Here is a 72,089-nt window from a genome sequence, read left to right as displayed (position 1 = left end):
TCACAACATAGTATTTTCACTTTTTGATGTTTGCTTATTTTTTGCTTTATTTTTAATTTTTTTCTTATTTGATCTGATTTTTCTTGTGTAGAATAATTGTCGAAATATATATAGAAGAATTGCATATCTTTAATTAACATATATTGTATTACTTGCTGTTTAGGTAAGGGAATGATGGGAAGAGAGGAAGAAAAAAGTTTGGAATAAAAGGTTTTGCAAGCATGTATGTTGAAAACGATCTATGAATGTATTTTGAAAATAAAAAGCTAAAAATATATTATCTCAATGCTCTCCTCCCCTCAAATGTGAACTCAGATATTTACTAGTTGCATGACCCTGTGCAAGTCACATAATCTATGTTGCTTCAGTTTCCTCATTTGTAAAAAGACCTGGAGAAGTAAATGACAAACCACCTACTTCCTTTGCCAAGAAAAGTCCAAATGGGATAAGAAAGGCATGACTGAAAAACAACTGGACAACAAACTAGGTGAATCTTTTTAAAAATTCTGAATTTATTTTATTATTTCAACATCTAAACTTTGATTTATCGGCTTTTTTTAGACATTTACAAATTTTAAGTTATTTTCATTGATAGATTTGCATTTCATATGCACTGCTTACTTTTAATTTCCTCAGCAAGCATGATTCCAACTCCTCCTTTGTTTGAAAAATTCATCTTTTTTTTTTTAATTAGTCAAGCCCAGCTTTTTATAATATGCTATTTTGAGGGTGCCAAGTGATTTCCTTTGCTGCTTTTGAGAATAACATATTCTAACTTTATATTTTATTTCTCACAAGGGCTTCTTCCAAATAAAGAATTTTTAATATTCCAGTTCAACAATTACAATTTTGAGCCACTTGAAGTCAGTACTTTACTGTGTCAGTGTCCTTTGGATTCTACTGAACAGTCCTTTGTAATTTGTTTCTAATATGTCTCAGCAATTATCCTATGGAATTTCCTGATAAATAGTATTCCAGGTTTGATTGTTGTTGTTGTTGTTTTCATTTTTCTTTAAAACCTTTAATTCTCAAATTGTATTACCCTATTCAAGATACTTCTGGCTTTTAGAAATTTCAAATATGTCATCATCCTTTTCTGCATAATTTTATAAGTGAGTTTTATGTTTGTTTTTTCTTTTATTTTTTTAAAAAATAGAATAAGAAAAAAAAACAGAAAAGGAATACAAAATAAAATAAAACAAAAATAGAGTGAACAGTTTACTGTGCCAGTTCAATAAAGTGTATATATATAATACATATAACATATATATTGTGTATAAATATGTATATATTTAAGAAGAAATTATATTCATGAGTGTCCATTTTTTTAACTTCCTTGTAAATTGTTCTTTTATTCTCTGCTGCACACCTTTCTTACTTTATTGTTTTTTCCCCTTTCATCCCTCTACCCCCAAGCAATCTATAATTAATAAAGGATAAATTTATGTATACATATACATACATACATACACATATATCCTCTCCCACCATCTACACACACACACACACACACACACACACACACACACACACACGTATCTTTCCTATCCTTGCTGAGTCTTTGCTTTAATTCTGCTCCTTAACTTACCTTACTATTACTTAACCTCCCCCCATCCATGGATCCCTGCCTTGACTTCTTCTTTCACCCTTTACTTCCCCATCTGCCTATCTCTCTCCCCCCCCACCATGTTTCTTTATAAATTTTGGAGGATGCTATGTCCTTCATGCTATATGTAGTGTTACCTATTTAACCCATTCTTAATGTGAGCAGGTTTTCAAAAGTACAAGCTCCTCTCCCTCTTCCAATGTCTGTTTCTATTCCAAAGGATTGTTTCTATTGTATCCCTCTGGATAAGGAGGATATGAAAAGATTTGCCTTTTCAGTGCCCAGCATTAACTTAGTTGAGCCTTATAAAAGATATGAATAGACAGTTTTGTCACAGGGAATGAAAAGCAGCCCTACTATGTGTCAAATGTATGTTGTTGTTGCTCTTACTCCAGTAAGAAAAGCATTTCCAAAAGTAATGTTATTTCATTACATGGATGATATATTGCGATGTGCACCTGAGGGAACAAATGTTAGAAGCATGTCTACAAAAGACCATAGAAATATGAAAGAATACAAATTGCACATAGCTCCAGAAAAAATTCAGAAACATTCTACTTTTTAATATTTAGGATATGAAGTATACCCTAAGGTGCTTAGAGTACAGAAACTTTCCTTAAGAACAGAGAGGCTAAATACCTTAAATGATTTTTTAGAAAATGATAGAAGATATCCAATGGATGCGTCTAATGTTAGGCTTGACTACCTATCAGTTACAACCATTATATGACATTTTAACAGGAGACAGTACTTTAAACTCACCACATCAGCTTACAAAAGAAGCTCAAGAGGCTTTGAGAGAAGCTGAATTAACTTTATTCAATGTAGTTGAAAGAGTCATCAAAAACCCTTGGAAATATCAGTTTTTGCTACACAAGAGGCACCCCCAGCAATCCTTCATCAAGGAGACAGTGTAATAGAGTGGGCGAACTTCCCAGCACACCCAGAACAAAACCTTACTCCTTACGCAGTGCTTGTGACTAGAATTTTATTAAAGGCCATTAAGGATAAGACCTGACAAGATATATACCTTTTATACTAATGCACAAATTAATGTATGCTGTGAAACCAACCCAGAGTGGCAAATTTTATTGTCCACAGCTCCAAATTTTACCCATGGGTCTCCATTAAAGATAACCATACTATTACATAATTGGCCATGGATTCTTGAAGAAAAAGTTTCTAAAGTTCCTGTTAAAGATCCAACTATCTTAACAAATGCATCAAAACATAATATTTGTGCTGTATACTCTCATGACTTATCTATAAAGAGAGTAGTCAGAACTCCTTTTCAGTTCACTTAGCAGAATGAATTGTATGCAATCATTCTAGCTCTTACTTATTATCCAGGAGATATAAATAGAATATCTAATTCCTCCTTTTCAGTAGGTGTGGTACAAAGAATTGCGACAGCCCAAATAAAATTTGTAGCCTTTAATAGATAACAGCTCTTTAAGGAACTTCAAGAGCAAGTGAGAAAGCATCCAGGTAAGATTTATATCTTGCATGTCCACTCTCATAGTGGACTTCCAGATCCTATTTTTGATGGTAATTCAAAGGCAGATAGCCTTATAACTATTGTTGGCCAATACTCCTTTATTTCAGGAAGTCCAAGAATCTCATTCTATATATCATCAGGCTGCTTGAGCTTTATGTTTACAGTTTGAAATAACAAGAGAGGAAACTAGGTGCATAGTAAAAGCCTGTACAGCTCACCTTTCTTTCCACACTCCTACACTGCCTCCAGGGAAGAACCTTCATGGCTTGAGACCCAATGAAATTTGGCAAATGTATGTAACCCATTATAAATCTTTTGGTCATCTGTCTTTTATCCATGTTGTGGTAGACACCTTTACAGGATTCACATTTGCAATACCAGGAGCAAAAGAGACAGCCTGAGTGATCACTGAATTCTTTATACAAGCATTTGCAATTATGGGTGTGCCACAAGAAATAAAAACAGATAATGAACCTGCATATACTTCTAAACATTTTGCACACTTTAGTGCATAGTGTAAGATTTTACACACTAAAAAGTAGTGTGTAAAATACTGGTGTATCCCTTAATCCTCAAGAACAGGCAACAGTAGAGAGGAGAAACAGAGACAGTGAGACGCTCCTCCAAAAACAAAAGAAAGGGGAAGCCACAGATAATCCTAGAGAACTTCTAAATCTAGCTCTTTATACTATTAATTTCTTGATTTTTGACAAAGATGCACTGGCTCCAGCAGACAGGTTTTATAACTCACCTGAAGGGCAGTGTTCAGTGCGAGCAGCTCCACTATCTTTAGATAATTGCCAGGTGATGTGGAGAGGCCCAGAAAGTTGTAAATGGAAGGGACCAGATTGGTTAACTTCTTGGGGGAGAGGCTTTGCTTGTATCTCTACAGATGGAGAAGAAATCAGATGAATGACAATGACCTATATTCGCCTTGTCCATTGGAGAGAGATGGAGCAGACTCTTGTAATGAAGGAGAAGACCTAAGAAACATCGGGTAGTTCCATTGCTGACTGTGCCCACCACCGAAAGAGCATGGCAGTTATGGCATTTGACTCATGGACATCAAAAATTGTTGGACTTCAAAACCCTCAGGAATCATTGGATTCCCTGAGATATGATAAGATTGTAGTAGGACTTGAAAATCTGCAGAAATCATTGGGTTCCCTAATATATAACAAGACTGTTGCAGGACATCAAAAACTTGTGGGGATCATTGGATTCCCTGACACGTGAAGCAATGGACAATAGATTGGTTTTGGACTATCTCTCGGCTACTGAAGAAAGCATATGTGTGACTGTTGTTTACATACCCTCCTTCCAGGACTTCTGGAAATCTTTTACAACACCATGTTGATTTATATCATTTGTTATATTACTACTTGTATGTACAATTCATGTTTGTTACACCACATTGAGCCTGCACTGGCTGTGGGGAGAGCCTGTGCATTATTGCTATGTGTTTGTGTAATACCTCCCATACTGATGGGTTTGTGCATACCTGTTTCTAATAAGATCTTTAAGTCCAGAAACTCACTAGCAATCCCTACTTCCCTTTAGTGCTTTTCATTTCCCTTCCTGAGATGTCAGGGAGGTCGTGATCATCTCCTTCTTAGTGCTTTCACCTCCCTTCCTGAGAAGTCAGGGAGGAGGGGGTGTGATCACTTCCTTTTTGGTGTTTTCACCTCCTTTCCTGAGAAGTCAGGGATGGTGTGACCACCTGTGTTCTAAAACAAAAGAAAGTGGCTGAAACTCTTGAGTTGATGCACTGAGATCAGACAACTGAGCACTTAAGGCTAATTACTAATTGGGCAATGCTTTATGAGCATATGCTTGGAAAATGGCACTTCCCACTATTCTGTGCTGGTTCAACCTTTTGGTGTATACAGAGAATTTTGGGAAAGATTAGGGGGTGGAATAAGCCAAGCCAGAATCACTTTGGCAGTAGACAAAGAGAAGGAAGGTCGTGGAGATCCTGTGTCCATCCTGTTTACTTCTACCCATAAAGACCAAGTATAAAGATCAAGGACTTTTTCTTATTCTGACTCTGGATGATTCTAAGGCATCCAGGGTGCTGGTCTTCACAGTTATTCAACTATTAAAAAGCCCTTTTATTCTCAACACTAAAGTTCCACCATCCAAGAGTTTTTTCTAGAAATCTAGAAAAAGCTTATAGAAAGTATTATTTATTACTATTTATGGAGAAGCTATAAAGGAGATTTTTAAAAATATGCATCCACTTAATATCTCTCATATTTCAAAAGTAACATGATTTTGGCTCAGCAAATAAATCTGCCACTACTTTCAGTCCCATGTGTTGTAGGTTTCTTGGACTATTCAAGGACAAAAAAATGTTCTCTTACACTGTTGTTTGTTATATTATTCCCCATTAATCATTTTCTTCTGTCTTTTACAGTTTGTTTTCCCAATCATCTTTCATCATCATCCCAAGTATTTAAAAAAAATCCCTATCCCTTCATTGATGTTTCTGCATTCCTTTATGTATCTGAAAAAAAAATTCTTGAACTCAGGTTCATTCTGAGCTTTACACCCATGATATAATTTTAGAGGACTATTTATTTAAGTTTAATGTTTATTCTCCAATACTTCTGTGCTTGCTTCCATTTTCTCTATGTGGTTTTAAAATCTGAGCCAGATAAGTCTCCTGTGCATGCACAGTGTTATCTTTAAATAACTTTCCCTTTCTTCATCAGAATGCTTCCTATTTCTGATTTCCGAATAATAATCTTGAAAATATCCCATTACGACACAGATATGGTACTGATACCTAAACCAGGTAGGCTGAAAACAGAGAAAGAAAATTATAGACCAATCTCCCTAATGAATATTGATGCTAAAATCTTAAATAAAATATTAGCAAAAAAATTACAGAAAATCATCCCCAGGATAATACACTATGACCAAGTAGGATTTATACCAGGAATGCAGGGCTGGTTCAATATTAGGAAAACTATTAACATAATTGACTATATCAACAACCAACCAAACAAAAACCATATGATCATCTCAATAGATGCAGAAAAAGCATTTGATAAAATCCAACAGCCATTCCTAATAAAAACACTTGAGAGCATAGGAATAAAAGGACTTTTCCTTAAAATAGTTAGGAGCATATATTTTAAACCTTCAGTAAGCATCATATGAAATGGGGAAAAACTGGAACCTTTCCCGGTAAGATCTGGAGTGAAGCAAGGTTGCCCACTATCACCATTATTATTCAATATTGTATTAGAAACACTGGCCTCTGCAATAAGAGTCAAGAAAGAGATTAAAGGAATTAGAGTAGGCAATGAGGAAACCAAACTATCACTCTTTGCAGATGATATGATGGTATACCTAGAAAACCCCAAAGATTCTACTAAAAAGCTATTAGAAATAATTCATAATTTTAGCAAAGTAGCAGGATACAAAATAAATCCCCATAAATCCTCAGCATTCTTATACACCACCAACAAAATCCAAGAGCAAGAGATACAAAGAGAAATTCCATTCAAAATAACTGTTGATAGCATAAAATATTTGGGAATCTACCTACCAAAGGAAAGTCAGGAATTATATGAGCAAAATTACAAAAAAGTTTTCACACAAATAAAGTCAGACCTAAATAATTGGAAAAATATTAAGTGCTCTTGGATAGGCCGAGCAAATATAATAAAGATGACAATACTCCCTAAACTAATCTATTTATTTAGTGCTATACCAATCAGACTTCCAAGAAAATATTTTAATGATTTAGAAAAAATAACAACAAAATTCATATGGAACAATAAAAAGTCGAGAATCTCAAGGGAATTAATGAAAAAAAAAATCAAATGAAGGTGGTCTAGCTGTACCTGATCTAAAATTATATTATAAAGCAGCAGTCACCAAAACCATCTGGTATTGGCTTAGAAATAGATTAGTTGATCAGTGGAAAAGGTTAGGTTCACAAGACAGAATAGTCAACTATAGCAATCTAGTGTTTGACAAACCCAAAGATTCTAAATTTTGGGATAAGATTTCATTATTTGATAAAAACTGCTGGGATAACTGGAAATTAGTATGGCAGAAATTAGGCAAGGACCCACACTTAACACCACATACCAAGATAAGATCAAAATGGGTCCATGACCTAGGCATAAAGAACGAGATTATAAATAAATTAGAGGAACATAGGATAGTTTATCTCTCAGACTTGTGGAGGAGAAAGAAATTTGTGACCAAAGATGAACTAGAGACCATTACCAATCACAAAATAGAAAATTTTGATTATATCAAATTAAAAAGCCTTTGTACAAACAGAACGAATGCAAACAAGATTAGTAGGGAAGTAACAAACTGGGAAAACATCTTTACAATTAAAGGTTCTGATAAAGGCCTCATTTCCAAAATATATAGAGAACTGACTCAAATTTATAAAAAATCAAGCCATTCTCCAATTGATAAATGGTCAAAGGATATGAACAGACAATTTTCAGATGAAGAAATTGAAACTATTACCACTCACATGAAAGAGTGTTCCAAATCACTATTGATCAGAGAAATGCAAATTAAGACAACTCTGAGATATCACTACACACCTGTCAGATTGGCTAAGATGACAGGAAAAAATAATGATGAATGTTGGAGGGGATGCGGGAAAACGGGGACACTGATGCATTGTTGGTGGAGTTGTGAACGAATCCAGCCATTCTGGAGAGCGATCTGGAATTATGCCCAAAAAGTTATCAAATTGTGCATACCCTTTGATCCAGCAGTGTTTCTATTGGGCTTATACCCCAAAGAGATACTAAAAAAGGGAAGGGGACCTGTATGTGCCAAAATGTTTGTAGCAGCCCTGTTTGTAGTGGCTAGAAACTGGAAAATGAATGGATGCCCATCAATTGGAGAATGGCTGGGGAAATTGTGGTATATGAATGTTATGGAATATTATTGCTCTGTAAGGAATGACCAGCAAGATGAATACAGAGAGGCTTGGAGAGACCTACATGGACTGATGCTAAGTGAGATGAGCAGAACCAGGAGATCATTATACACTTTGACAACGATATTGTATGAGGATGTATTCTGATGGAAGTGGATTTCTCTGACAAAGAGACTTAACTGAGTTTCATTGGAGAAATGATGGGCAGAAACAGCTACACCCAAAGAAGGAATACTGGGAAATGAATGTGAACTATTTGCAGTTTTGATTTTCTTCCCGAGTTATTTTTACCTTCTGAATCCAATTCTCCCTGTGCAACAAGAGAACTGTTCGGTTCTGCAAATATGTATTGTATCTAGGATATACTGCAACATGTTTAGCATATATAGGACTGCTTGCCATCCTGGGGGGGGGGAGGAGGGAGGGAGGGGGAAAAACGAAACATAAGTGATTGCAAGGGATAATGTCGTGTAGAAATTATCCTGGCATGGATTCTGTCAATACGAAGTTATTATTAAATAAAATTAAATTAAAAAAAAAATAAAATAAAAGAAAAAAAAGAAAAAAAAGAAAATACCCCGTTACTTCTGGAAAGATATTATTGCCTAATTTGAAAGATACAGTGGAAGAAATACTGGATTTGTAATGAGAGAATTTGTGGTCATCTCTCCTAACTATCTATGTAATTTTGACTATGTAACTAAATGCCAAATAATTCATTGGTAAAATGAAAAAGTAGATAAGATACAAGTCCCTTTAATCTGTGAAGTTATGATCTTGTCTTTGCTTTCTTTGAATATTTTGAAGTCTGTTATGCTAAAATCTAACTTACATGTTAAACTAAGCCCAGCTTTCTCTTCCTTGTTCATATATTTTAAGAGATTGTAGTTACTTCACTCCGTCACTCTCAAGGTGCCCATATTTTTTTTTTCAATCATGCTTCTTCAGTGAGAATCAGAAGGGGAGAACAAAATGGGGAACAAATATTTCTTAAGCAACTACTATATATCAGGTACTATGCTAAATGCTTTATGAATAGTATTTTTTTTTTTTGATTTTCAAAACAATCCTTGATGGTAGGTCCAATTATTATCTCAATTTTACAGTTTATCTGACACAAACAGAGGTTAAGTACCTTGTTGAAAGGTCACACAGTTAATAAATTTAAGAATTTAAGTTACTATATGGATTGCTTGTAGTCTTGAAGGTGGGAATGGGTAAGAGGGAGAAAAATTTGGAACACAAAGCTTTCCAAAGGTAAATGTTGAAAACTATGTTTGCATGTGTTTGGAAAAATAAAATACTATTTTAAAAAAATTTAAGTTTAAGAGACTAGATTTGAACTTCAGATTTGCCTTCAGGCTTAGTGCTCTATTTACTGTACCAGCTAATAGAAAATATATGTATTTTTCTTTGGTTGCTCCACTTTTAAGAAAAATGGCAAGAGAATATTTTATACTTTATTTTTGACTGAAAGAGATTTCTGACAGCAAGAATACTGATGCTCTTTGGAGTAAAAATGAATGAGAAGAACAATAGTGATGCTACGTACCTCACAAAGTTATTGTGAACATTAACCAGGAAAATATATATATATATATAAAGCATTTTAAAAATGCATTATATCAACATATAAGCTAATCTTCCCTTTTTCAACCTTTAATTCACCTCATCAGCTGTAGATTTTACAAAGCACAGAAATCAAACTTGTTAAACTACTATAAATGTAGCAGAAATCTTGGATGGTGCATTATTTTAAATTTTATTTTCCTGTTTTATGTGATTTGCATATTTAATTATATCTGCATAAATTACTGTCATGGAAAAAAACTAGTAAAATTCTAACAGAAGCCAAGTTATTCCCAGAAAATAGGTTTGTAATTTTCTTGATCATTAATTAACTGAAAAAAAAATGGCAATGTATGAAGTCCACATGAATAATATATACTATGTCTTTGCCACATGAGTAGTATCTTTCCATCAGTAAGATAATCTTAACTCAGTGTTCTTAAAACAATGCAAATTCAGAAGAAAGATAGCTATATTATGTCATGTTTTAAAAAATTAACAAATAGAATTATTTGAAGAAGAAAATGGCATGCAGAAACTTTCCAGAGAGCTTTTATTAGGACTATCTATTCTCATGCTTTCAGGAATTCTATTTTCACAAATCTAAAAAATAAGTAAAAATAATGTTGGAAGAACATCTATTCCCTAAGATAGAAAACATGAATGAATGGACAGAAAAAGAAAGAAACCTTGTCTATCTTCAACTGAATCTCTTTGCGTCCTTTTTAAAAGCATAACAATTTCCCAGCAGCTTCATATTAGTTTGACCTATGGAAAGTTGTTTATGAAGAAAGAAGAAAATTGATACACTTAAGACTACCAAGTGTGGGGGCCAGAATTCAATGATCGATTCACTAATAATTACAAGAAATCTATGAGTATATGAATGAATTTGTAAATTAAGAAAATTTATTTTAAGGCCCTAAATTTAGAGGTAAAAGGGACCTCAGAATCCAACTATTCCAACCTCCTCCTTTTTGTTAAACAAATCAGAATAATGAGGCATATGGAGAGTAAATGACTATTACACAGTAACTGTCATAGGTGTGATTTGAAAGCCTATATTCTGACCAAAGGCAATGATTTTTCCATAATACTACACATATCTATGTAGCAGAAATTACAAATATTTCTTTCCAAAGTATAGTTTCTCATTCAATAAGGAGCCAATACTATCTTCTTCCCTTTTCTAGGCAACCTCTAAGAAAATATAATTCCCCATGAGAAAAGAGAAACAATAAAATAATAGAAAGTGAATAGTAGGAAAGTAGGCAATAGGAAAAGAATTAAAGTACTTTCTTAAGGGACTCCTGAAGTCAGTAAGCACTGACATGAATGGGAAATACAAAGAAGAGACAAAGTAAATTGTAATGAGTCACTTAGGGATTATATGGTGTTCAGGACAAAGACTGGCTTACATGTGCAAGAAGGATAAATTGTCATAGACTTATGACATATCACTTATGACAGCCGAGGTTATACAAAAAGAAGAAGAAGAAGAAGAAGAAGAAGAAGAAGAAGAAGAAGAAGAAGAAGAAGAATAGAAGTGAGCTTATTTGAATTGCAAAATATGCTGATTGTTATTTTTTAATAAGTCAATGTTAGTGAGTTATTCCCCTAGAAAAATTGACATATTCCATCTATGAAAGTAAAGCAGAACTGCCAAAGAACTAAATCTAGCATCTAAGGGAAGTGAATGAGTAAAATGGAAGCTGGCTACCTGGAAACAAGAGCCAACTGGACTGGTCATGGAAATAGAGGCAAGCTGCAGTGACCAGAGATACTTATGTAGGGGGAAACATCCTCAACTGTCCCTATTGGTAGCCTTTTCAAGGGCAATACTGAGGGGGGAAATTGCTTCCTGGAAGTTATTACTCATAGTGATTTCAGAAGAGTTCTTTTTAATTTCAATAAACTTTTAAATAATACTATTCATGTATTGAGACATTAAGAAAACTCATGGTTCTTGGTAGAAATGAATGAATGAATGAAAACTAATTTATTAACAATGCGTGAAACATTAAGTTAAGCACTAGCTGTTGTTCAGTCATTTTTCAGTTGTGTCTAATTCTCTATGAACCCATTTTAGGTTTCCTTGGAAAAAATAATGGAGTGGTTTATTTCCTTCTCCGGCTCACTTGACAGATCAGAAAATTGAGGTAAACAGGATTGAGAAACTTGCCCAGTGTCATGCAGACAGTAAATGTCTGTGGACATATTTGAACTCAGTAAAATATCTGCTTGATTCCAGGCTTGTCATTCTATCTACTGTTCCACCTAGCTATATAAAGCATTGAATATATACACACAAAAGCAGAAAAGTTTTTGATCTCAAGAAGTTAGCAGTTTTAAAGACATAGACAAAATAAAGGAATGGTAGCCAGGAAAAGTCACAGGGATGACTAGTGGAACTAAAGGGCAGTCTACTGGCATGCCCTTTCTACATGCAATTTTTTACATTTTTTAAACTAAGAAACAGAAAATGGGGTTTACATGGGACTGCTAAGGAAAAAATGGCTGGAGAAAGAAGCATTGTCTTAGAGGAAAAAACTGAAGCTGAGAGGCTTAGGTCCTCCTAGGTACCAAGGTATAATAGATAGAGTCCTAAATATAAATCAGAAAGAGTTGAGTTAAAATACTTCCTTGAACTAAAGTTTATGATTCTCTATCACCCTCATTTTTTATTTAATCTGTAAAATGAAGGTGTCAGTTCTGATAGCCTTTCAAATGCTTTCCATCCCTATATTTATGATGCTATGAGCCACCAGTGGTAATGAGCTAGCAAAATTAGAATTACCAACTGTATAACCAGGTTGTTTTTGACAGGTAAGAGTCTTTTCACACAAGGAATAATTATGAAATTTTACCATTTTCCAGTTGTATGTAGTTATACTTTTGATTCTTTTTGATTTTTAAGAGCATCCATGAATATTGTTACAGATCTTTGTACTTATGTATTTTTTACATATAACTTTAATATCATCTTACTTTTTAATGAAAACAAGCATTACTATTATCCTCACTCAACACCAACTTAATGCAAAACAAAAATCCTTTAAAAATGTATGTAGCCAACTAAAGCATATTACTGTTTTGTATTTGTCCAAAGAGATATTGTTCATTCAGTTGTTTGAATTCATTATCTTGTTGTTAGAAGATGGGTAATATGCTTCATCATCAGTCTTCTGGAAATGCAGTTAGTTGTTACATTGATCAGAGTTCTTAAATCTTTTAGAGTTGTTTGTCTTAATGTTGTTTTTATTATATAAATTCTTCTCATTCATCTTATCTTACTTTGTATCAATTGTCATGTCTTCTATCATCTATATCTATATCTGTTGGGAACTGTAAAATCAGTTCAAATTATAAATATATCCTTTTTTAAAGAGATTGATCACAGTGTTAAAGCCAGCCAATATTTATTTCCAGAATTCCTTATTTCCTACTGAGAGAGGATGAGGTAGCTAAATGGTCAGTAATGGAACATTCTGAAACAAGTTGTCTCATTAGCCTATCACCTGGTCTTTCTTTATTCATCACAACCAATGTTTAACTTAGCAATAATAGTTTCAAGAGTAGATGAGAGAAACAAACAAAGAAGGGTTACATCAGGCTGAAAGGGAAGTCAAATTGTGGACATAATTCCATTCCCACTATCTCAAGTGATTTTTCAAAGAAGAGCTTTATGACCTGAAGGCTGCCTTGATAGAGGAAGATGTGACTCCTGATTTTTGCTAGACATCTGAAGTAGGAAGGTTATATACAGTTAAATGAGATCTTCCAGAATGAAATGAGCTCTTCTTACTCAGCAAAAAAGAGAATAATCCTATTGGAAAAGTCTATTCATAAGTCTCGAATATAGGTAACAAAAGGGCATGTATTTGGGAAAAGGGGAGTGGCGAAAGCATTGTACATTCTCAACATGGATATGCCTCTGAATTGACATAGTCCACTGTTAAGAAATTCCCACCTTGTTTTTTGTCTGTCTTTCTAGAAATGCCTTCTCTCTTCATTTTCTCCTCCCAGGAATTTTTCTTCTTGCATTGTCTTGTTCGAGCATTCTTTCAGCCAATCAAGAGTTATAGCTCTTTCCATATTTTGTGCTACAGGACTGCCCTTCAGGAAACATGGGTTAGGAGTTGAATTACCTGGATAAAGACTGAGGGATCATGAAATGAATTGTGTAGTGGATAATAGAATCATATATTTAGAATTGGGATGGATTGTGATAAGCTTTATTAAAGAGACTAAGTGAATTGGCCAAGATTTCCAAATCAATAAATAGTAAACTGGGATTTTAATATATCTCCTCTGCTTCCAAAGTTAATGTTCTCACTACTATGCTATTCTGCCTTATGCACAAAGACATTACAACATCATGTTTCTTTTCCTACTGTTTCAAAGATGAAATTCATACAAATTAAATGTAGAAAAGTAGTTTTTAATTGTTATTTCCATTGGCAAAATGGAAAAGTAAAAGTGAGGAGAAAGTGTGAGGCACAAATAGGAATTAGAAGGAGTCACTGACTTAGAGACTTAAAATTTAGCTAAGAAGATAGCAGATATATATTTTTAAGAAAACATCTCACAATACAAGATGGCACATGCCAACTACCATTTGAGTAGCATAAACAATGATACAAGAAAATTTATTTCTGAGAAAATATATATATATTTATATAATTTATCTATATTATTGAGATAATTTTATAGTGATAGGATTTTTTTAGTTTTTAAAATAATTGTATTTACCATAATGCATAATGATAATAACAAAAAAATGACCAGCACATATATTACTGAAGCTGTTTAAAACAATTTATAGACATAGTTTCTCACTTGATCCTCTCAGCAGTTAATGAGATAAGTAATAGGGATAAAAGTGCAGGATCAGTACTCAGAAGGCCTAAAATGAAATCTTAACTTTTTTTTTAACCTATGTCATCTTAGGCAAGTCACTTACCTTTTCCCCATCTGTAAAAGGATGGCATAGAAATAAGTTAATCCTCAATGTTCTCTCCAGCTCTGGATCTTGATATATATTAATAGTCATTACAGTCAATAAAGTCTCTTAGCTATATTTGGAACAAGAATGTGAATTTAGGGGGAACAACATTACTCTATATTCCTGAAATCCATATCTTAGTCAGAAAGAAAGCATAAAACACAAATATTCCATCAATTAGTGATTTTACTGACATGCATATCATTTGTATTTATGCAGAATAAAAGCCTCATGTCCCTGCCCTAAAGAAAGTTGGCCTCCTAATTTGCTGTCATTGAAAGCTCAAGGTATGGTAATAAGCCTCTTTCTTTGAAAAGGAATTGTGGGGCACATCAGGCCCATCCTCAAAGTCATTCTAGCTTAACAGGCTTAGCCAGAGTTTATTTTCTCTTGACCTAGATGTGGACAACCTAGGGCTATCTTCATGTACTGATGAGGTTTTGGAAAAGAACTTTAGTAAATAATAAAACAGAACTAAGAACCCAGTAAGATTTATAACTGCAGAGATTACTGGAAGTATTTCAGCTAGTTCATTTTTATGATTATATTTACTGTTGGTCATTAGCAAATAAAATATTCATTGTATGGTCAGAGACCAATTTCGTACTCCTACATCCCCTCCTACTTTCCTCCCAAAGGGAACTTTTTGACTCTATCTACCCACACCATGTGAAATAGATAATGAAGACAATATTCCCAATTCCTCATGATAATTCATACCACAAAGTCTTCATTTGCTTCATTTATCTGGCCTTTTCAGGTAAAAATATTATTCACTCGAATTTTTATATGCTATTTCAAGTACAGGCATTGTATAAGATCTCAGTTTCTCTGAATAATGGCCTCACTTTCCCACTTTGCATGATCTGAGATGCTTCCTTTCTTTCAAATCAGTCCTCTCTAGACTGGAAAAAAAAATCTTTCCTTTAGAAGAACAAGAATGTAAGCTGTTCCAAGTCCCCCTTCCTACTATACAGAGAATAGAGATTTATGCAGATTTATGCACTGATTTATATCAGTATTCTCAAACAGGGCATTGTAATACAACTGCCCCTCTCCATTTTTGTCTCCACTATACATTGGATTATTGAACAAGATTTACATTTTACTGAATAACTGAGCTGTAGTAAATTAAAAGATTTAGCTGTGGAAAGAGCTGATTTTAGAAATATAGAAGTAGAGTTTTTGCTGACCAACTTTGCTTATACACATTTCAAGGGTGCCTCAAAAGCAAATCCCCCAAAAATGCTCTGGCTTCTTAGACTTCAGGTCACATATAAATGTGTATGCATGACAAACTGGGAAAACATTTTCACAGTTAAAGGTTCTGATAAAGGCCTCATTTCCAAAATATATAGAGAACTGACTCAAATTTATAAGAAATCAAGCCATTCTCCAATTGATAAATGGTCAAAGGATATGAACAGACAATTTTCAGAGGATGAAATTGAAACTATTACCACTCATATGAAAGAGTGTTCCAAATCATTATTGATCAGAGAAATGCAAATTAAGACAACTCTGAGATACCACTACACACCTGTCAGATTGGCTAAGATGACAGGAAAAAATAATGATGAATGTTGGAGGGGATGCGGGAAAACTGGGACACTAATGCATTGTTGGTGGAGTTGTGAACGAATCCAACCATTCGGGAGAGCAATCTGGAATTATGCCCAAAAAATTATCAAACTGTGCATACCCTTTGATCCAGCAGTGTTTCTATTGGGCTTATATCCCAAAGAAATACTAAAGAAGGGAAAGGGACCTGTATGTGCCAAAATGTTTGTAGCAGCCCTGTTTGTAGTGGCTAGAAACTGGAAAATGAATGAATGCCCATCAATTGGAGAATGGCTGGGTAAATTGTGGTATATGAATGTTATGGAATATTATTGTTCTGTAAGAAATGACCAGCAGGATGAATACAGAGAGGACTGGCGAGACTTACATGAACTGATGCTAAGTGAAATGAGCAGAACCAGGAGATCATTATACACTTTGACAACAATATTGTATGAGGACATATTTTGATGGAAGTGGATTTCTTTGACAAAGAGACCTGAGTTTCAATTGATAAATGACGGACAAAAGCAGCTACACCCAAAGAAAGAACACTGGGAAACGAATGTGAACTATCTGCATTTTTGTTTTTCTTCCCGGGTCATTTATACCTTTTGAATCCAATTCTCCCTATGCAACAAGAGAACTGTTCGGTTCTGCAAACATATATTGTATCTAGGATATACTGCAACATATCCAACATATAAAGGACTGCTTGCCATCTAGGGGAGGGGGTGGAGGGAGGGAGGGGAAAAAAAATCGGAACAGAAACGAGTGTCAATATAAAGTAATTATTAAATAAAAAATTAAAAAAAAAAAAAAAGAAAGAAAAAATTCCCAGGACCAGGTGGATTTATATGTGAATTCTACCAAACATTTAAAGAATAATTAACTCCAATACTTTTTAAACTATTTGAAAAAAATAAGAAATGAAGAACTTCTACCAAATTCCTTGTATGACACAGACATGATACTGATACCTAAATCAGGTAGGATGAAAACAGAGAAAGAAAATTATAGACCAATCTCCCTAATGAACATCAATGCAAAAATCTCAAATAAAATCTTAGCAAAAAGATTACAGAAAATCATCTCCTGGAAAATACACCATGACCAAGTAGGATTTATACCAGGAATGCAAGACTGGTTCAATATTAGGAAAACTATTAGCATAATTGATTATATCAATAATCAAATTAACAAAAAACATATGGTTATCTCACTAGATGCGGAAAAAGCATTTGATAAAATAGAACATGCATTCCTATTAAAAACACTAGAGAATATAGGAATATATGGATTTTTCCTCAAAATAGTCAGTAGCATCTATTTAAAACTATCAGCAAGCATCATATATAATGGGGTTAACTAGAACCATTCCCAATAAGATCAGGAGTAAAACAAGGTTGTCTACTATTACCACTACTATTCAATATTTTATTAGAAATGCTAGCCTTGGCAATAAGAGAAAAAAAAAGGACATTAAAGGAATTAGAGTAGATAATGAGGAATCCAAATTATTACTCTTTGCAGATGATATGATGGTATACTTACAGAACTCCAGAGAATCAACTAAAAAGCTATTAGGACCAATCCACAACTTTAGTAAAGTTGCAGGATACAAAATAAATCCACATAAATCATCAGCATTCTTATACATTACTAACAAAATCCAACAGCAAGAGATACAAAGAGAAATTCAATTTAAATTATTGATAATATAAAATATTTGGGGATTTATCTGCTAAGGGAAAGCAGGAACTATGTAAGCAAAACTACAAAACACTTTCACACAAAGGAAGTCAGATTTAAGCAATTGGAAACATATCAAGTGCTCATGGATAGGTCAAGTGAATATAATAAAGATGACAATACTCCCTAAACTAATCTATTTATTTAGTGCTATACCAATCAGACTCCCAAGAAACTATTTTACTGAACTAGAAAAAATAACAACAAAATTTATCTGGAAGAACAAAAAGTCAAGAATTTCAAAGGAATTAATGAAGACAAAATCAAATGAAGGTGGTTTAGCTGTACCAGATCTAAAACTATATTATAAAACAGCAATCATCAAAACCATTTGGTATTGGCTAAGAAATAGAGAAGTTGATCAGTGAAATGGGTTAGATTCATAAAATAAAATAGCCAATGACTATAACAATCTAGTATTTGACAAACCAAAAGACCTCACCTTTTGGGATAAGAATTCACTATTTTACAAAAACTGCTGGAAAAATTGGAAACTATTATAGTAGAAAATAGGCATAGAACCACATCTAACACTGTTTACCAACATAAGGTCAAAATGGGTTCATGATCTAGACATAAATAATGATACTATTAACAAATTAGAAGAACATAGGATATTTTATCTCTCAGATTTGTGGAGGAGGAAGGAGTTTGTGAACAAAGAAGAGCTAGAGATCACTATTGATCATAAAATAGATCATTTTGATTAAATTGAGTTAAAAAGTTTTTGTACAAACAAAACTAATGCAGACGAGATTAGAAAGGAAGCAATTAACTGGGAAAACATTTTTATATCCAAAGGATCCAATGAAGGCCTCATTTCTAAAATATATAGAGAATTGACTCAAATTTATAATAGTTGAAGCCATTCTCCAATTGATAAATGGTCAATGGATATGAACAGACAATTTTCAGATAAATAAATTGAAACTATTTGTAGCCACCTGAAAAGGTGTTCCAAATCACTACTGATCAGAGAAATGCAAATTAAGACAACTCTGAGACACCACTATACACCTGTCAAATTGGCTAAGATGATAGGAAATAACAATGATGAATGCTGGAGGAGATGTGGGAAAACTGGGACTGATACATAGTTGATAGAATTGTGAACGTATCCAACGATTCTGGAGATCAATTTGGAACTATGTTCAAAAAGTGATCAGACTGTGCATACCCTTTGATCCAGCAGTGTTTCTACTGGAATTATATTCCAAAGAGATCTTAAAGAAGGGAAAGGGACCCACATGTGCAAAAATGTTTATGGTAGCCCTCTTTGTAGTGGCAAGAAACAGGAAACTGAATGGGTGCCCATCAATTGGAGAATGGCTGAATAAATTATGGTATATGCACGTTATGGAATATTATTGTTTTGTGAGAAACGACCAGCAAGATGATTTCAGAGAGGCATGAACTGATGCTAAATGAAATGAGTGGAACTAGGAGATCATTATACATGGCATCAACAACACTATGCTCTGATCAATTCTGATGGACACAGCTCTCTTCAACATTGAGATGATTCAAACCAGGTGCACTTGCTTAGTGATGAAGAGAGCCATTTACATCGAGAGAGAGAACCATTGGAAAAGAGTGTGGAACACAACATAGCATTCTCACTCTCTCTGTTATTATTTGCTTGCATTTTGTTTTCTTTCTTGGTTTTTCTTTTTCTTCCTTTTTGATCTGATTTTCCTTGTGCAACAAGAGAACTCTATAAATATGTATAATATATTAAATCTAACATGTATTTCAAGATATTGAACATTTATTGGACTACCTGTCAGAATGGGGAAGGGATGGGGGGAAGGAGGGGAAAATTTGGAACAAAAAGTTATGCAAGGGTCAATGTTGAAAAAATTATCTATGCATACTTTATTAAATAAAGCTTTAATAATAAGTCTTTTAAATAAAAAGCTTTAATGATAATAAAAAAGAAAAACAAATTGAACAAGCTATTAATCAACTCCCTAAGGAAAAAAATCTCCAGGGCCAAATTGAGTTACATTTGTATTCTAAAAAACATTTAAAGAAAAATTTGGTCCAATATTAGGCAAACTGGAAAAATAGGGAAAGAAGGAATCCTACCAAATTCTTTTTATGACACAGATATGTTGCTTATACTACAACCAGGAAGGGTCAAAACAGAGAATGAAAATTACAAATTTCCCTAATGAATATTTATGGAAAAATTTAAATTAAATATTAGAAAGAGATTACAGCAAGTTATCCCCATACACATTGACCAAGGAGGATTCAAACCAGGAATGCTGGTTAAATTTCAGAAAAATTATCAACATAATTGTCTATATCAATAACCACACTAACAAAAACCACATGATTACCTCAATATATGCAGAAAAAGCTTTCAATAAAATCCAACACCCATTCCTATTAAAAACACTAGAGAGTATAGGAATAAATGAACTTGTCTTTAAAATGACAAGTAAAATCTATTAAAACCATTAGCAAGATTATATGTAATGGGGATAAACTAGAACCTTTCCAATAAAATCAAGAGTGAAACAAGGTTGCCCACCATCACCATTATTATTTAATATTGTATTTGAAATATTTGCTTTGGCAATAAGAGATTAAAAAGAGATTAAAGGAATTAGAATAGTTATGGAGAAAACTAAATTATTACTCTTTGCAGATAATATCATGCAATATGTGGAGAATCTATTAGAATCAATTTAAAAAAAACTACTAGAAATGAATAACAACATTCGGAAAGTTGCCAGACACAAAATAAATCCACATAAAACATTAGCCTTTTTATATGTTGACAAAAATCTCCAGCAGCAAGTGATACAAAGAGAAATTCCATTTAAAATTACTGTTGATAGTATGAAATATTTAAAAGTTAACCTGCCAATGCAAAGTCAAGAATTATATGAACACCATTACAAAACAGTTCCCACACAAATAAAGTCAGATTTAATCTCTTGGAAAAAATATTCAATGCTTATGGGTGGGCCAACATAATATAATAAAAATGGCAGTATTACCTAAATTATTTTACTTGTTCAGTGTCATATCAATCAACCTCCCAAAATATTACTTCACAGAACTGGAGAAAATAATAATAAAATCCATCTGGAAAAACAAAAGCTCAAGAATTTCAGTGGAATTAATGAAACAAAATGCAAATGAAGATAGACTAGTTGTACCAGACCTAAAGCTATATTATAAAGCAGCAGTCATCAAAACCATTTGTTACTGGCTTAGAAACAGAGTAATTGATCAATGGAATAGGTTAGGTTCACAGAACAAAATAGTAAATGACTGTAGTAATGTAGTAATCTTGACAAACCTCATGACCCCAGATTTTGGGATAAGAACTAACTATTTGACAAAAGTTGCTGGGAAAATTGGAAATTAGCATGGTAGAAACTAAACAATGACCCACACCTAATACACTATACCAAAATGAGATCAAAATGGGTTCATGATTTAAACATAGAGTGATATAATAAGCAAATTAAAAGAACAAAAGATAGTTTACTTCTCAGATCTGTGGAAAAGAAAGGAATTTGTGAATAAAAAAAACTGAGTACATTATTGAATGCAAAATGGGTAGTTTTGATTATATTAACAAGTTTTTGTACAAACAAAACAATGCAGACAAAATTAGAAGTGAAGCAATAAACTCAGAATTTTTTTTTTTTTACATTCAAGGCTTCTGATAAAGACCTCATTTCTAAAATATATGTGGAATTGACTCAAATTTAAGGAAATTCAAGCCATTCCTAAATGGCCAAAGATTATGAAGAGACAATTTGCAGATGAAGAAATTAAAACCATCTCTAGTCATATGAAAAGATATTCTTAATCACTATTGATCAGAGAAATGCAAATTAAGACATCTTTGAGATACCATGACACACCTATCAGATTGGCTAAGATGACAGGAAAAGATAAGTGTTGTAAGGGATATGGAAAAACTGGGATGCTAATACATTGCTTGAATACTTGTGAACTGATTCTACTGTTCTGGAGAGTAATTAGTAACTATGTCAGAGGGTTATCAAATGGTATGTACCCTTTTATCCAATAGTGTTTCTATTGGGCTTATATGCAAAAGAAATCTTAAAGGAGGGTAAGGCAACCACATGAACAAAAGTGTTTGTGGAAGCCTTTTTGTAGTGGCAAAAAAAATGGAAACTGAGTGGGTTGCCCATCAGTTGGAGAATGGCTGAATAAGTTATGGTATATGAATGTTATGGAATATTATTTTTCTATAAGAAATGATCAACAGCATGATTTCAGAGAGGCCTAGATAAACTTACATAAAGTGATGTTAAGTGAAATGAGCAGAACCAGAAGATCACTGTACATGGCAACAACAAGATTATATGAAGATCAATTATGATATGCATGGCTCTTTTCAACAATGAGATGATTGAGACCAATTCCAAAGATCTTATGATGAAGACAGCCATTTACACCCAGAGAAAGGACTGCAGGAACTGAATATGGATTATAACATGGCATTTTCAGCCAATTTCTTGTATTTACTTGCATTTTGTTTTCTTTTTCATTTTTTTTCCCTTTTTGATCTAATTTGTCTTGTGCAACACAATAATTATATGTATAACTATATTGGATTTAACATATAGTTTTAACATGTTTAACATATATTGGATTACTTGCCATCTAGGGAGTATATGAAAAATGGGGGGAAATTTGGAACATGAGATTTTGCAAGGGTTAATGTTGAGAAATTATACATGCATATGTTTGAGAAATAAAAAAAAACTTAAAAAAATAAAAAAATCTAAATTAAAAAAAAAGATGTGATCTTTGGTATTTACACTTGTATTTTAATTTTTTATTAATTTCAGATTTGTTTGATAGAATCATCTGAATAACTGCAAGTTCACTGCTTTTTCATTCAATATTATATGTACTTTTGCTGGAAATCATATTTTTGTCTTTGTTCTTTTGTTTTTCAGTAAATATGATTACAGGACCTGTGTGGCAGCTAAGTCCTGTGAAATACTTTTTTTTTATTTTTTATTTTGTGTGTGTATGTGTGTGTGTGTGTGTGTGTGTGTGTGTGTGTGTTTATTTGTTTTAGGGGAAGCTAGGTGGTGCAGTCGATAGAGCACCAACCCTTTAGTCAGGAAGACCTGAGTTCAAATCTGGAATCTGGTCTCAGCACTTAACACTTCTTAATTGTGTGACTCTGGTAAAGTCACTTAACCCCAATTGCCTCAGCAAAAAAAAAAAAATCTTTTTTTAAAGTCCATTTATTTTGAATAACCATTGTTTTATGAATTATATAGGGAGAGAAAAATCAGAGCAAAAGGGAAAAGCCATGAGTGAGATTAACAAACAGAATAAAGGAGTGAACATAACATGTCTTGATTTACATTCAGTCTCATTAGTTCTTTGCAGATTCATGTTCTGTCCAAAGTCTACTGGGATTGCTTCGGATCACACTGAGAAGAACTAAATTTTTCATAATAGATCATCACACATTCTTGCTGTTATTGTAAACAATGTATTCCTGATTCTGCTTGTTTCATTCAGCATTCAGTTCATGTAAATCTTTCCAAGCCTTTCTAAAATCAGCTTGTTCATCATATTTATACAATAATATTCCATTTTCTTCATATACTGTTATGGGTTAGAACTCTGAAACAAGCATTCTTACAAAATATTAAGTCAGTGGAATTAACTTAATAGTTCTCTAGTTCAGAACATGTACTTAGTACTTAATATACAATGATAATGGAATATATAACAGCCAGCAAAGGTTCAGACAGATTCATTCTATTGTCTACTTTTGTGGTGGCTGGAGGCTGAAGCACAACCTTTGGACTCAGAGAGATTCATTCACTTCATCTCATACTGCCTTGGTGGCAGGCTCTCCTGCCTCACTTCTCCACTGAAACCAAGGCCTCCAGAAAACTGCCCAGCCCCAAGAATGAGATAATAAAGAGTCTGGACTATAAAAAAAACTAACTGGGCCCCAGGAAAGGAGACAAAACCTTTAAAGAGATAATAAAGGATTTAGACTTTAACACCTGGCTACTCTTGTGATTACTGAACTGAAAAGAAGGCTGCTCCCAGAGACCTCCAGGAAAACCAAACTAAAGAACATTACAATATACCACTACTTATTCAGCCAGTCCCAGTTGATGGGCATCTATTCAATTACCAATTATTTACTACCACAAAAAGCGTTGCTACAAACATTTTTGTACATATGGATCAGATCAGTACAGATATATTACTGACAACATCTATCAGCAAGAGATAAAAGAAAAATTACATTTAACTATATACAAAATAAATATTTGGGGGTCTACCTGCCAAGAGAAACCCAAGAAGTACATGAACATAATTACAAAACACTTCTCACATAAATAAAGTTAGCTCTAAACAATTAGAAACATATCAATTACTATGAATAGGCCAAGCTAATATAATAAAAATGACAATTCTACCTAAATTGGTATACTTCAATCAAACTGCCAAAACATTATTGTATAGATGTTGGAGAGAAGGCAGATCGCTGGAAAAACTCCATGTTTTCTCTCAGAATCCATTTCATGACAAGGCTCTGAATTAATGCTTGACTGAAAAAAAAAACCCACAAATAGTTACCAAGAGAAGACATCCTTGAAATTCGCCAGGAAAGGTCTGTTTTTGCTCAAGGGCAGGGACAGTATTAGATCAGGCACAGGCTGAGGGCAGGCAGAGGCAGCAAGAGCTGGCAGGCAGCTCCCAGCAGAGCAGACTGGAGCAGGGTGGGGTGTGATCCCAGCCATCTCTGTGGGGAGAGCTTTGCTACATGATTGGATACTTTGCCCTGGCAGCAAGCCAGCAGACAAACAGAGAAGCTAAAAACACCGGGGGGTGAAGAATACAACCCGGAATAGCTGGAGTCTCTCAGGACCTGGCCACCCCTCCCCCACAGTGTCTCAGCTCGCTCTCAGAGTCTCAGAGCACAGATACAGCACAACCATCGCTGTCCTGTTAGGGCCTTGCTGCTGCCCTCCCCTCCCCCACAGTCTGTAGAGGAAGCTCGGTAACACCACCCAATCCCTCTCCCCCAAAAAAGCAGATTCCATTTGAGTTTTTTTTTTTCTTTGCTAGTTTGTCTTTGATTCTTCTCTGACAAAATGAGCAAAAAATTTAAAAGAACCTTAACCCTTGACAGCTTCTATAGGGATAGAGAGCAGACTCTAAACCCTGAGGACACTAAAAACAGACTGTCTCCAGGTGAATCCCCAAAGGAGGAGATCATCTGTTCCTCAGCACAGATGAATCTCATAGAAGAAATTAAAAAGGCTCTCACAAGAGAGCTGGAAGAAAAATGGGAAAAGGAGAGGGAGGCTTGGCAAGAGAGTCTGGAGAAGTCATCCCACTCATTTAAAGACAGAGTGGATAAAGAAATAAAATCCTTGAAAAATAGGATTAGTGAACTGGAAACAGAAAATAGCTCTCTAAAAAACAAAATTGGCAAAATGGAAAAAAAAATTCCATAGAACAAAAGGACTCAATTGGACAATTAGAAAAAGATATTTAAAAGTGAGTGAAGAAAATACTTCATTGAAAATCAGAATAGAACAGATGGAATTGAATGACTCAAGGAGATACCAAGAATCAGTCAAGCAAAACCAAAAAAATCAAACAATGGAAAAGAATATGAAATACCTTCTTGGGAAAACAACAGACCTGGAAAATAAATCCAGGAGAGACAATCTGAGAATTATTGGACTCCCAGAAAAATATGATGAAAAAAAAGAACCTAGACACTATTTTCCAGGAAATTATCAAAGATAACTGCCCAGAAGTCAAAGAAACAGAGGGTAAAATAGACATTGAAAGAATTCATCGATCACCCACTGAAAGGGATCCTAAAATCAAAACACCAAGAAATATAGTGGCCAAATGCCAGAACCATCAGATGAAGGAAAAAATACTGCAAGTGGCTAGAAAAACCCAATTCAGATATAGAGGAGTCACGATAAGGATTACTCAGGATCTAGCAGCAGCCACATTAAAAGATCAAAGGGCCTGGAATATGGTATTCCAAAAGGCTAAGGAACTCAGTATGCAACCAAAAATAACTTACCCAGTGAGAATGAGCATCTTTTTTCCAGGGAAGAAGATGGTCATTCAATGAAATAAGCGAATTTCACCTATTTTTGATGAAAAAAACAGAACTTAACAAAAAGTTTGATCTACAAATATACAACTCAAGAGAAACCTAAAAAGGTAAAAAGAAATCTTGGGAACTATATTTCTGCTATACAGATGTATAAAGAATCCACAGGTGGAAAGGACATTGTACCAGAAAAAGGGTAAAGTGGGGGTACTACATCTCACGAAGTGGCAAAGGAAAGCTATTATATATGAGAGAAAGAATGGAGGGGGATGAATATAATGGGTATCTTACTGCCTTCAGAATTGGCTTTAAGAGAAAAATTTTAGACATATTCAATTTATGATGAAACTTCTCCCACCTCAGTGAAAAGTGAGAAGGAAAACGTGAAAAAGGAAGGGATAAGCTAAGTGGAAAGGAATACAGAAACTGTTAGGGAAAGGAGTAAGATAGGGGGAGGAAGTCTAAGGCGGGGGGAGGGATACTAAAAAGGGAGGGCTGTGAGAAGCAAGTGGTGCTCACAAGCTTAATACTGGGAAGGGGGGGAAGGGGAAAGAAGGGAGAAAAGCATAAACAGGGGTTAACAAGATGGCAAGTAATACAGAATTGGTCATTTTAACCATAAATGCAAATGGGGTAAACTCCCCCATAAAGAGGAAGCAGTTAGCAGAATGGATTAAAAGTCAGAATCCTGTAATATGTTCTTTACAGGAAACACACCTGAAACAGGGAGATACATGCAGAGTAAAGATAAAAGGTTAGAGTAAAATTTACTATGCTTCAGGAGAAGTCAAAAAAGCAGGGGTAGCCATCCTGATCTCAGATCAAGCAAAAGCAAAAATTGATCTAATTAAAAGAGAGAAGGAAGGACACTATATCTTGCTAAAGGATAGCATAGACAATGAAGCAATATCAGTATTAAACATATATGCACCAAGTGATGTAGCATCTAAATTCTTAAAAGAGAAATTAAGAGAGGTGCAAGAAGAAATAGACAGCAAAACTATAATAGTGGGAGATCTCAGCCTTGAACTCTCAGAATTAGATATCAAACCACAAAATAAATAAGAAAGAAGTCAGAGAGGTAAATAGAATACTAGAAAAGTTAGATATGATAAATCTCTGGAGAAAACAAAATGGAGACAGGAAGGAGTACACTTTCTTTTCAGCAGTTCATGGAACCTATGGAAAAATTGACCATATATTAGGACATAAAAACCTCAAACTCAAATGCAATAAGGCAGAAATAGTAAATGCATCCTTTTGAGACCATGATGCAATGAAAATTACATTCAATAAAAAGCCAGGGGAAAATAAACCAAAAAATAATTGGAAACTAAATAATCTCATACTAAAGAATGATTGGGTGAAACAGCAAATCATAGACATAATTAATAACTTCACCCAAGAAAATGACAATAATGAGACATCATACCAAAATGGATGGGATGCAGCCAAAGCGGTAATAAGGGGAAATTTCATATCTCTAGAGGCCTATTTGTATAAAATAGAGAAAGAGAAGGTCAATGAATTGGGCTTGCAACTAAAAATGCTAGAAAAGGAACAAATTAAAACCCCCCAGTCAAACACTAAACTTGAAATTCTAAAAATAAAAGGAGAGATCAATAAAATTGAAAGTAAAAAAACTATTGAATTAATTAATAAAACTAAGAGTTGGTTCTATGAAGAAAAAAAAAAACAACAAAACAGACAAACCCTTAGTAAATCTGATTTTAAAAAGGAAAGAGGAAAATCAAATTGTTAGTCTTAAAAATGAAAAGGGAGAACTCGCCACTAACAAAGAGGAAATTAGAGCAATAATTAGGAGTTACTTTGCTCAACTTTATGCCAATAAATTTGACAACTTAAATGAAATGGAAGAATACCTTCAAAAATACAGCTTGCTCAGACTAACAGAGGAAGAAGTAAATATCCTAAACAGTCCCATCTTAGAAAAAGAAATAGAGCAAGCTATTAACCAACTCCCTAAGAAAAAATCCTCAGGAACAGATGGATTTACATGTAAATTCTACCAAACATTTAAAGAACAATTAACTCCAATGTTATATAAACTATTTGAAAAAATAGGGATGGAAGGAGTCCTACCAAACTCCTTTTACAACACAGACATGGTACTGATACCTAAATCAGGTAGGATGAAAACAGAGAAAGAAAAATAAAGACCAATCTTCCTAATGAATATTGATGCTAAAATCTTAAATAAAATATTAGCAAAAAGATTACAGAAAATTATCCCCAGGATAATACACTATGACCAAGTAGGATTTATACTAGTAACACAGAGCTGGTTCAATATTAGGAGAACTATTATCATAACCAACTATATCAATAACTGAACTAACAAAAACTATATGATCATCTCAATAGATGCAGAAAAAGCATTTGATAAAATTCAACATCCATTCCTAATAAAAACACTTGAGAGCATAGGAATAAATGGACTTTTCCTTAAAATAGTCAGGAGCATATAGTTAAAACCATCAGTAAGCATCATATGCAATGGGGAAAAACTGGAACCTTTCCCAGTAAGATCTGGAGTGAAGCAAGGTTGCCCACTATCACCATTATTATATAATATTGTATTAGAAACGCTAGCCTCATCAATAAGAGTCAAGAAAAAGATTAAAGGAATTAGAGTAGGCAATGAGGAAACCAAACTATCACTCTTTGCAGATGATATGATGGTATACCTAGAGAACCCCAGAGATTCTACTAAAAAGCTATTAGAAATAATTCATAACTTTAGCAAAGTAGCAGGATACAAAGTAAATCCCCATAAATCCTCAGCATTTTTTATATATCACCAACAAAATCCAACAGCAAGAGATACAAAGAGAAATTCCATTCATAATAACTGTCGACAGCATAAAATATTTGGGAATCTATCTACCAAAGGAAAGTCAGGAATTATATGAGCAAAATTACAAAAAACTTTCCATACAAATAAAGTCAGACTTAAATAATTGGGAAAATATTAAGTGCTCTTGGATAGGCCGAGGCAAATATAATAAAGATGACAATACTCCCTAAATCAATCTATTTATTTAGTGCTATACCAATCAGACTTCCAAGAAAATATTTCAGTGATCTAGAAAAAATAACAACATGATTCATATAGAACATAAAAGGTCTAGAATCTCAAGGAAATTAATGAAAGAAAAAATCAAATGAAGGTGACCTAGCTGTACCTGATCTAAAACTATATTATAAAGCAGCAGTCACTAAAACCATTTGGTATTGTCTAAGAAATAGATTAGTTGATCAGTAGAATAGGTTCAGTTCACAAGACAGAATAGTCAACTATAGCAATCTAGTGTTTGACAAACCCAAAGATCCTAACTTTTGGGGTAAGAATTCATTATTTGATAAAAACTGCTGGGATAACTGGAAATTAGTAGGGCAGAAATTAGGCATGGACCCACACGTAATGCCGTATACCAACATAGGATCAAAATGGGTCCATGATTTAGGCATCAAGAATGAGATTATAAATAAATTGGAGGAACATGGGATAGTTTATCTCTCAGATTTGTGGAGGAGGAAGAAATTTGTGACCAAAGATGAACTAGAGACCATCACTGATCACAAAATAGAAAATTTTGATTATATCAAATTAAAAAGCCTTTGTACAAACAAAACTAATGCAAACAAGATTAGAAGGGAAGCAACAAATTGGAAAACATCTTCTCAGTTAAAGATTCTGATAAAGACCTCATTTCCAACATATAAAGAGAATTGACTCTAATTTATAAGAAATCAAGCCATTCTCTAATTGATAAATAGTAAAATGATATGAACAGATAATTTTCAGATGATGAAGTTGAAAATATTACCACTCATATGAAAAAGTGTTCCAAATCACTATTGATCAGAGAAATGCAAATTAAGACAACTCTGAGATACCACTACACACCTGTCAGATTGGCTAAGATGACAGGAAAAAAATAATGATGAATGTTGGAGGGGATGTGGAAAACTGGGACACTGATGCACTGTTGATGGAGTTGTGAATGAATCCAACCATTCTGGAGAGCAATCTGGAATTATGCACAAAAAGTTATCAAACTGTGCATACTCTTTTATCCAGCAGTGTTACTACTGGGCTTATATCCCAAAGAGATACTAAAGAAGGGAAAGGGACCTGTATGTGCCAAAATGTTTATGGCAGCCCTGTTTGTAGTGTTTGTAGTTTGCAGAAACTGGAAAATGAATGGATGCCCATCACTTGGAGAATGGTTGGGTAAATTGTGGTATATGAATATTATGGAATATTATTGTTCTGTAAGAAATGACCAGCAGGATGAATACAGAGAGGCTTGGAGAAACTTACATGAACTGATGCTAAGTGAAATGAGCAGAACCAAGAGATCATTCAACAACGATACTGTATGAAGATGTATTCTGATGGAAGTGGATTTCTTTGACAAAGAGACCTAATTCAGTTTCAATTGATCAGTGATGGACAGAAGCAGCTACAACCAAAGAAAGAACACTGGGAAATGAATGTAAACTGTTTGCATTTTTGTTTTTCTTCCTGGGTTATTTCTACCTTCTGAATCCATTTCTCCCTGTGCAACAAGAGAACTGTTCGGTTCTGAACACATATATTGTATCTAGGATATACTGCAACATATTTAACATATATAGGACTGCTTGCCATCTAGGAGAGGGAGTGGAGGGAGAGAGGGGAAAAATTGGAGCAGAAATGAGTGCAAGGGATAATGTTGTAAAAAATTATCCTGGCATGGATTCTGTCAATAAAAAGTTATTATAATAAAAATTTTAAAAATAAAAATAAATAAATAAATAAAGCATTGTTGTATAAAAGTAGTAACAAAAATCTTCTGAAAGAATAAAAGGTTAAGAATATCAAGAAAATTAATGGAAAAAGGAACAAATGATGTTGGCTTAGCAGGGCCAAACCTAAGACAATATTATAAAACATTAGTCATCAAAACCTTTAATACTGGCTAAGAAATAGAGTGGTGGATCAGTGGAATAAATTCGATATAGTTGAACCTCCAAATTGGTGTTTCTGCAGAGTAAGCTCAGAGGTCTTTGCACTTCACCACAGATTAAGCCCCCGCCCCTTTATTCAGATCTTCTCAGGTTGTACTTTGAAGATCCCTATTCTGCCCCAATTCTTCTTGATTTTTTACCAATCTATGTTTGCCTTAAGATGCAAATTTATTCTATTTGTAGAGGAAATCAAAAGAGCTTGAAGTTAGGCAATCTATTCTGCCATCTTCCCAGAATGCTTCCCCTTTTTGTTTTTCAAAATGAGGCATGAATTTGACACAGGTGCATCTACTTGGTCTCCTATCTACTAGAAACACTATGATTAGCTAAGGAATATACAAGGTTTTTAAGTGTCCAGAAGAAATAGGGAAAAAGTAGTAGTGTATAATTTTCAGTGTCCAATGTCCAGAGTGGAGAAGCAGACTTCCAAACATTATCCTTGTGTCCCTCAGAGTGGTATCTAGAACACAGGAAGTATTTTGACTATGAAAGAGGAAAAGGGGAAAACTTTTAAATACATGAACTCGGATAGTTGTTCCAGTGACAAATATGGGAAAGAAAGAAGGAGGACTGGTTTTGGTTGGGATAAATTCAATTTTGACATTTTTTTTTCATTTGAAGTATAGAGATAATTGATAAATTCAGATGGAGATGTTCTATATGTAAAAGAAAATATGAATCTGGAGCTCATGAGAAAGGTTTAAGGTAAAGATATGGATTTAGAAATTTATTTGAAAAAGTATTGGTAGTGATACCCAGCTTACTGACATTGTCTTCATCCTTGTCTCAATTAGGAATTAGGCAATGGGATCCATTAGATTTAAGTATATATTTATGGGAGTGGGGAAGTGAAATCTTAACAATCCTTAAGAACCCTGTCCAGAGATATAGTCCTGTCTTCTAACTCATTTGAAGGAGAGATAGTTCATAGTATCATATAATCATGTAATGTGAGCTGTAAGTTACAAATGATGAAATTGAGTCACAGAATGATTGTGACTTGGAATCAGAAAGATCTGCTTTGGAATGCTGCCTCAGACACTTACTGGTAATCTCATTTCTTCAACTGTAAAATGGGAATAATTGTACCTATCTTCATAGTTGTTGTAAGGATGAAATCAGAAAGTAAACATAAAGTGTTATAAACTACAAACACTTTATAGATGCTAGCTATATCTTTCATACACATACATCTTATCCTATTTCTCACCCCCTTGACTCATATGTATCTTGGCTTTAACCTATAGTTACTAAAAAATCAATTCCCTTTCCAAAGGTTTCAGATGGATAATCATTGCTCATTGTTTTACTGTTTGCAATCCCTATTACCTAGTAGTATTTGCTTTGGCATTTTCATTCTAAAGATACAATGCCTTAACAGAAAAGAAATGAGTGCTGCTATTTCAAACATTAGAAGAAATCAATACAGAGAAATATGCTTGACTGAGGAATGAAGGATTGATAAGAGAAGATTTCAGCAAATAACACTCTTAATTTCATCATGTGAGGAATTATTCACTCTGCTTAGAAAAAGGTGGCTGATGGGCCCTGAAGCATCGGCTCTTCTGAAAGGGACACAGAATCTATCCTAGAATATTGGATATTTTCCCCTCAAACTCTTTCCATTAAAATTCATTTCCTTTTCTACCAGAGGGACAATTGAAAATCCTCCAAAATACAAATTAATAAATTATCCATTCAAGTTCTTGTCACCACCAAAATTGTTTAAAAGCATAAAATTCTAAAGGTTTAATGATTTGGAAAAAGCAATAAATGGGTAATTGGTTTTTAATTACAGTCACATTGTGGGTGGAAAAGTTTCATTTTGTTTTTAAGGAATTTTCTCCATTGATGAATTATAAAATGTAGCTTGAATCAGCAGAAATCAGTCCCAAATGATTTTTCTACCTTTTTTCTATTATCAACAATTTGATTTGGCATTGAACATATATTTCAAACTCATGTTGTTTTATTGGGTCCAGAGTGGTTTGTAATAACAAGTTGATTTTTCTTCTTTCTCCTTACTTTTTGTCTCTATGGAGATAAAAATATTAAAAATGCAATAGATTAAGAATGTCCTGAGAATGATTCTGGGACAGCCAAACAGAAGATCACATGGAAAATATTTCAGAATGGATACAAATGTTTATGTGAGGTCCAGTGCTCAAATATTTAAGAAAGTAAATATAGGAACATAAATTGATGGCTAGAAACAGCCTTCATGGCCATCTAGTATAGAACTCTTGTTTAATAGATTAAGAAACTGAGGTCACATACTTCATACCAAAATAAGCTCAAAATGGGCACATGATTTGAGCATAATGGGTGATACCATAAACAAATTAGAGAGCAAGGGATAATTTACCTGCCAGATCATTGGAGAAGGGAGGAATTTATGACCAAATAAGAATCAGAGAACATTATGAAAGCTAAAATGGACAACTTTGATTAAATTAAATTAATGTTTTTTTGCACAAACAAAAGCAACAGAAACAAGATTAAAAGGGAAGTAAAGAACTGGAAAAAAATCTTTATATCTAGTATTTCTCATAAAGATCTCATTTCTAAAATACATAAAGAATTATGTCAAATTTATAAGAATTCAAGTCACCCTCCAGTTGATAAAAAATCAAAGGATTACTTTATGAGAAATCATGATACAATAAAACAATGGTAAATGAAGGCAAAATAGAAAACCATGTGAAACATTTCATTGGAAAAACAAGTGACATAAAAATAGATTCAGGGTAGATAATTTAAACATTATTGGTCTACTTGAAAACCATAATCAAAAAAAGAGCCTAGACATCTTTTTTCAAGAAATTATTGGGACTTCTGGGAGTGGAGTCAAGATGACAGAGACAACACACGTTTCTTTCTGACCTTCTTTACAACTCTCACAATAACTAAGAAATCCAGTCTCTGAATTAACTCTGGACTGGCAGAACCCACAAATATTGGGAGTGAAACAAATTACCAGCAGAAGATAATTTCACAGATCGCAGAAAAGGTCTGTTTCAATTGGAAATGGGAGGGAGGCCACCAGTGCAACCAGATGAATACAAACACCACTGCAGATAGCTCAGAGTCCTGAGGAAGTGCAGACGCCAGGTGGCAGAGATCCTACAGAAGGAAACAGAACAGAAAAGATCTGTTTCAACCTGAAATGGGAGGGAGGCAGACTAACACAAACAGCTGACCACAAACACCAGCACAGACAGTAAAGAGTCCCAGGGCATTTCTGACTCTGCAGGTATTGCAGACTCCATTTGTCAGAAAATCTATGGGGAAGAATCTATAGGAATCTATAACAATGTTGGCAACTCTATCTTAGTCGCAAGCCAGTAGATCAGCAGAGAAGTTACAAAACATCCAACACAAACGCAAAATATCAATAGTGAACTTCAAAATGACAGATTCTCACAGGACCTGACTACGCCCACCCAGCAACAGGAGTGAATCTGCACTGACACAAATCAACTTGGAAAACCTCCCTCACCCTAAAGGCAGACCTTAACTTTAAAAAAAAAAAAAAAAGAGTAAAAAAGGAACAAGGACTCTAACAATAGATAGCTTTTATGGCATCTTCAAACCCTAAGGAAACTAAAGGCACATTGTCTCTAGATAAAGCCCCCAAAAGTGTTATAACCTGGTCCCCATCACACAAGGCTCTGTTAGAAGAAATTAAAAAGGATCTTTAAAAAGAGTTAGAAGAAAAATGGAGAAAGGAAATGAAAATTTTGAAAGAGGGTTTGGAAAAGGCAACACAGAAAGTATCTGAAGAAAATTCACTATAAAATAGACTTATTGAAATAGAAAAAACATATCACTCATTAAAAGAGAAATTTGATAAAATGGAAAAAAGAAAGAAATTCCCAGAAAAACAATTTGTGAAATGGAAAAAAGAAAATTACTCCTTAAAAAAGAGAATTTCTGAAATGGAAAAAAATTCCATGGAACAATACAACTCATTTAAAAATTAAATTGGACAAATACAAAATAAAGTAAAAAAAAAAGTAAATGAAGAAAATAACACACTAAAATTCAGAATGGAATAAATGAAAATGAATGATTCAATATGACAACAGGAATCAGTCAAGAAAAACAAAAAAAGAGAAAGAAAAAATAGAAAAACATGTAAAACGCCTAAAATAACCAACTTGGAAAATAGATCTAAGGGAGACAATCTGAGAATTATTGTACTCCCTGAAATACATGATGAAAAAAAGACACTAGTCACTATCTTTCAGGAAATCATCAGAGAACTGCCTGGATATAATAGAAATAGACCATTAAAAGAATTCACCAAATGCCTCCTGAAATAGACCCCAAAATTAAAAACCCAAGAAATATTGTGGCTAAAATTGAGCACTACCAGACCAAGGGAAAAAAAAATTCAAATACTGAGGAGCCACAATAAGATTACTTAGGACCTAGCAGATTTCACTTTAAAGAATCGAAGGGCCTGGAATCTGATATTCCAAAAGGTGAAGGATCTTGGAATGCAGCAAAGAATAAATTACCCTGCTAAACTGAGCATTTTCTTTCAGGGAAGAAGATGGACATTCAATGAAACTGCCAAATTCCATGTATTTTTTAATGAAAAGACCAGACAAAAAAATTTACCTCCAAATATAGAACTCAAGAGAAGCATAAAAAGGTAAAAAGAAAAAACAAACTCTTGAGAACTGTATTTCTACTATGGATATACAGTGAGAGCACATGAATAATCTGATTTTACTGTTATAATATAAAAAAATAAACCAGAAAAGGGAGGAGACTTGTAACAGAAAAAAAAGGGGGAAAGTGGAGGTAAAATGAGGGAATTTACATCTCAGGAAGAGGCAAAGATAACAAATCATAATTGAGGAAAAGAATGGAGGGTGATGAATATTGTGTGAATTTTGTTCTCATCAGATTTGGCCCAAAGAACGATTTTAGATATATTTGATTTCATCTTGAAACATTTCTCATCTTACTGAAAAGTGGGAGAGAAAAGGGGAATGGCGAAGGGATAGGCTAAATATAAAGGAAAAGAGAAATAGGAGGGAAAGGTATAAGAAAGGGGGAAGATCTCTAAAAGGGGAGGACAGCTAGAGACAAGTAGTGCTCCTAAGTAAAATACTGGGCAGAAGGGAAAGGGGGAAAGGGAAAGAAAAAAGTATAATTCGGGGTTAATAAGATGACAGGAAATACAGAATTCAGTTTTAACTGTAAATGTGAATGGAGTAAAGTCTCTCATAAAATGTAAGTGGATAGCAGATTGCAAAAAAAAGTCTGAATCCTACAATATGTTGTTTACAAAAAACACATTTAAAACAGAGCAATACATTCAAAGGTAAAAGGCTGGAGCAGAATCTATAAAAATTCTGCTTCAGGTGGTATTAAAAAAAAAAAACAAACAGGGGTAGCCATCCTCATCTCAGATCAAATAAAAGCAAAAATTGACCTAATTAAAAATATAAGGAAGGAAACTATATCTTGCAAATGGGTAGCATAGATAATGAAGCAATATCAATATTAAACATATGTGCACCAAGTGGTGTAGCACCTAAATTCCTAAAGGAGAAGTTAAGAGAGCTGCAAGAAGAAATAGAAAGCAAAACTATAATAGTGGGAGAATTCAACCTAGCTTTCTAATAACAAGATAAATCATACCACAAAATAAATAAGAAAGAAGTTAAAGAGATGAATAAGATACTAAAAAAAAAAAAAAACTAGTTATGCTAGATCTTTGGGAAAAAATTGAATGGAGATAGAAAGGAGTGCATTTTTTTCTTGATAATTCATGGAACCTATACAAAAATCAACCATGTATTAGGATATAAAGACCTCAAAATCAAATGCAGAAAGGCAGAAATAATAAATGCAATTTTTTTAAGATCACAATGCAATAAAAATTACATTCAATAAAGGGCCAGGGAAAAATAGACCAAAAAGAAATGGAAACTAAATAATCTCATCTTAAAGAATGAATGAGTGAAACAGCAAAATATATATACGCAATCAATAATTTCATCCAAGAGAATGACAATAATGAGACAACATACCAAAATTTGTGTGATGCAGCCAAAGCGGTAATAAGGGGACATTTTATATCTCTAGAGACTTACTTGCATAAAATAAAGAAAGAGAAGATCAATAAATTGGATTTGCAACTAAAAAAGCTAGAAAAAGAACAAATTAAAAACTCCCAATCAAATACCAAACGTGAAATTCTAAAAATAAAAGGAGAGATCAATAAAATTGAAACTAAAACAATTGATTTAATGAATAAAACTAAGTGTTGATTTTATGAAAAAAAAATCAGCAAAATAGATAAATTTAATTAATTTGATTAGAAAAAGGAAAGAGGAAAATTAAATTGTTAGTCTCAAAAATGAAAAGGGAGAAATATCCACCAATGAAGAGGAAAACAGAGCAAAATTATCAGGAGTTATTTTGCACAACTTTATGCCAATAAATTTAACAACCTACATGAAATGGAGAAATGCCTATAAAAATATAGATTGCCCTGATTAACAGAAGAGGAAATAAATTACTTAAGTACTTCCATTTTAGGAAAAAAAAATAGAAAAATAAATAATCCCCAGGACCAGATGTATTTACATGTGAATTCTACCGCACATTTAAAGAACAATTAACTCCAATATTATATAAACTATTTGAAAAACTAGGGAATGAAGGATTCCTACCAAATTCCTTTTATGAAACAGACATGGTACTGATACCTAAACCAGGTAGGATGAAAACAGAGAAAGAAAATTATAGACCAATCTCCCTAATGAACATCAATGCAAAAATCTTAAATAAAATCTTAGCAAAGAGATTACAGATAATCATCCCCAGGATAATACACCATGACCAAGTAGAATTTATTCCATGAATGCAGGGCTGGTTCAATATTAGAAAAACTATTATCATAATTGATTATATCAATAACCAAATTAACAAAAACTATATGATCATCTCAATAGATGCAGAAAAAGCATCTGATAAAATCCAACATGCCTTCCTATTAAAAACACTAGAGAGTGTAAGAATAAATGGACTTTTCCTCTAAATAGTCAGTACTATCTATTTAAAACCATCAGCAAGCATCATATGTAATGAGGATAAACTATAACCATTCCCAATAAATCAGGGGTGAAACAAGGTTGACCACTATCACCATTGTTATTCAATATTTTATTAGAAATGATAGCCGTGATAATAAGGGGGAAAAAAGAGATTAAAGGAATCAGAGTAGGTAATGAGTAAGACAAATTATCACTCTGCAGCTGATATGAAGCTAAACTTAGAGAACCCTAGGGTATCAACAAAAAAGCTATTAGAACTAATCCACAACTTTAGCAAACTTGCAGGATACAAAATAAATCCACATAAATCATGAGCATTCTTATACATCATTAACAAAATCCAACAGCAAGAGATACAAAGAGAAATTTCATTTAAAATAGCTGTTGAAAATATAAAACATTTGGGAATTTATCTGCCAAGAAAAAGTCAGGAACTATATAAGCAAAACTACAAAACACTTTCCACACAAATAAAGTCATATCTAAGAAATTGGAAAAATATCAAGTGCTTGTGAATAGGTTGAGCAAGCATAATAAAGATGACAATACTCCCTAAACTTATCTGTTTATTTAGTGCTATACCAATCTAACTCCCAAGAAACTATTTTACTGAACTAGAAAAAATAACAAGAACAAGAAGTCAAGAATTTCAAAGGTATTAATGAAGAGAAAATCAAATGAAAGTGGCTTAGCTGTCCCAGATCTAAAACTATATTATAAAGTAGCAGTCATCAAAACTATTTGCTATTGGCTAAGAAATAGACTAATTGATCAGTGGAATAGGTTAGGAACAAAATAGCCAATGACTATAACAATCCAGTATTTGACCAACTGAACGGCCCCACCTTTTGGGATAAGAATTCACTATTTGACAAAAACTGCTGAGGAAAATGGAAACTAGTATGGCAGAAAATAGGCATATATTCACATCTAACACTATATACCAAGATAAAGTCAAAATGGGTTCATGATCTAGACATAAAGAATCAGACTTATAAACAAATTAGAAGAACATAGAATAATAGACTTCTCAGATTTGTGGAGGAGGAAGGAATTTATGACCAAAAAAGAACTAGAAATCATTATTGATCATAAAATAGATAATTTTGATTAAATTGAGTTAACAAGTTTTTGTACAAACAACTAATGCTGTAAAAACTAGAAGGGAAGCAATAAACTGTGAAAACATTTTTACATCTAAAGGATCTGATAAAGGCCTCATTTCTAAAATATATAAAGAATCGACTCAAAATTAAGTTCAAACCATTCTCCACTTGACAAATGGTCAAAGGATATGAACAGACAATTTTCAGATGAAAAAAACTGAAACTATTTGTAGCCCCATGAAAAAGTTCTCCAAATCACTATTGATCAGAGAAATGCAAATTAAAACAACTCTGAGATACCACTACAAACCTGTCAGACTGGCTAAGATGACAGGAAATGATAATGACCAATGTTGGATGGGATGTGGGAAAACTGGGACACTGATACATTGTACGTAGAACTGTGAACGGATCCAACCATTCTGGAGAGCAGTTTGGAACTACGCTCAAAAAGTTATCAAACTGTGCATACCCTTTGATCCAACAGTGTTTCTACTGTGATTATGTAGCTGTCTGAAATTCTGAAAAGGTATACTTGAATCACAGCATGGTTCTTATAGCTGCACATGCTTAATGTGTTACACTGAAATAATTTTACTGAAGGATTTAAGGCCTGAGGGAGAAACACAAAGCTCTCTTGGCCATAGTGCTCTCACCCAGAGCTCTCAGCCAAAGAAGACTTCAGGCTCCAGGGCTCCATCTTTGACTAGCCATGTGGTGGCTCTCCTACCTCCTTCATTTCTCATCCTAAGACCAAGGACTTTACTTGATCCCAAAGTCCTCCAGAGAGCTAGCCTGGACATTACAGAATTATATCCCAAAGAGATCTTAAAGGAGGGAAATGGACCCACGTGTACAAAAATATTTATGGCAGCTCTCTTTGTATAGTAAGAAACCAGAAACTGAGTGGATGCCCATCAGTTGGAGAATGACTGAATAAATTATGGTATATGAATGCTATGAAATACTATTGTTCTTAAAGAAATGACTAGCAGGATGATTTCAGAGAGGCAGAGACCTACATGAACTGATGCAAAGTGAAATGAGCAAAACCAGCAGATCATTGTACATGGCAACAAGAAGACTATATGATGATCAATTCTGACAGATGTGGCTCTCTTCAACATTGAGATGATTCAAACCAGTTCCATTTGTGCAATGATAAAGAGAACCATCTACACCCATAGAGAGAGCCATAAGAACAGAGTGTGGAACATAACATAGCGTTCTCACTCTCTCTGTTGTTATTTGCTTGCATTTTGTTTTTATTTTTCTTCTTTTCTCCGTTTTTATTTTTCTTTCTTCTTGATCTGATTTTTCTTGTGCAACCAGATAACTGTATAAATACATATTTACATAATGGATCTTACATGTATTTCAACATATTTTAACATGTAACTGGACTACCTGCCATATAAGGGGAGAGATAGGGGGAAAAAGGGGAAAATTTGCAACAAAAGATTATGTAAGGGTCAATGATGGAAAATTTTCCCATGGATATGCTTTGTAAATAAAAAGATTTAATTAAAAAAAGAAATTATCAAGCAAAACTGTTCTGATATTCTAGAATCTGAGAGTAAAATACCACCAGAAAGAAATGCCACAAAATTCTGGACTCCTAGGTCAAAGATAAAAGATTATAAGCATGCAGAAAGAAAGAATTCAAGTATAGTGAATCACAGTCAATATAAGCAATATTTAGCAGCTTTTACATTAATGGACCAGATGACTTGAAATATGATATTCTGGAGAGCAATAAAGTTATGATTATAACCAAGAACTAGCTATCCAGCAAAATTGAGTATAATCCTTCAGAGGAAAAGATGACATTTTAATGAAATACAATATTTTAAAGGATTCATGATGAAAAATCCAGAGCTGAATAGAAAATTTGATTTTCAAATACAGGACTCAGGAAAAGCATAGAGGGGGTAATCAGAAAAGTGATATCATCAGGTACTTAATAAATTTTATCAGTTTACATTCTTACATGGGAGGATGATACTTGTTAACTCATAAGAACTGTCTTATTATTATGACTGTTAGGAGGAATATATATATATATATATATATATATATATATAGAAAGAGGACATAGTTACAATTTTAATATGAAGGGATAATGTGCAAAAACTAAAATTAAGGGTGAGAGAGGAAATATGCTGGAAGAATTGGAAAGGTAAAATGGCATAAATTATTTGCCATAAAAGAGCAAATAAGAAGCTTTTATGGTGGAATGAAAAAGAGAGAGAACAAAGAAGGGAGAATGAATGAACCTTACTCTCTTCAGAATTGGCTCAAAGAGGAAACAACATAAATATTAAATATGGGTAGAGAAATTAACTTACCATGCAGGAAAATAGAATGGGAAGGATACATGGGAAAGAGAGAGGGAAATTGAAGAAAGGGCATATTGGGGAAGGGTGTGATCAGTAGCAAAATCCTTTTGAGGAGGGTCAGGATGAAATGAGAGAGAAAATATAATAAATAAAAGGGAAATACAATTAACAATAATAATTAGGAAATAATTTTGAAGTAATTGTCTCTAATGAAGATTTCATATTTAAATGTATAGGGAACACTGTCAAATTTATAAGAAAATGAGCAATTTCCCAATTGATAAATAATTGAAAAATATAAACTATACCCAAAGGACTATAAAGCCATGTATATTCTCTGACCTAACAATACCTCTATTAGGCATGAATAGAAAAGGTGATTTTTTAAAAAAGGTAAATTTAAAGTAACTACTGACAGTATAAAATATTTAGGAATCTATCTGCCAAGGGATAATCAGAAACTTTATGAGCAAAACTACAAAACTCTTTCCACACAAATAAAGTCAGACCTAGCCAATTGGAAAAAATATTAAAATGCTCTTGGATTGGGCAAGCAAATATAATAAAGATGACAATACTACCTAAACTTATCTATTTATTTAGACTCCCCAAAAAACTATTTAATGACTTAGAAAAAATAACAACAAAGTTCATATGGAAAAACAAAAGAATAAAAATTTCAAGGGAATTAATGAAAAAAAATTCAAATGAAGGTGGCCTAGCTGTACTAGATCTAAAATTATATTATAAAGCAGTGGTTACCAAAACCTTTTGGTATTGGCTAAGAAATAGACTAGTTGATCAATGAAATAGGTTAGGTTCAAAGAACAAAACAGTCAATAACTTTAATAATCTAGTGTTTGACAAACCCAAAGATCCCAGCTTTTGGGATAAGAACTCATTATTTGACAAAAATTTCCAGGAAAATTGGAAATTAGTATGACAGAAACTATGCATTGACCCACACTTAACACCGTACACCAAGATAAGGTCAAAATGGGTTCATGACCTAGGCATAAAGAATGAGATTATAAATAGATTGGAAGAGCATAGGATAGTTTACCTCTCAGACCTGTGGAAGAGGAAGGAATTTATGACCAAAGAAGGAAGAATTAGAGATCATATTGATACAAAATAGAAAATTTTGATTATATCAAATTGAAAATTTTTTGTACAAACAAAACTAATGCAGACAAGATTAGGAGGGAAGCAATAAACTGGGGAAACATTTTTACAGTAGAAGGTTCTGATAAAGGCTTCATTTCCAAAATATAGAGAGAATTGACTCTAATTTATAAGAAATGAAGCCATTCTCCAATTGATAACTACTCAAAGGATATGAACAGAAAATTCTCAGCTGGTGACACCAATCTAGGTGACACCGTCACTTGGGGAATTTACAAAATTAAAAAAATATAAATTTTAGCAACTGGGCCAACTGGACAATCTGGCTCATGAAAGAGAAAACTAGCCAAAGAAATCTGAATGAAAATGGCTTCCCCTGTTCAAATACCTTGAAGCTACTGAGTCTCCTGATGGAGCCACTTTCTTATTAAGAGGAGCTGAAGACTTTTAGCTCTTCTATTTATTGCATGTACACAAATTAGGGATCAGTTTCAATTGTAAGGAGAATTCCCTTTTAAAAAGAATTTAAAGTATTTCAGAGTTTCCCTTGCTCACCAAGACAAAGCACTGACAATCAATTTCTTGATAACTGCTGGCATAATTAATATGCTAATTAGTAATTGCCCAGGAAACTATTTCAGGGTTTTTAATTTTCATACTCTAGAGATCATTTAGTAAAGCCACTTCATTTCACAGAAGAAGAAAATGAGATTCTTAGATATTGAGTGACTTATCCAGAACCAAATAGCTGGTGGCAAAATTGGGATTAGACCTCAAACCTTTTGATACCTTGATCCAAATTTATGATTCTTTCCCCTCTAACGCTTACCCAAAAAGATGTTTGATTTGCCATTCCTTTAGTTTTATTCAGAGAACCTATTATACTAAGTCTTTAAGTACCCTAGGGCTGCCTAATTACTGATTTATCCAAACTTTTTAATATTCTTTCAAGTGATCCCATGTTCCCAGTTCTTTTCCTCCACTATTTTACCCATCTCTACCCATCCTGCTCCCAATAAAAATTAATAATGAAGATAGCAGTTAGCCTTTATATAGCACTCTGTAAAGTTTGCAAAGTACTTTACAAAGAGATATGCAGTTTAAAAAGTGTATGAGGCAGAGTGTGAAGTTAGATTTTCCTCTCTCTACATTCAAAATTAGCTACCAGAACCATTTTGTCCTGTCTCCTATACCTTCAGAGCTCAGGCTTCTACTGGTTAATCTGATTAATTTTCACTAAAGTGTTCATGATTGATAATGATGTTATTTTATTCTTCCCTATTCACATTTCCAAATGAAGTACTTATTTTTTTGGTGCAATGAAGAGAATGATGATAATCATTACCATTACAATTGCAGTAGAACTTTCTAGTACTCCAAGTACTGGGGAAAAGTGTTCTATTTCTCTTTTAGCCAGAGAAAAATTATTTCTTCATTATTGGTATTGATCTAAGTAAGTGGTTGTATTAACTCACCCTTAGGATGATGCTTTCCCTCTCCAAATTGTTAAATTATTTCCAACAATTGCTGGAGCCAGATTCCTGGTTACCATGTTCTGGCTGCAGTTTCATAATGGATATGTTGTGGCCTGCATACTTAACATTGCTACCTAAAAATCTGTTCCATTAAAGCTCACAAGAATGCTCAACATAGGCTTCATTTGTGATTGTATGAGATTGTATCCAGTCTTCTTTGTTAGGGGAATAAAGATTATGTCAAAATAAATATAACAAAGTTTTGAAGAAAATGATTAAAAACACACTTTTTCCTTCTTCCTTTAAATCAGCTACAAAATTTGAAAAACATACTTTTTCTCAGAAATAAAATGTACCGTAGGCAATCATAGATCTAATACTAAATGAAGACTTAAAAGTTATTTTTCTACCCTCTCACAGATGAGGAAATGGAGGACTGAAGAGATTTAATTATTTGCCCAGGGTCATATACCTTGCCTTACCGTGGATTTGAATGTATCTTTTTAATACTCTATTCTCTACACTACACAGTTAGTTAAGCAATTAATAAGCTTTATGACTCAAATCAAAATAATAGATTTCCTCATATCATATCTCTTCACACAAGAAGTCTTCACTTGGGGGGCTATGAACTTGTTCTTTTAATATTTTGATAACTATTTCAATAAAATTCCCTCTATAGTTATATGTATTTATTTAATATAATGTAATATTTAATGTAGTTTTAAAAATTGTTCAGAGTAGAGGTCCATATATAGATTGAAAAAAGATCTGTGATATACAAAAAAGTTAAGAATTCGTGCTTAAACTAGCTTCCCAAAGAGACTATATAATCTTTGCTTTCTTGGAGAGCTCAGAAAATAAGAACAATGGATATTAAAGTTATTTGTAATTGAAAGATTGTTCCAGTTTAATTTGAACATCTTAAAATTGCATTCCTGATTATGCTGTGGTAAATTTACCAAATAATTACCCTTAGGAAAAATTTAAACAAAATTATAGAATAAAGGAAATTTGAAGAGTTCCATGGTGGAGCAAAGGTAGTGGAGTAAAGCCAGGAAGCTGCTCAAGCTCCCTCCCTTTCCCTCAAAAACCACATGAAACCAAGCCTCTGAAAAGAGTCTGAAGTAATGAGACCATTGTCCAGCTCAAGACATACTGGAAAAACTTCAAGAAAAATCAATCTCACTAGGGTGAAAAGGGTATTCAACCCAGCTCAGATAGACTCTAGGAAAACCTGTGAGAGGATGTTAGTTACAGAAAATCAGCCACTAATACTCTCAGTCCTGACTCAATAAAGAAGCAAATCATTTGGACATTTTCCAGTTCTAGCTCAAAAGGCAAACTCTGGCAAAGCAGTCTATTTCCCAAAAAGAGCAGGCAAATCTACCCCCTGCAAACAGAAGGGGCAGTTGTGCTCAAAGCCAAGACTCAAAGCTGTACAAGAAGCTTTTAATAGCATACCCTTTACCCTAGGAGCAGAGCACAATCACAAAGTAAAAAAAAAAAAAAAAAAGGAAATACCATAAGAAAAGGAAAGAAAATGAGCAAGAAACAGAAAAGAACCTTGATCATAGAAAATTACTATGATGACAAAACAGATACCAACTCAAACAAAGACAAAATGTCCACAGAAGAAAATTCAAAGAGTGATATGAGGTCTCAAGCCCAAAAAGGACTTTTGGCGTGCTTATAAGTGATTTTAAAAGGCAAATAAGAGAGGAATACAAAAGAGAGTGAGCAACTTGGAAAAGGAAGAAAAAATTGTATGTTTCTTAAACAGTAGAATTTACCAAATGGAAAAATAAATACAAAAGATAACTGAATGAAATCACACATTAAAAAAAAAAAACTGGAATGGTGCAAAAAAAGCTAATGACTCTGAGATAGCAAGCATAATTCAAACAAACTAAAAAATAAGGAAAAGGGGGAAGAAAATGTGAAATATCTCATAAGAAAAACCAGCTACATGGAAAATAGATCCAGAAAAGACAAATTTAAAATTATTGGCCTATTTGAAGGCCATGACCAAAAAAATAGCCTGGATAGCCTTCTACAAAAGATCATTAAGCAAAACTGCTCCCATATTCTAGAAACAGAAAGGAAAATACTCATTGAAAGATCATCTATCACCTTTGGAAAGAGCTCCCACAAGGAAAATCTCCAAGAAACATTTTTGCAAAACTCCAGAACTAAAATCTCTAGGGAAAAAAATTACTACAAGCTGCCAAACAAAAAATATCAAATATCAAGGAGCAAAAGTGAGGATTACCGAGGAACTGGCAGTTTCTACAATAGAGGATCCGAGGACATGGAATACCACATTCCTGAAGGCAAAGGATTTAGAGATACAACCAAGAATTAATTACCTAGCAAGACTAAGCATGATGTTTCAGGAGAGACAATGGAGCTTCAATGAAGTAGAAGACTTTCAATCATTTCTATTGAAAAATAAGAACTGAAAAGAAAATTTAATCTATAAACACAGGACTCAAGAGAAGCATAGAAAGGTAAATTGGGGAAAATATATGTTTTTTAAGGTTAAACTTTGTATATCACTAGATGGAAAAATGCTATTTTTAATTCTTGAGAACTTTATCTGCTACTGGGACAAACAGAGAGGGACATTACAAAGATGGGGAGGTGCGGTTGCGAATGGACTCAAATGTGGTAAAACAAAAGAAAAAGACATAAAGAGGTGGGAAAAGATCTGTACTGGAAGAAAAGGAAAAGGGAGATGTACGGGAACAATTAGTTTCCCAAAAGAGGCACAAAAGCCTGTTACAATCCAAGGGAAAAGGGAGTGGGATGAGCTTTCTTTGAAGTTTAATCTTATCAATTTTGTCTCACAAAAGGAATAACTTAATCATTGAGATGATTATATAAATTTACCTAACCATTTAAAGAATTAAAAGGAGAAAGTAGAAAAGAAAAGGGAGGGAGCAAGATAGAAATGAGAGTAGAAATACAAAGGGAAAAGGTCAGAGAAGGGGGGAAGGGGTGATAGAAAATAAGGTATTGGGTGGGTGGGTAAAAAAGCACTAATGACAGTGGAAAGAGAGAACAAAAATATATAAAAGGGAGAAAATAGGATGGAGTGAAATACAGAACTAATAATCATAACTATGAATGTGAATGGCATGAACTCATCCATAAAATAGAAGCAAATAGTGCAGTGGATTTAAAGACAGACTCCTACAATACGATGTAGACACATTTGACATAGAAAGACATAGATAGAGAAGAGGTAAAAAGTTGGAACAGAAATTATTATGCTTCAGCTGCAGTAAAAAAAAAAAAAAAAAAAAGCAGGGGTGGGCAATTCTCATCACAGATAAAGCAAAAGTAAAAATAGATTTAATTAAAAGAGATAAGGAAGGGAAGTACGTGTTGATAAAGGGTACTATAAACAATAAAGTAGTAAAGATATTAAATGCAAATGCACCAAATGGTAGAACATACAATTTCCTAGATATTATATTAAGCCAAGTACAAGAAGAAATAGATGGAAAAATTATATTAGTGGGGAACCTCAAACTTCTTCTCTCAGAGTCAGACAAATCTAACCAGAAAATAAACAAGAATGAAGCTAGGAAGGTTAATAGCATCCTAGAAAACCTAGGTGTGAAAAACCTCTGGAGAAAACTGAATAGAAACCTAAAGGAATACACCGTTTTTTTTTCTTAAGAGTACATGGCACCTACCCAAAAAATGACCATGTATTAGGGCATAAAAATCTCATAATCAAATGCAGGAAGACAGACATAGCAAATTCTTCCTTTTCAGACTACAATGCAATAAAAATTATATTCAATAAAGGACCAGGGGAAAATAGACTAAAAACCAATTGAAAATTAAATAAGTTAATTCTAAATAATGGGTGGATCAAACAACAAATCACTGAAACAATCCATAATTTCACCCAAGAGAATGACAATAATGAGACAACATACCAAAACTTATGGGATGCAGCCAAAGCAGTTGTGAGGGAAATTTTATATCCCTTAATAGCTACATGAAAAAAAATAAAGAGATTAATGAATTAGGCATGCAACTAAAAAAGCTAGAAAAATAACAAATTAAAAACCCACAATTAAATACCAAATTATATATTCTGAAATTCCAAGGGGAGATGAATAAAATTGAAACTAAGAAAACTGTTGGACTAATAAATAAAACAGAATAAATAAAACAAAATAGATAAAACTTTCATTTGTTTGATTAGAAAAATGGAGGGGAAAAAACAAATCATCAGCATTAAAAATAAAAAGAGTGAATTTGCCACCAATAAAAAAGAAATTAAAGCAATAATTAGGAGCTATTTTGCCCAACTGTATGGCAACAAATTTGATTATCTTCCCAAAATGGATGAATATTTACAAAATTATAAATTCCCCAGATTAACAGAAGAGAGAATACATTACTTAGTCTCATTTTAGAAAAAAGAAATTGAACAAGCCACTAATGAACTCTCTAAGAAAAAAATCTCCAGCTTCAAATAGAATGTGAATTCTATCAAACATTTAAAGAACAATTAATATCAACACTATGTAAACTATTTGGAAAAATAGGTAAAAAAGAAAAAGGGGTCCTGCCAAATTTCTTCTATGACACAAATATGGTGCTTATACCTAAACCAGGAAGATTCAAAACAGAGAAAAAAATTAGAGAACAATTTTCACAATGAATATTGAAAGAAGGTAGAAAGGAAGGAAAAAAGGGGAAAGAAAGAAAGAAAGAAGGAAGAAAGAAGGAAGAAAGAAGGAAGGAAGGAAGGAAGGAAGGAAGGAAGGAATGAAGGAAGGAAGGAAGGAAAGAAAGAATGAAAAGAAAGAAAAAATGGAAAGAAAGAAAGAAAGAAAGAAAGAAAGAAGGAAGGAAGGAAGGAAGGAAGGAGGAAGGAAGGAAGGAAGGAAGGAAGGAAGGAAGGAAGGAAGGAAGGAAGGAAGGAAAGAAGGAAAGAAGAAAGGAAGGAAGGAAGGAGGGAAGGAGGAAAGAAGGAGGGAGGGAAAGAAGGAGGGAGGGAGGAAGGGAGAAAAGGAGGAAAAAGGGCTTTTACCCTAATGAAATCACAAGTCTTATGAATGAATGAAAAAATAATCCTCATTTTACAGGGAAGAAAATACAGTTCATTATTATTTAGTGAGTTGTTTCAAAGTACATATCCAATGATTATTAAAGACAGGATTTGAAATAATTAATAACAATAATGATAAACATCTACTATCTATTTAGGATGTATTATGTGCCAGGGACTGTGCCTTTAAGCTCTTTGCAAATGTTATGACATTTGATTCTCACAAATCCCTAAAAGCAGATCCTATTGCCTGCTAAATTTGAGGCAAATATAAGTTGCCCAACATCATAGAACTAAGAGACTGAGGCCATTTTTTAATTCAATGTGTTCCTGACTCCAGGTATACTGCTGTGCCCTCTACCCTGCATAACTGCCACCAAGCAGAACTTTTTTTATTCCAATTTTTAGCATAAGCATTTACAATCACAGATTTATAGTAAGAGAAGCCTTGGCTCAGTATGTTGATTTAATCCTACAACAAGGTATTAATTCAGTGTTATTGATAAAACAATAGTTATCTAGTTTAGCATGTGAGTTCTCTAATTCAGTATAATTGATTTAATCTTACAACAAATAATGCTTCCCTAGTGATATAATGATTGGTTTATACTCAATATCCTGTAATGGTGTAATTGTAATAGAGTATATAAACTGGGGATAAACTCAGCTAAAGAAGAGAAGACAGAGGATTGGAGGCTGGAGGTCCCTATCTTCAAGTCTGTGAAGATAGAGACCACCCTGGTGGCTCTCCTGCCTCCTGCACTTATTATTATTATTATTATTATTATTATTATTATAGCTTTTTTTTACTAGTTATATGCATGAGTAATTTTACAGCATTGAAAATTGCCAAACCTTTTGTTCCAATTTTTCCCCTCCTTGCCTCCACCCCCTCCCCCAGATGGCAGGTTGACAATACATGTTAAATATATTAAAGTATAAATTAAATACAATATTGGTATACATGTCCAAACAGTTATTTTTCTATACAAAAAGAATTGGACTTTGAAATAGTGTTCAATTAGCCTGTGAAAGAAATAAAAAATGCAGGCAGACAAAAATAGAGGGATTAGGAATTCTATGTAGTGGTTCATAGTCATCTCCCAGAGTTCTTTTGCTGGGTGGAGCTGGTTCAATTCATTATTGCTCTATTGGAACTGATTTGGCTCATCTCATTGTTGAAGATGGCCATGTCCATTAGAATTAATCATCATACAGTATTGTTGAAGTATATAATCTCCTAATCCTGCTCAATTCACTTAGCATCAGTTGATGTTAAGTCTCTCCAGGCCTTTCTGAAATCATCCTGTTGGTCATTTCTTACAGAACAATAATATTCATATACCACAATTTATTTAGCCATTCTCCAATTTATGGGCATCCACTCAGTTTTCAGGTTCTGGCCACTATAAACAGGGCTACCACAAACATTCTTGCACATACAGGTCTCTTTCCCTTCTTTAAAATCTCTTTGTGATATAAGCCCAGTAGTAACACTGCTGTGTCAGAGGGTATGCACAATTTGATAACTTTTTGAGCATAGTTCCAAATTGTTCTGCAGAATGGCTGGATGTATTCACAATTCCACCAACAATGGATACAATGATACAGTGTACCTGTTTTCCCACATCCCCTCCAATATTGCGCTTTATCTTTCCCTATCATTCTAGCCAATATGACAGGTTTGTAGTAGTATCTCAGAGTTGTCTTAATTTGCATTTCTCTGATTAATAATGACTTGGAGCATCTTTTCTTATCTGCATCCTGTACTTTTGAGAGAGAAGAGAAAGCTAGCCTGGCCTCAGGGAAGGAGACAGACTGTGAAGGAGATAATAAAGACTTTGGACTTTATCCCTGACTATTCTCATGGCAATTATTCTGCTGAAATGAAGACTGGTCCCAAGATCTTCAGAAAGCTAATCAAAATATTATAAACTTGATATGTAATATTAAGATGATTAGAGAAGTTAAGTGATTTACCTAGAAAGACCTAAGAAGTATCAAACTCGGAATCTGTGACTTTAAATTCAGTGTAATTTCCCCTGTACTGAACTGCTCTAAACTATTTGCAGCTTCATGGAAAAGTTAATACAAAGACATTTTCTTTCACAGTGCACTTAAACTACTTTTAAAATACAAGTTGTTGGTAAAATTTTGGTTTACAAAAGGTGACAAAGCTAAACAGAATCATTCTTTGTTCAATCATTTGTAAGTAGTGGTTGCCCATTCTCCCTTATCTTATTTGCTTATGCCCTGTGACAATACTTTAAATATTGATACTATTTTTCATAGAGCACATTGACTAAAGTTAATCTTCTGTACATGAATTTGTCATAGAAACTATATTATGGATTTATGATTTCAATGGCTGACATTGAAGAAAATAGTAAAATATTAAAATGATTACTTGACTCTAAAATCTCTGATCATGCTATATTTTGTCCCTTACTTCCCTGCAGCCACCCCAGATCCAACAACTAGAACTATTGTTCAGAAAATATAATGGTCTGGATTCTCTTACTCCCTTTCCTGTCTTCCCATGAGAGGCCTAAGACTAAAAAGATAAATGCATTAAAATAATCTCATTCAGGGATATTGTGCCTGAAATAGCATAATAAAGCCCCAATTTGTGCCTTAGATTTCATATTATTTGTAGAAAATCTCTTTTTATCTCCAGCACACTCTTCTTGTTCTCTGTTAATTTCTCATGGGAAAGATAGACTAGTAGTTCAGGGTTAGAGATAAAATGAGAATTTTTGTAATAACCAGGGCTAGAATAATAGAATTGCATTCCCAGATTTTTTGAAATGTAAAAGAGAATACTGAACCCATTTCTTTTTGTGTGAAGAACCTTCATTCATTAGGACTTAGGATAGTCTGGGAAAGGATAAAGGATAAAGGAAAATTATTCTTAGCAACCTTATGAAATAAATAGTGCAATTATTATTATCTCCCTTTTCTTTATGAGGAAACTGATGTGCATTGATGTTATTTGCATGTAGTCACCTAGATATTCAATGTCAGAGGAGATTCAACTATGTCTCTTAGCTCCTTGTTCACTGTACCATTATTGTGTATGTCTCCTTCCTTGACAACTACTGAACTGCAGAAATGCCAAATTAGGTGGGGGAGGAATAACTCCATGTGAAACTAGAGTTTTTAATCATTGAACTGAAAAGAAACTTAAGGATGGTCTAGAATAACTTCTCATTTTATAGAAGAAGAAACTGAAATCCTGAGAAGTAAATTGACCTGGCCATAGTCCTATACGTAGGTAGTTTGTAGGTAGTCAGTCTGGAATTGTTACTGACATATGATTAAAGGGGAATTAGAAAGAGTACCCCACTACTCTCTTCTCGGAGTTTTTATTATCCCATGCAAGTAAGAAACATTACAGACTAGGAAGAAAAAAATAGGACTAATTTTGTACAAGTTAACCTTTCAATGTATGAACTGATATTTCAGTATTTAGATTAACATTTTGAAGTTAAAATAATCAGGATTAATTTAATTTATATTAGATTGCTCTACTACAATTCTCAGTGGTAACACCTAATGGGCATCAAAATCTAGTCACTAAAGTGAAGGAGCAAAAGAATGTAAAGACTAGATTTGTCCCTACATATTAGCTGATACTTGAATGAAAAACTCTGCTGTACATCAACTCTAGTTGCTAAGAGTAGATTGGTTAAGATGAGTCAATCATGACAGGAAGCATTTTTGTCTGTATTGCAAAGTTAAGGTAAACATCATCTGAGTGGTTGAGTAAGCAGTGTTACAAGTTACAATATAATCTCCTTTGCCAATGATCTTTTTAGTCTCAGTTTTCATACAGACAACATATCCTATCATACATCCAATCAATTCTTTAATATTAAAAAACTCAGTTTCTAACTACCAAGGTAATTATTCTCATTGCTTGCTTTCCTATTTTTTACTTGTTGGGCTATTTTTCTCCTTTCCTAAATGTTCATTAATATTTTATTCCATCTTTGTTGTGAAATGATGATTTTAAAAGAAATTAATATATGGCAAAGACACCTTTTTGACTATTGATTAAATCACTCTCTATTCAGCTCTTCCTGCAGGTCTTGAGTTTCACACCCTCTATAATTATTTGGTTAAACAAACAAATGAATCAAACAAAAGAAGAGTAAACTTTCTTGCTCCTTCCCCCAGTCATGCAACATTAATTGATATTTTCCCCAGGATAAATAGCTATTTCATAGGTGGTCAGTGAAATCCAAGTAGTCTTTTTGCCTTAGGGTTGGGTTTACTGAAAAGTGTATTTTTATGGGAGTGTTTTTTTGTGATGAATAAATTATCTGATTTGCAGGAAATCATCTGATTAATTTGACAATCACATATATTGAAATATTTTTGTGAAATGTCAGATCTCTGCATCCTGCCTACCATGTGATTAGATCTGTGGCTCTTGGACTCCCAAGGCAGCTATCAGTTAATCTATATATTCATATCCATTCCTCAATAAGAAGAGAAGCTCTCTAAGCAAACTAGCTCTTGGAAGCAGTGTTCTTTATGTGTGTTTATGGTATTATAATCTTGATTGGCTTAACATCAAATTTCATTGTGTAGATTCAACAGAGTGAAGTTGATACAGAGTTATCCTTGAAGCTAAGAATACCTGGCTTCAAGTTCCACTTCTGACATATATTGCCTTTTAATCCTGACAAATATATTAATTCTCAGTGATCTATACCATACGCTAAGATCATAAATTGTTAAGAGAGTGATTGCCTGTATTGATAGAGTTTTTTCTACTAAGAAGAAATATTTTATATTCTTTATATAGTCTTTAAATCATTGATTCAATCCCTAAGCTTTACATATTTTAGGCTTTTCTAAGCATCTGAGATAATGTTTGTTTTTTCTCACTATGGCTGACTTCTTGATTTCCAAAACTAGGATTTTTTTTGTATTTTTTAAAAATATTTATCTTAATCTTAAATACAAAGTCTGAAAAGAAAAATAAAACATTGCCATGCACACAGAAGAACATAAAAGAAGATCCAAAATATAAAGAAATAAGTTTTCATTTCAAGAAAGCCTATATAATAAATACTACAGATTGTGTTCAGAGCTATCCATGTTGTCTTTGCTTCCTTGTTAGGTTTCTTTACTTTTCTGTTGTTCACATTTTACTTCTTTCATTTCCCCCCATCACCCCTCATCTCAAAATTTGTTTTTTTTTTTTTTCTGGGTATTCTTAGGATTTTTCATATTTGCTTCAGAGTAGTTATGGATGATTGTACTACTAAGAATATCAAACTCATTAATATCTGGTCATCCTAGAACATTGAAATTACTTTGTAAAAGATACATTTCACTTTGCTTGACTTCATGGAAGTCTTTCCATGTTTCCCCCGCTAAGAACATCCTGAGAATCATTTTTCATAGAACAATAATATTCCATCACAACACATAGTATTTTTTATTGAGCCATCTCTCAATTTAGGGCATTCCATCGATTTCCAATTTTTATGTACTGAGAAGAGATTGCTATAAATATTTTTAGACATATAGGTAATTTTCCTTTTTAAAAAAGTCTCTCAATATTCAGTCCTAGTAGTGGTGTTATAGCATATTATTAAGCTTGTTTCTTAACCAATATATCTCTCTGAAGAAAATTTGTATATTCCTTGCTGGACAATATAGCCTACTCAACATCAGCCAAACCCCCCTTCATTTACATCCTCCATAGAAGATACACCCAACTTGTTGAGGATATTTCTTTTTTTTTTAATAACTTTTTATTGATAGAAAGCATGCCAGGGTAACTTTTTACAGCATTATCCCTTGCATTCACTTCTGTTCCTATTTTTCCCCTCCCTCCCTCCACCCCTTCCCCCAGATGGCTGTAAAGCAGTCCTTTACATGTCGAATGGGTTGCAGTATAGAGGATATTTCTTTGGATATCATGATATGGCATAGATATCAAGGGTTCATTCAGGCCTCCATCTGGATCCATTTGTACTGCATAAAAGATTTCATTGTAATAGCAACCCAAGAGGAAAAAAGATTCTTTGTAATGTTATACAAAGTTCACATTTATATTTGCATCCATTAAAGCCTTCCAGTTTTTTTTTTAATTTTTAAAACTTTGTATTAGTTTTTTTTCAAAATATCTGCATAAAAATTTTCAACATTCATCTTTGCATAAATTTGTGTTCCAAAAATTTCCCTCCGTTCCTGCCTAACTCTTTCCCTAGATAGCAAGTAATTCAATATATATTAAACATATACAATTCTTCTATACATTATTTCCACAATTAGGCAGCATAAGAAACATTAGATCAAAAATGAAAAAAATGAGAAAGAAAACAAAACACAAGTAGATAACAACAGAAATGTTAAAATACTTTGTTGTGATTCATACTCAGTCCTCACAGTCTTCTCTCTTGGTACAGATGTTTCTCTTCATCACAAGACCATTGGAACTGGTCTGGAATCATCTTGTTAAAAAGAGCTTCATCCATTAGAATTGATCATTGTATAATCTTGCTGTTGCTGTGTAAGGATCACCTGATTTTATTCACTTCAATTAGCAGGAGTTTATATAAGTCTCTTTAGGGCTTTCTGAAATTATCCTGCTGATTGTTTCTTACAGAAAATTAATAATCTATAACATTCATATAGCATAACTTACTCAGCCATTCTCAATTTGATGGGTATCCACTCACCTTCAAGTTCCTTGCCACTACAAAAAGCACTGCTACAAACATTTTTGCACATGTGAGTTGTTTCCCCTTTTTATGATCTCTTTGGGATACAGGTCCAGTAGAGACATTGCTGGATCAACACAGTTTGATAACCCTTTTGGGATAGTTTCAAATTGCTCTCCAGAATGGTTGGATCAGTTCACAACTCCACCAAAAATGTATTAATGTTCCAGTTTTCGCACATTCCTTTCAACACATCATTATTTTTTCCTGTTATTTTTGCCAATCTGAAGGTATGTAGTGGTAGCTCAATGTTGTCTTAATTTGCATTTCTGCGATCAATAGTGATTTAGAGCATTTTTTCATTTGACTAGAAATGGTTTTAATTTTTCATCTGAAAACTATCTGTTCATAACCTTTGATCATTTATCAATTGGAAAATAGCTTGTAACTGGAAAATGTTAGAGATAAGGTCTTTATCAGAACTCTTGGATGTAAAATCTTTTCTCAATATATTGCTTCCCTTCTAATCTTGTCTAACTTGGTTTTTCTTGTTAATTTTTTTTTTTTACTTAATATAATCAAAAATATCCATTTTGCATTCCATAATGTACTCTAGTCCTTCTTTAGACTTCCTTCTTAAATTCCTTCTAAATTCCTTCTTTCTCCACAGATCTAAGAGGTACATTATTTTGTTCTGCTAATTTGTATATAGTATCACTTTTTTCTAATTCATGAATCCATTTTGAATTTAGGTGTGGGACAATGCCTAATTTCTGCCATACTAATTTCCACTTTTCCCAGCAATTTTTGTTTGAATACTGAGTTCTTGATCCATTAGCTGTGGTCTTTGGGTTTATCAAACACTAGATTAGTATAGTCACTGATTATTATGTCTTGTGAACCTAATGTATTCCACTGATCTGTTGGAATCCTTACAAAATGTAAAGTCATTAGAGTTGATAGAGACAATAATTATCTAATTTAGCATGGTTCAGTATGGTTGATTTAATCCTACAAGGAGATGTTATGGGCCAGAACTTGAAACAAGGTACTAAGTGAAGTTGATAGAAACAATGCCTGTGTTCACACCTTTAGAGAGCTCATATAAGCAAGAAGCTCTTATGGCCAAAGAGCACTCTGGGACAGACATGGAACATTCTGGGAGAGCCAGAGGCCCTCGCTTGGAGGCAAGACAGATTCATTCCAACTTTCACCTTGGTGCTGGCTGGAGACATTTGGAAGAAGAGAAGCCGAAGCTGGCAGAGGCAAAAGATTAAAGGCAAGAGCTCTTGGAACCAAGCAGAGAGATAGGCCACCAAGAAAACTAACTGAGCTATTTTGGAGGAATCAATAAAAGATCTGAACTTTTAACACCTGGCTGCATTTGGAGTGATTATTACTTTTAACTGAAACTAAGGCTGCTTCCAGAAAACCTCCCCAAGAAACCTGCTCCCAGAGAGAACCATTATATTATATTAAAGAAGAAAACACCACACTGATTGACTATTCTTTCTTAGGCAGTAACAAATGACTGCTGTTTGTAATATAATTTTAGATCTTGCACAGCTAAGTCACCTTCATTTGCATTTTTCCATTAATTTCCTAGAAATTCTTCATCTTTTGTTCTTTCAGATGAATTTTGTTGCTATTTTTTCTAGCTTTTTAAACTAATTTCATTAGAATTTGATTAGTATGGCATTGAATAAGTAGATTAGTTTAGGTAGGAGTGTCATTTTTATTATATTAGGTCAGCCTACTCATGAGCACTTGATAATGTTCCAATTGATTAGATCTGATTTTATTCATATGGAAAGTGATTTTTTAATTGTGTTCATATAGTTCCTGGCTTTGCTTTGACAGGTACACTAGCAAATATTTTATATTGTTTACCATTATTTTAAATGGAATTTCTCTTGTATCTCTTGCTGTTGGACTTTGTTGTTAACATAAAAAAATGCTGATGATTTAGGTGGATTTTTTTGTATCCTGCAACTTTGCTAAAGTTGCAAATTCTTTCTAGGAGATTTTTAGTTGATTATCAAGGATTCTCTAAGTATACTGTCATATCACCTGCAAAGAGTGATACTTTGGTTTTCTTATTACATGCTCTAATTTATTTAATTACTTTTTTCCCTAATTGCTAAAGCCAACATTTTTAATATAATATTGAATTGTAATGGTGATAGGAAATAACCTTGCTTCAACCCTGACCTTATTGGGAATGATTCAAGTTTATTTCCATTGAATATGATGCTTGCTGATGGTTTTAAATAGTTGCTACTGATCATTTAAAGTAAAGTCCATCTCTTCCTTTACTCGCTAGTATTTTTAATAGGAATGAGTGTCAGATTTTGTCAAATGCTTTTTCTGCATCTATTGAAATAATTACATGATTTTTGTTAGTCTGATTACTGGTATAGTCAATTGTGCTAATAGTTTATCTAATATTAAACCACCTATGCATTCCTGGGCTGCATCCCATAAATTTTGGTATGTTGTCTCATTATTGTAATTCTCTTGGGCAAAATTATCAATTGTATCTATGATTTGTTGTTTCATGCACTCATTCTTTACAATTCGATTATTTAGTTTCCCATTAATTTTTGGTCCTTTTTTTCTCAGGCCCTTTATAATATTTGATTTTTATTGCATTATGATCAGAACAAAAATGCATTTACGATTTCTACCTTTCTGTATTTGATTTTGAGGTTTTTATGCTTTAATACATGGTAAATTTTTTGTGTAGATTCCATGTAGAGTCAAGAAAATAGTATATTCCTTTCTATCTTCATTAAATTTTCTGCAATGGCCTATCATAACCTAACTTTTCTAAAATTATATTTACCACCTAATGTGTTTCTTATTTATTTGTGGCGCGACTTATCTAGTTCTGAGAGAACTACACTGAGATCCCTCATTAGTATAATTTTGCTGTCTAACTCTTCTTGCAGCACTCTTAACTTCTTCTCTAGGAATTTGGATGCTATGCTACTTGGTGCTTATATGTTTAATATTAATATTACTTCATTATCTTTGGTACTCTTTAACAAATGTAATATCCTTCCTTATCCCTTTTAATTAGATCTATTTTTGCTTTTGCTCCCATCTGAGATCAGGATTGATACTCCTACTTTTTTATGTCAGCTGAAATATAATAGATTCTGATACAGCCTTTTACCTTTATTCTTTATGTATTATTATGCTTTAAATGTATTTCTTGTAAACAGCATATTGTAGGATTCTAGCTTTTAATCCAGTCTTCTATTTTCTTCCATTTTGTGAGAGAATTCATCCCATTCACATTCACAGTTAAAATTAGAAACTCTGTATTTCCTGTCATCTTATTTTCTCCAAGTTATGCTTTTCCTTTTCCCCTCCTCCTCATTGTTTTGCTTCTGACCACCACCTCCTTCAAACAACCCTCTACTTTTATAGCCCCTCCCTCTTTTTATCCTTTTCCCCTTCTACTTTTGTTCTTTCTTCTATTAGCCTGACCCTTTCCATTCTCCTTTTATCTCCTACTTCTCTATAGGGTGAGAAACGTTTCTCTGTGAAGCTAAAATATCTGATATTCTCTCTTTGAACCAAATTTAATGAGAGTAAAGTTCATACAATGCTCATCCTTCTCACTTCTTTCCCTTAATTGTAATAGGTCTTTTTGTCTCTTAATGAGATATAATTTACACCACATTATCTCCGTTTTCTTCTTCTTTCAATGTGATCTTCTTTCTACTGATAGTTTTTTTAATCATTACAATAAAATCTAATTATATCTATAGCCTTTAAATATATCCATAGCAGAGATACAATTCTCAAGAGTTAAACAATCATTTCCCTTATAGGGATGTACACTTTGTAATTTTTTAAAGAAATATGTTTTTATTTCATTTTTATGCTTCTCCTGAGTTCTGAATTTGAAGATCAAATTTTATGTTCAACTTTTGTCTCTTCATGAGAAAAAAAAATGAAATTCACTGGTTTCAGTGAATGTCAATATTTTCTCTTAATTTTGTTAGATAGTGGATTCTTGGCTGCAATCCAATTTCCTTTTCCCTTTTGGAATATCAAATTCCAGATTCTGTGGTCCTTTAAAGTGCAATACACTTTAACCTGTGTAATCTTGATTATGGCTCCTCTGTATTTGAATTCTTTCTTCAATGCTTCAATATTTTCTCTTTGATCTGATAATTCTAAAATTTATCTATAATATTCCCTATAGTTTTAATTTTGTGGTCTCTTTCAGAAGGTGATCAGTGAATTCATTCAATGGTTATTTTGGCCTCTGATTCTAGGGCATCAAGGCAGTTTTTCTTCACAATTTCCTGAAAAATGTTGTCTAAATTTTTTTTGTTGGTTTTGTTTTGTTTTTTTTTTTTTATTTTTTAATCATGATTTTCAGGTAGTCCAATAATTTTTAGACTCTCTCTTCTGGATCTATTTTCCAGATTAGTGTTTTTCCCATGAGGTAGTTTACATTTTCTTGCCTTTTTTTTTTCATTTTTGGGGTTTTCTTTGATTGATTCTTGAAGTCTTGTTGAGTCATTCACTTCCATTTGTTCAATTCTAATTTTAATGAATTATTTTCTTTGGTTAGCTTTTTAATCTACTTTTGCATTTGGCCAACTGAACTTTTAAATGAATTGTTTGTTCATTGGATTTTTTTTTCCATTTCACAAATTGTTTTTTCAGTGAGGTGGTTTCTTTTTTTCTATTTCATCAAATCTATTTTGTAAAGAATTGTATACTTTTTCCATTTTGCTAAATCTATGTTTTAAGCAGTTTTTTTTTTCCACATAATTTGTATTTCCTTTTCTAAGCTATCCTGAAAAGTTCTCATTTCCTTTCCCCATTTTTCTAACAGTCTTTTAAGATCCTTTTTGAATTCTTTCAAGAGAGCCTTGTAAAATGGAGACTAACTCATGTCACCATTAGGGACTTCAATTGGAGATGTCTTCAATATCCTCAGATTTGAGGTCTGTTCTTCTCTTTCTCCATAAAGGCTATCTATGATCAGAGCTATTTTTTGCTTTTGCTCATTTTTAAAGGTTGGTCTGCTCTTAGGGCAAATTAGAGAAATTGTTCTGAGTTTTCTTTACAAGCAACAACAAGTTCTGGGTTTCAGGGGTTCACTATTTGTCTTCTGTTGGATGGCTTACAGCTGGACTACTTATCCAATGGCTTCTGAACCAAGTATGAGTAGCCAATGCTGCTGTATTTTGGCTAAGAGACTCCCAGTAGATTCTCCTGGTACCAAGACACCACACTGCTTTGGATCCCTGTGCTGTGCCTGTGCTAGGTCACTTCCATCCTCCATTCATATACTCCCCTCCTATGCCCAATTGAAACAGATCTTTTCTGAAGTTCTTCCAAAATATTTTCTGCTGGAAAGGTGTTACATTCCAAATATGTGTGAGTTCTGTCACTCCAAAGGTAGTTTAGAGGATTGATCTGGTGTTGATTGGAGGTAAACCAGGAAGAGCTCAGATAAAAACCTGTCTACTCGGGGCAGAGCCAAGATGGCAGAGCAGGCACACACAACTCTCTAAGCTCCTCTCATTACCCTCATAACCAAATATTTAATCCAGCCTCAAAAACAACTCTTCACAGCTTAAATTCATGAAGATAAGAAGCACTACAACTTACCAGCCGATCTGTAAGCTCGCCAGGAAAGGTTTGTCCTGAGGGGCCAGGAACAGACTAGCACAGGCAGCGAGAGGCTAGCGTCCTGAGCAGACCAGGGGCGGGGGTGATCTCTGTGGTTAGAAAAGTTATAGAGACAACTCTGCTATAGGCTAACTGCTCTGCCTTGATTACAAAGCAGTAAACTGACAGAGAAGTTAAAGCCTAAAACAGAGGGTCCTCTAAAAAACACCAGAACCTAACAAGATCTGGCTGTAAACCCTCAAACCCGGAAGTGACTCAGGCAGACTTTACCCCAGGCCTGTGGCCACATCCGGCAGTTCGGGGCTTTTGCGGGGGCAGTTACTAATCTGCATGGCAGGGGGACACAGCCTGGGCAGCCTCTAATCGGCAGTGTGGGGGGCTCGGCCTGGGGCAATAGAACCTCCCCAGCTGACTGCGCTTCCCGAGCAGACACTTCCCCTCCCTGCAAATCCATTCACTGCTCAGCTGCTAATACCCACAGCCCCAGGGCAGGGTTTGGCTTGGGGCAGTGAAACTCTCACTGCTAAGTGTCTAGCCCCAGGGCAGTCGTTATCTCACACAACTGAGGTTCTTTGAAAGGCACTTTCCCAGCCCAGCCCTACAGGCCTGAGTTACTTTCTGGTGGGGAACTCTTTCCCAGAGCACTCCAGTACCTCGCTGCTTTTTGTAGCCAGCTGGCAGGACAGCTACCCTGTCCATATACCTTTCACTGCTCTGCAGAGGAAACTGGTAACCTCCTGGCTCTGAAGGCAGACCTTACAGGCTTTAACAAAATGAGTAAAAAAATCAAAAGAACGATTGATAGTTTCAACCCAGAAAGAGAACAGCTTTTCAACCCTGAAGAGACTAATAGCAGACAGTCTCCAGACGATTGTTGGTCTCCAATACAAAAGGCTCTCCTAGAAGAGACTATTCAAAACCTTAAAAGAGAGCTAGAAGAAAATGGGGAAAGGAAAGAGAAGCTATGCAAAAGAGTACAGAAAAGGCACATAACTCATTAAAAGAAAAATTTGATAAAGTGGAAAAAGAAAACAACTTCCTGAAATGTGAATTGGAAAAGGTAAAAAAACAGAGTTTGCGAATTGGAAAAAGAAAATGACTCACTAAAAAAAAAAAAAAAAATTAGTGAAATGGAAAAAAATTCCATAGAGCAAAACAACTCAATTGGACATATACAAAAAGAAGTAAAAAAAGCTAATGAAGAAAATAACTCACTAAAAATTAGAACTGAACAAATAGAAATGACTGATTCATTGAGACATCAAGAATCAGTCAATCAAAACCAAAATTTGATTTTACCGATATAACATAAAAAAGGGAAGTAGAAATGGAAAGGGGATAGTGCCAGAAAAAGGGAAGAAGGGAGATAAAAAGAGGGAAACTACATGCGACAATGAGGCAGAGGAAACCTATCATATATGAGGGAACTTAGAGAGGGGGAGGAACATTGTGTGAATCCTACTCTCATCAGAGTTGGCTCAAAGAGGAAACAATTGACATATTTGTTTTACACAGATTCTTCTCTCGCTTCATTAAAAAGTGGGAGAGGAAAAGGGAGAAGGAAAAAGAGTAATAAGGGAAGGGTACAAGAAAGGGGAAGGGATTCCAAGGGAGGAGGGAGGGATACTAAAGAGGGAGAGCTATGCGACGTTAGTGGGACCAATAGGGAAGAAGGGAAGGAGGGCAAGAAAAAAAAAAGTATAATCTGGGGATATTAGGATGGGAGGAAATGCAGAATTGGTTATTTTAACCGCAAATGTGAATGGGATGAACTCTCCCATAAAGAGGAGGCAGATAGCAGACTGGATCAAAAGTCAGAACCCTACAATCTGTTGTTTACAGGAAACACATTTAAAACAGGAAGATACATACAGACTAAAGGTAAAAGGCTGGAGCAGAATCTATTGTGCTTCAGGTGAAGTCAAAAAAGCAGGGGTAGCCATCCTTATCTCAGATCAAGCAAAAGCAAAGATTTTTCTAATTAAAAGAGATAAGGAAGGAAACTATATCTTGCTTAAGGGTATTATAGAGAATGAAGCAATATCAGTATTAAACATATATGCACCAAGTGGTATTGCATCTAACTTCCTTAAAGAGAAGCTAAGAGAGTTGCGAGAAGAAATAGACAGCAAAACTATAATAGTGGGAGATCTCAATCTTGCACTCTCAGATTTAGATAAATCAAATCACAAAACAAATAAGAAAGAAATTAAAGAGGTAAATAGAATACTAGAAAAATTAGTTATGATAGATCTCTGGAGAAAATTGAATGGTGACAGAAAGGAGTATACTTTCTTCTCAGCAGTTCATGGAACCTACACAAAAAATTGACCATATATTAGGACATAAAGACCTCAAAATTAAATGCAGGAAGGCAGAAATAGTAAATGCTTTTTTTTCAGATCACAACGCAATAAAAACTACATTTAACAAAAAGTTAGGTGTAAATAGACCAAAAAGTAATTGTAAACTAAATAATCTCATCTTAAAGAATGATTGGGTGAAACAGCAAATTATAGACACAATTAATAATTTCACTCAAGATAATGACAACAATGAGACATCATATCAAAATTTATGGGATGCAGCCAAAGCAGTAATAAGGGGAAATTTTATATCCTTACAGGCTTACTTGAATAAAATAGAAAAAGAGAAGATCAATGAATTGGGCCTGGAACTTAAAAAGTTAGAAAAAGACCAAATTAAAAACCCCCAATCAATTACTAAACTTGAAATTCTAAAATTAAAAGGAGAAATTAATAATATAGAAAGTAAAAAAAAAAAAAAAAAACTATTGAACTAATAAATAAAACTAAGAGTTGGTTTTATGAAAAAACCAATAAAATTGATAAACCTTTGGTAAATCTGATTAGAAAAAGGAGAGAGGGAAATCAAATTGGCAGTCTTAAAAATGAAAAAGGAGAACTTACCACTGATGAAGAGGAAATTAAAGAAATAATAAGGGGTTACTTTGCCCAACTTTATGCCAATAAATTTGATAACCTAAGTGAAATGGATGACTACCTCCAAAAATATAGGCTTCCCAGATTATCAGAGGAGGAAGTAAATTGCTTAAATAGTCCCATTTCAGAAAAAGAAATAGAACAAGCTATTAATCAACTCCCTAAAAAAAAATCCCCAGGACCAGATGGATTTACATGTGAATTCTACCAAACATTCAAAGATCAATTAGCCCTAATGCTTTATAAACTATTTGAAAAAATAGGGAATGAAGGAGTCCTACTAAACTCCTTTTATGACACAGACATGGTACTGATACCTAAACCAGGTAGGTTGAAAACAGAGAAAGAAAATTATAGACCAATCTCCCTAATGAATATTGATGCTAAAATCTTAAATAAGGTATTAGCAAAAAGACTACAGAAAATCATCCCCAGGATAATACATCATGATCAAGTAGGATTTATATCAGGAATGCAGGGCTGGTCAATATTAGGAAAACTATCAATATAATTGGCCATATTAATAATCAAATTAACAAAAACCATATGATCATCTCAATAGATGCAGAAAAAGCATTTGATAAAATCCAACATCCATTCCTATTAAAAATTCTTGAGAGTATAGGAATAAATGGACTTTTCCTTAAAATAATAAGTAGCATCTATTTAAAACCAGCAGTAAGCATCATATGTAACGGGGACAAACTGCAACCATTCCCAATAAGATCAGGAGTAAAACAAGGTTGCCCGCTATCACCGTTACTATTTAATATTGTATTAGAAATGCTAGCTTTAGCAATAAGAGTTGAGAAAGAGATTAAAGGAATAAGAATAGGCAATGAGGAAACCAAATTATCACTCTTTGCTGATGATATGATGGTATACCTAGAAAACCCCAGAGATTCTACCAAAAAGTTATTAGAAACAATCTACATCTTTAGCAAAGTTGCAGGATATAAAATAAACCCACATAAGTCATCAGCATTCTTATATATCACTAACAAAACCCAACAGTTAGAGATACAAAAAAAAAATTCCATTTAAAGTAACTACTGATTGTATAAAATATTTAGGAATCTATCTGCCAAGGGAAAATCAGAAACTTTATGAGCAAAACTACAAAACACTTTCCACACAAATTAAGTCTGATCTAACCAATTGGAAAAATATTAAATGCTCTTGGATTGGGCAAGCAAATATAATAAAGATGACAATACTACCTAAATTAATCTACTTATTTAGCGCTATACCAATCAGACTCCCAAAAAACTACTTTGATGAATTAGAAAAAATAACAACAAAGTTCATATGGAAAAACAAAAGGTCAAGAATTTCAAGGGAATTAATGAAAAAAAAAATCAAATGAAGGTGGCCTAGCTGTACCAGATCTAAAATTATATTATAAAGCAGCAGTTACTAAAACCATCTGGTATTGGCTAAGAAATAGACTAGTTGATCAATGGAATAGGTTAGGTTCAAAGGACAAAACAGCCAATAACTTTAATAATATAGTGTTTGACAAACCCAAAGACACCAGTTTCTGGGATAAGAATGCATTATTTGACAAAAATTGCTGGGAAAATTGGAAATCAGTATGGCAGAAACTAGGCATTGACCCACACTTAACACCGTACACCAAGATAAGGTCAAAATGGGTTCATGATCTAGGCATAAAAAATGAGATGATAAATAAATTGGAAGAGCATAGGATAGTTTACCTGTCAGACCTGTGGAAGAGGGAGGAATTTATGACCAAAGAAGAACTCGAGATCACTATTGACCACAACATAGAAAATTTTGATTTTATCAAATTGAAAAGTTTTTGTACAAACAAAACAAATGCAAACAAGATTAGAAGGGAAACAATAAACTTGGAAAACATTTTTACAATCAAAGGTTATGATAAAGGCCTCATTTCCAAAATATATAGAGAATTAACCCTAATCTATAAGAAATCAAACCATTCTCCAATTGATAAATGGTCAAAGGATATGAACAGACATTTCTCAGATGAAGAAATTGAAACTATTTATAGACATATGAAAATATGCTCCAAATCATTATTAATCAGAGAAATACAAATTAAGACAACTCTGAGATACCACTACACACCTGTCAGATTGGCTAGAATGACAGGGAAAGATAATGGGGAATGTTGGAGGGGATGTGGGAAAACAGGGACACTGATACATTGTTGGTGGAATTGTGAACACATCCAGCCATTCTGGAGAGCAATTTGGAATTATGCTCAAAAAGTTATCAAGCTATGCATACCCTTTGATCCAGCAGTGTTTCTACTGGGCTTATACCCCAAAGAGATACTAAAGAAAGGAAAAGGACCTAATGTGCCAAAATGTTTGTGGCAGCCCTGTTTGTAGTGGCTAGAAGCTGGAAAATGAAAGGATGTCCATCAATTGGAGAATGGTTGAGTAAATTGTGGTATATAAACGTTATGGAATATTATTGTTCTGTAAGGAACGACCAGCAGGATGAATACAGAGAGGACTGGCGAGACTTACATGAACTGATGCTGAGTGAAATGAGCAGAACCAGGAGATCATTATATACCTCAACAACGATACTGTTTGAGGATGTATTCTGATGGAAGTGGATCTCTTTGATAAAGAGAGCCTTAATTGATCAAAGATGGACAGAAGCAGCTACACCCAGAGAAAGAACACTGGAAATGAATATAAACTGCTTGCATTTATGTTTTTCTTCCTGGGTTATTTATACCTTCTGAATTCAATTCTCCCTGTGCAACAAGAAAACTGGTTCTGCACACATATATTGTATCTAGGATATACTGCAACCCATTCAACATGTAAAGGACTCTTGCCATCTGGGGGAAGGGGTGGAGGGGGGGAGGGGAAAAATCAGAACAGAAGTGAATGCAAGGGATAATGCTGTAAAAAATTACCCTGGCATGCGTTCTATCAATAAAAAATTATTTAAAAAATTAAAAAAAAATAAACCTGTCTATTCTCAGCCATCTTGGCTCTGCCCCACCCCCCTTTTTTTTTCTTTTTAATACTGATACACATTACTGATTTCATTAGTAATTGATTCAGCTAAGACTGATTTATTGCAATTTAAATAAAAATATTTTATTTTTAATAACCTTTAAAACCTTTAAAAACCACTTTCTTCTCTGAAGAATGATGTTGGTCAGAGACTTTTTTTTCTGTTCTTTTTAATTTGGGTCATAAATTTTGTATAAAGCAATTCCAATTACTGATGAAGTATTTAAATTTTTGTCAGAGTTTAAAAGATAAGGAAATGTGAAAGTTATTTTGCTCCATCGTCAATGAATTGCTCTGGACTCTGATCATTTGAAGATTTCATTCCCAGAATTGTCTCTAACTTTGATCCTATTATTTGCAGTCCTTTGCAAAATTATTGAAAAATGTATATATAATTCTCACAGACTGCTGCTTCAAAGAAGTTTTTATCTTTCTTCTCAGAGAATATTTTAAAGAGCATATTGAGCAGTGATCCTCTTCAGGGTCATTCAGATTTCCAATTCATTTAATATTTATGTTTCCTTCAAATATCTCCCCTACCATTTTGATAATTTGACATACCTAATTAAGATATAAAGATAACAAAATAACAAACTAAACTTTTCCCTCTTTTCTGCTTTACTTTTCTACCAACTTAGAGTCAGTTCACTTCTCTCATTAACACTGGAGAACATTCTACCAATTGGTAGAAAATAGAAGTATCTATTTTTATTCATTCTATTATAGAGATAATTGAAAGAGTTTTCAATCCCCTTGGATTCACCCATTCCAAGCTCCAAAAATGGCTAGACACATAGTAAATTATATCTACAGAGAGAAGACCTAAACTTAAAAATTCTGGAGTTAATTCCTTAGCAAATATGTTCTCTAGTCACCACATTTGGAAACTAGTTATATTCTTTTGAACTTCTCCATTATTTCCTTGGGAACATCATCATTAGGAAATCTCATCCTCCCTTACACATGGAACTAACCTTGGTATCCAATATGTCATCAGTATCCTCTACTCCTCTCATTTGAGAGCAGAGCCATAAACTCTAAAACTCCTGTTTAAGGAGGGAAACTATGCTAACCATCTGTTCATTCCCCATAATTTATACACTTTATGCTCTTTTAGATTCCTTTGCCAAGCATCTTCTTCCCCTCTCCCTCTATTCAGCTTTGTGTGTGTGTGTGTGTGTGTGTGTGTGTGTGTGTGTGTGTGTATGTTTTGTCTTTCATCATTAGATTGCAAGCTTCTTGAAATCAGGTATTGTCTGTCTTTGTATTATTTGTATCCTCACTTTTTAGAATGTGCTTGGCACAGAGTAGATGTTAACAAATGTTTCTTGACTAACCTTGCTAGCAAGATAAAAAATACAATAGAGTAAAAATAGATATTACCTGAAGAGCCAGAATTTTTTTTTATCTTATAATGTAAGCAATACAAGCTTAAAATGAGTGAAATAGCTTTGATAACCACAAGGTAGATTTTTTTAAGTATCTATAAAGATGCTGTGATTGTGGTATTTTGTCTATAAAATCCCTTATAATATAACATGAAGATAATTTAAGTACAGAAGTTATGTTTGCAAAAAGGTATATAGATAGGAAATCATGCAAATATTAGACAACAGTTATTAATGTTTTCTCTATTGTATGGCTTATTTATGAACCAGGTATATTATTTTATTGTTGATACTTTATTAATAAGTTTTATAGATACCTTTGTTATTTTCTCATTCAGATACCTTGGTAATTTATCCCCTCCCAAAGCCTTCAAAATTATATCACTGAAAACATGATCTTCCTCTTTACATGTTTGATCCACTCAAGCTATTTTCCCCTATTTATTTTATTCAGTATCATTCTACTTCCTCTTTGAGAACATTTGGATCTGTGATATTTGAATCTATAGCTATATGATTCATTTTCATTGAAACAAAAAGAAGTTATTATAAAACATTTGGAGAGATTTTTCTATCTTTTCTCTGTATGTTGTCCTTCCATATTCATTCTGATATGTTAGCAGAATAACTTTGCTTAGTGGGATGTCTCGTCATACTTTATGGAAAATGGATTATCCTCCCACTAATTTAAAAAATAGTAATAAAAGTCATCTACTAATAATCTTAATAATATTTTGGCCAAAAAGTTTATATGCTAAGCTGCTATGAACACTGATTGATATAACTATTCTCAAATATTTACAATCAGATAGTTTGTAGGATGTAATGGATACTGTGCCAGGCACAAATCATGAAAACTCATCTTCCTGAATTCAAATCTGACATTAAACATTTACTAGGTATGTGACCATACACTAGTAACTTAATTCTATTTGTCTCAGTTTCCTCATCTATAAAATGACTTGAAGGACATGACAAACCACTCCAGTATCTTCAACAAGAAAACCCCAAATGAGGGAGAAGAGATACAAAAAGTGAAACACAAGTTACAAATGACTGAACAACAATTGGTTCAAAGGATCTTTTTATTGTTGCAATTGGTGTTTTTATCCTTTCTTCCATTTATTTCCCATTTAAGGCTATTGCTTATTTAAATACGTGGGGGTGGGGTTATTTTAATTGAACCACATAACATTTTTTCTCATTTTATTCTACTACTTTATTAATTGTGATGCGTTCTCTAACACTAGTATGTACATAAATAATTTATTCAAAACTGATTCTGAGCAGTAAAAAATATATATCCTGCATTTTAAAATATTATCAATTTTATTTTTGTGAGCAATTCACTCCTTGTCATTATTAAACCTTTCCTATCTGTTTTATACAAAAGTATTCCTGATTTATAGACTTGAATAGATCAAGTAACTTATCAGTTAATTTTGAGTCTCTCAATAATAATATTTAAGTGACTTAAAATTGTTTTCCATTTCCCCTGGTAAAGCAGAGGCTCCCTTTCAAAAATTTATTTTAAAATTTTATTCTATCACTTAACCTATTTGATTCACAGATTTTGCATTAATCTTATTTCAATTTTACTATTGGTCAAAAGACTAAAACGATGTAACCTGTATGAAACTTACATTCAAGCTGGGCTTTCACAATGCCAGAGTATGTGTTTACAAAGTTTGATAAATTCTATTAACTGAATACTAGAGATACACAAAGAAAAAACAACTGAATACTTAGTTTTACAAAATTTATGACTGAAATTATTAGCTTTTGGGCACTATGTAAATATAGCCTTAGAATCAATCACTATAAATATCCTGTAAACAGCAGTTTCCATGAAATCCAAATGAAATAGTAATTGACAGAATCATCAAGTTTTTTTTTAAGTATAATTAGTTTTGCTGCCCAATTTCTTATTTGTCAGCCTATGTTTGTTTTAGTGGTTTATGTATTCATTACTAAAGATTTTTATTTTACTCTTTTTTTTTTTATTTTACTCTTTCATCTATCTGATTTGCTTACTGAAGAAAGGTCTCTTTATCGAAGTTCCCTCTGTGCTAAAAATGTCTAATCACCCTACTAGCTAAGTTTAATGAGATTTGAGAAATTCTATATTTTAATTTATTTAATCAATTAATTAACATTTTGATAATTTAAATTGTAAGAAGTACTAATAATTATGATCAAAGTGACTTATTGAAAAAGACATGCAATCTGAACAAATAAGGAGTTGGCTCTTTACAGACATCCAAGAACTCACAAAAAGAAACCACCAGAGTTTTATAATAAAGTAAATAATAGAACAGATATTACATAACAGACAAAAATAAAGCAGGATAAAGTTACATAGTTGCTAAAATTGAGTTATTCTATTTTTAATAGTAAGGCTTGGGACTTTACAGGGCTTAAGGATGCTGATTGACCATATAAACCTGCATTCTGAAGAATAGTTACTTATAATTATAGTTAATTTCTTTGAAAGGGCATGATTTATAAAAAATAAATAAATAAATAACTTTAGTCTAGAAAAAAGACTTAAAACAAACCTGCCATACAAAATGTTGGCAATGACACAAAATACAATAGGTTTAGTTCTCTCAAGAATCCCCTTAGACCCATGAAAGGCATAGATTTCCAAAATATCACTATGCGAAGTCCAGGTTAGCTCCCTGGAGGCCTCAGAATCAGCCAGAATCAGGATAAGCAAAAGTCCTTGGTCTTTAGGGGGTGAAGTGAAGGGCATCGACAAAACTGCCACAAGCTCTCCACTGACTGACCTCCCTTCTCCTCTTCCTCTGGCACTTGTCTTACTCCAAAAACAAAAGAAAGGGGTTACCGGTGGTTACTGGTGGTAATGCTAGAGAACTTCTAAATCTAGCTCTTTATACTATTAACTTCTTGATTTTTGACAAAGATGCACTGACTCTGGCAGACAGGTTTTATAACCCACTGGAAGGGCAGTGTCCAGTGCGAGCAGTTCCACTATCTTTCGATAATCACCAGGTGATGTGGAGAGACCCAGAAAGTGGTGAATGGAAGGGACCAGATAGATTAATTGCTTGGGGGAGAGGGTTTGCTT

Source organism: Antechinus flavipes, chromosome 3 (genome assembly GCF_016432865.1).
Source record: "Antechinus flavipes isolate AdamAnt ecotype Samford, QLD, Australia chromosome 3, AdamAnt_v2, whole genome shotgun sequence".
Taxonomy (NCBI): Eukaryota; Metazoa; Chordata; class Mammalia; order Dasyuromorphia; family Dasyuridae; genus Antechinus; species Antechinus flavipes.
Note: the sequence above shows the minus strand (reverse complement) of the source record.